The sequence below is a fragment of the Ursus americanus genome, chromosome 10 (genome assembly GCF_024610735.1).
Source record: "Ursus americanus isolate L20-20 chromosome 10, mUrsAme1.1.p, whole genome shotgun sequence".
Taxonomy (NCBI): domain Eukaryota; kingdom Metazoa; phylum Chordata; class Mammalia; order Carnivora; family Ursidae; genus Ursus; species Ursus americanus.
In genome coordinates, this window is record NC_142136.1 from 5,187,997 (window position 1) to 5,260,085 (window position 72,089).

General features: G+C 42.1%; 1 non-coding gene across 1 annotated transcript; it reads left to right on the top strand.

Moving 5' to 3' along the window:
• Positions 1-4,094: 4,094 nt before the first annotated feature.
• LOC123776727 (uncharacterized) lies at positions 4,095-38,563 on the top strand. Its single transcript, XR_015725887.1, has 2 exons — positions 4,095-4,253; positions 36,603-38,563. It is a non-coding gene; the product is annotated as an uncharacterized LOC123776727 (transcript).
• Positions 38,564-72,089: the final 33,526 nt, after the last annotated feature.

Here is a 72,089-nt window from a genome sequence, read left to right on the forward strand (position 1 = left end):
CAGAGTCCCAGTGAGAACAGTGCTGGTCCCGCGGTCGAGACCTGAACACCGTTCGTTTGTTACTATAATCTCTGTTCCCTCGTTTCTTCGTTTGTAAAAGGTTTCCCAGGCGCATCTCAAAGTTTTCCTGGGGAACGAATAACAAGTGAGAAAATGGTTTGGGAGAAAGAGAGAGTGTCGTTACCCTGATACAAGTAAGAACGGCGTTCTCCTTTAGGCCATGTTTATCGCTTAGTCTGTTGCTTTTGCAGACTGGGGCTTGAGCCTGTTCCCTGTTAGGTGCATGACGGGCAGCTGGAAGCCAAGTTTCTGTACAGTCAGGGGTCATTTGCAAGGGGCGCAGAGCGGAGGCGAGCGCGTGGGTGAAGGGATTATTTGAGATGTCCTTTGTGAGCATGATTACCTGGCAAACATTGTTCCCCAGACATAAAATTGTCCCTGCCCTCGAGGAGGGGTGTGGGCGGATGTATTTCAGCCAGGAGTTTGTCTCCTTACCCCGTCCCCTTGCCTGAGGCCAGAGTGAAACTCCAAACATACTAATTAAGAAACTGTTGCCCTACGTTGACTCGTTTACATACATTTTCCACTTTGAGGGGATGGTGGTGGGCTTGCAAATCCCTAAAATAACTTTTAATGGAGCGAAGCTTTCCATTGTTGGAATCTCCTGTTGTTTCATTCCCAAATTATTGCTCCCCATCTTATAATCATATATACCATTTAGGGCACCTAGAAAAGCAATTAGCTAATCCTTCTCTCTAGAGGAGAAGGTGAGGTCATCATAAGAAAAGACTCCTGAACTTCCTCCTACTACGGAGTCTTTATGAAAAGAGACAACTGTATTTACTTTTCATCAGGCACCTTTGTTTGAAAATCCTTTTGTACTTTAACAAAAATTAATCATCTGGCTTCTTCAGCTTTGTGCCACTGAAAACCATCCGACTTCCTCAAACTCGCTTCCTCAAAACATTCTAGAAGGTCGTTGGGAAGTATCTCAGAGCCATTCACTTCTCTCACTGTCCTGCCAAGAAGCCGCCTCACGGCCCATTGGCCAAAGCTAACTGAACTCAGCGCCTCCCAAGATGGCCCGGTTCATTCCTGTGCATTTCTTCCGGCAAGAAAGCTCTCCAGGCCAGGACACCCTGCACCTGTCTGCCTGCCCTTTTGTCTCTAGCCTCTGCTTTCACATCTAGAAAGCTCTTGGCCGCGGCACGTGGCAGCATTTCCCTCAAAGTCAACAAGGAAGACCTCGCCTTTCTTTTTCTGTCCACGAAGCTTTCTCTGATTGCTTTCTGACCTATGGCAGCCCCAGCACTAAAATTTTAGAAGATGTTGAAGGCTCAGATGAGGAATCTTCCATTGCATTTCGAAAGTCTCGGAGTCCGTGCAGGAGAACTGGTGATGCGTTGAAACCTGGCCAGGGAGGTGGTCATCGCCCCGTGGAAGGTTCAGAGTCATGAGCACTTCTGTCCATAGCTACTACCTGCTATTTATAAAAACCACTCTGTTACTTACTAGGCCTTTACATGAAAAATCTGCAAAGGAAATATAGTTGAAATAGCATCTAAGGAACCAGGATAAAAATGGATCCATTCCTGTTGGGTGATGCCAGGGAGGCTGATTGCAAAGAGAAAAGTGTGTATTTCTGGGCAGACTCCGGTATGCGACACCCCATTGTCCCTGAGAGGGGACAGAGTCCTGCCCGAGATGGGGTCTACCAGAGCCAGGAGGGGACTCGCTGTTCAGATACCACTTGAATTTGGAAAATTTTGCAAAAGCAAAGTAGGAGGCAGAACGGAGAGCACAGTCTGGCCCATGAAAATACCTGTAGCTTTCTGGAACTACGGAGCGGCGTTCCCTAAGAGCTCTGCTTTTTACATCCCGGAAATATGTGGAATGTGAGCGTTCCTTATAATGGAACTTTCCTGGTAGCACTGTCTACATACTCAACCTCCCCTAGGGCCGAGAAAAGGAAAGCAGAACCAGGAAACACAAGACAGAAACTGCCATGCCTAGACTACAGCGTGGCTTGTGTCATAAATGTCCCCATCAGATGACGTATTATGTCAGATCGCACAAGTACCAACGGCATTTTGAAAAACAATCCGCAACTGCCCCGAAGTATGGTTGGAAATTGGCTTTTCTTTCTTCTGAAACTCATACTTCTAGCTTCTTTCTGACAGCATGGTAGCACTGCCCCCACCTGCCACCTCTGTCCCCATGGCCCACATTCACACACCCGAACCCGTTGTTTCCACGTTGAAATTTAAGAAATTTTAGGGGTTCTCTCAGCTATTGTAGTATTTTTTTTCTAACGTATGCCTTTATGTGAAGACCTGTTCAAAGACCTATGGGAGTACAAATTATTTGTATATTTTCCTATCAAGTTTTAAGGAAGTATAGTCCCTTATAAATAAATTACTGATGGGTGTGCCCAGGTGGCTCAGCTGGTTAAGCCAGCTGAGACTTGATCGCAGCTCAGGTCTTGATCTCAGGGTCGTGAGTTCAGGCCCCCCATTGGGAGCGTGGAGCCCACTTAAAATAAATAAGTAAATAATACATACATAAATAAATGAATGATGACAGCAAATAAATTACGTATAGCTGTCTAGACTTATACCTGAATTTCGCATGCATCCCATTTACCCCCACGGAGGCACCTTTGATCAAAGAATAAAGTTTCATTTCGGTCAAACGAATGCAAAGTTATGAATAAAATTTCAACACCAAACAGATATCGGCCAGGTACACGCAGTTTGGTGCTGATGTCAGATTGATTTCACCAACTCCCTCGTGATTTTATAAGTTCTCTAAAGGCATTTTCAGATTAAATATAGCATACTGTTGAAGATGCAGGATTTGGAATCCGATAGAAAGTGGGTTTGAATTCTGGATTTTTTACTTACTTCCATTACTAAATATTGTTTGTATGCAAAGCATGACTCACAGTTACCTTCTGGGTGTATGCTGAGAATGACCTGGGGGAAAAAGTATGAACCATGCGTAGAACAGAGTGTGAGGTTGGTAAATACTAGGCACTGTTCTTGCTCTTACTGGCGAGTGTTCATGCCTCTGGGCGTACGTTTGACTGTAAACCATTCACGTTTCTAGGTGAGACGGAGCTGACAAGATCTTCCCTGGATATTATTAGTCCCAGACACAGACAAACAGCTGCCCTCCATGCCTAGGATCTGGGAACTACCCACATCACAGTGATCTATACTGTGAACGGGTACTTTTCTCTTTGTTTTATTTGGATTTAGGTGCAACTTGTTTCCTTGTAGTAGAAAAAGGTATTTTTTTCAATACTTATTTTCCTAATAGCAATCAAAAACAGAGGGATAAATGGAGTCATAATCGTTTCACATTTTATCAAATTAACTGAACACTGAACACATACTCATGCGGCTCGTGCATTATCTCGGAGGTCCAGGTTGTGGCTTTGATGAGTCTCCTTCCCGCGCTGTGAAACACACCAACGCATGTTAAGTCTGACCAAGGTTGAGTGTTTCTGGGCTTTGAGACCATGAGGTTTTTAGTGCACTTGATGTGAGTCATAAACGCAATGCCCACTGCTACTTGCTCTGTGCGCCTGGAGTCCAAGCTCCTGCTGGCCCTGGTGGCAGAGGACTCAGCGCCATCTAGTGTCCACTGGTGGCATAGCTAGCCGGATTTTCTGCTCGGAACTGACTCCCCTCGCACACTGCAGTCAGGAACTACCGTAGACCACACAGTTGACGATGGTTTTTCTTTACTTTTTTTTTTACTTTCTGTATCACTGGATTTTGAAACTTCAGGTTCTGATGAACTCCCTTGTTTTTCAAACAACGACATCAACTCGAATGCCGTGCTACCCTTTGCATTCTCTTAGAGGCTCGCTCCGATAGTGTTTTGCTCGGCTGCAGACTTTTGTTGCCACGTCGTATCACTTGCAGCTGGCATTGTGTAAAAGAACTTTCTGGAAATGAGAGTTTCCTTATGATCCACTTGGCACCACAGCATGCTTCTCCCAGTACAGCATGTCCTGTATTAGAGACAGAACTCTTGTCATCCCTCCCGATTTTTGATTCTTCTCTTTTTTCAGATTGTCTACAAAGCCTGGCTGTGTTCCCAGTACTTTGAAGTCGCTCAGTTTAACTGCAGAAAGACAATTCCTTGCAAGCAATACTGTTTGGAGGTTCAGACGAGGTGTCCGTTTATATTGCCCGACAATGATGAAGTCATCTACGGGGGACTCTCCAGCTTCATCTGTACAGGTATAGTGCCTGGCGGGGTCTGGCACACAGCCTTTCCTGCTGGTCTGCTTTTCTGGGGGGCGCTGGTTGGCTTTGTTGTTTCCGTCTACGGATGGATGTAACCTTGAAGATATGCCTGGTAGTTTTCCATGCTTTCCTCATAGATGCCCCGAAAGAACTTGGTCTGGAAAGATCACATTATCTACAGAGTGCCTGTGACCCACACGCATTAGCTTTGCAAAAGGATAATTCTGAGGGGAAGATGTTAGCAATCATGAGGTACGCGTGGACCTGACTTCGAGTGGTTGGGTGCTGTGTGCTTCTTTGCGTTACATAAGAACAGATGATGTCACAAGGCCAGTAAAATTATGCTGCTTCTTCACATGGGGCTATTTTTCTGAGAAGTTTTGTGTTACTTTATCCTAAATAAGCATCCAGACCATAAAGAACTGTCTATCTAAGTTATTCGTGTGTGTGTGTGTGTGTGCATGTGTGTGTGTGTGTTTGAGATGCACAAGGGCTAGATACAATTTTATATTATATTCCCCATTAACAATGTTTACTTCTTTCAGCAAATGACTCAGACTCGGCCAAACACCAATATCAGAATTCAATTTCTGGGTATTTATAAGCATTACATAATTTAGACACAGAATAAGATGTAAAGAATAAGTAAATTTTTTTTTTTTTAATAAATGGTGAGTAGACAAGTGAGAACAGGACGCTCTGCCATGGTGATGTGATCATCAGAGTCGTTGCTCTGCACTATCTCAGAACAAAAAGTGCTGTGTGTTCTTGTCACTAGATGGCTTCAGTTGAAGTAGGGTTAATTTTCAAGTTTTAAGGATAAAATGCTACCATATGTATGGAGAACCATGAAAGGCTCCCTCATGTCTTAGACTTTATAAAACCCCCTAGAAGGGTGCCATATTGAAATGTTCAACATGAGAGTTTATCAAAGTAGTTCTAGATCAGGTATTCGTATACCTATCCATTAGCCATGCTGTTCTAAGGCTGAGTGACAAGCTATCAAGAGACAGTTGACAAAAGTTCTCCCTTAGGAATCTGCCTTAAGAACCGGATGACTGCTTCCTGTGCTGCCCAGTCTTGTGGGAAGAACACCTAAGCGAAGGCTACGGGACGTGTGTTTGTCCTATTTCTGTTACATGCATTCTCTCGGGGCCATCGGGTAGCTCCTCACTAGTAAATTAGTAATAGCAAAAAACCCCAGGTGTGTTTGCTATGAGGATTATGGATAAGAGAGAAGCACAAGATATGGCACCAAAAGGCAATAGCCATTGTACATAAGAAAGTGACTTGTAGAATGTGAATGGATTCACCAATCACTTTGTTACTCACTGATTGAATGCTGAGATCATTTTTCCAGCTCCTCTCTGGTCGGAAGACATGGCAAGAGTGAGAGAGAGAAGAGGGAAAGACAGAAAATGAAAGGGGAAGGAGGAAGGAAGGGAAGGGAAGGGAAGGGAAGGGAAGGGAAGGGAAGGGAAGGGAACAGAAGGAGAGAAGGAAAGAAATAAATTAGTATCATCTCCCTTTGAATTTAAGCCAAAATTCATTAGACACAGGCTGTTCATTACTTGACATTCACATAAAACTTTCCATAAATGGTCCTCAAGATAAGGTCTTCAGTCTTGACTCTGTGGTCAAGCAGGTGTCCATGATTTTAGGAGTTCAGAGAAACTTGTGGCATTTTATGTAACGGCTGTATGTTCGTTCATTCACATGCATCTAGATTTTTTTCCTAGAGAAGGTCAGGAGCTTTTCAAAGTGGACAACAACCTCTAAACCTCAAATGAAGGACGAGATCCTTGTCTTATCTTCTCCTGTACCTGGTCTTTAATCTGCACGTGTGGATCTGATATAGGTTTGAATATTCGTCCTTCTTCCTTGTACACTTTCAAGGCCATCAGAAAGCTAAACATGGGATATAATCTCTTTCTGCCCAACATGGGCAGAAAGTCCACCATATATATGTAATTTCTTTAGTTGAGGTGTAGTTGACATACAATGTTACGTTAGTTTCAGGTGTACAGCATAGTGATGCCACGGGTTTATACGTTATGCTGTGCTCGCCACAAGAGTAGCTTCCCTCTGTCACCATGCAACGTTATTACAATATCTTGACTATATTCCTGTCCCGTACTCCTGTGACTCACTCATTTCATAACTGGAAGTCTGTACCTCCCACTCTCCTTCACCCATTTTGTTCATCCCCCCACACCCGTCCCCTCTGGCAGCCATCAGTTTATTCTCTGTGTTTATGGGTCTGTTTCTGCTTTTGGTTGGTTGGTTGGTTTTTTAGATTCCACGCGTAAGTGAAATCATACAGTATTTGTCTTCCTTCCACCTTATACTCTTAATTGTCTTTGAGTTTGGAAAATTCAAGTTTTTCATAGCCATGGCGACATCATTATAGGAAAGAGACAGGAAAAGGGAGGTGTGTCTCTGGGTCCAGAGAAAACGCCATGGAGCCCAGAAGATTTTCGGGAGAATCCCATCACTCAGTACCCAGAACCTAACTCTTCCATTGCCGCTCTCCGCGGGGCTCACGCTCCTTTCACTCCTCGGCTTTCCAAAAATGTGCAGGATACATTCTGAAGGCATTTGACCCTGAAGTTCTACAAAATGTTTTTAACAAAAAAGATACTAATGCTCAGATTGAGCTGCTTTCTAAGGTGTGACCCAGGCCTTCTTGAAGACTTCTCTCTCTTGCTAACTAGCAACCACCACTTCCCCCTCAGACGTTCCTTGAATTTTGCCGCTGCACCTGAACAAGAGAGATGTTTCTATCGATGCCGATCACTTGTTAGCTTGTCTCTACTGACGAAGGTTCCAAACACGACCCCCAGGGTAGCATCCTTCTGGGAAGAAGTTAGCCCAGAGAACAGCTTCCGGGGACCACTGGTCAAACCTAGGGAGCCAAGGGGTTACCACACTTCTAGAGAAACTTGAAGACTTTGATAGGTATAGCATTTATTCTCGAACATTGTCACATGATTTTTGGCAGCTTATGTCTTACAGATGGACATGAAGATCCAAATAAGTCACCTTTTAGAGGGAGTGCCTGTGAGTCATGTCAGGTGCCTTTATGCATTTTGAATGAAATGTCTTCAGTACTCAGGCAGGACTGGACTAAATATAGTAGAGACATAGGAATATTTTTTTCTGGTTTCCCAACTGGCTGCAGCTAACCTAAGACCCCTGGGATGGCAGCTCACGGCAACTCTGCCTGTTCTCAAGAGGTCGCAGACCCGTGGGGCTTCTTCTTTATTGAAATAGGTAGAATGACAATCACTAAACACAGTTCTATGAAAAGAAATTAACCGATAGGTTCGTCTTAATCTTGCCCTCAGTAATTCCTCTTTTTTGTTTTATTTTAATAACTTTTTTCCCATTCTACATAGTGAAAAATATATAATCATGTATCATCCAGAGTTGAATGAGTAGATGGAGTGCCCTTCAAATTCCACATATTTAAACATGGAGGTTTCCCTACTATTGGAAATACATGCAATTCCCAAATTCCAGAAGAATAGAGATCCCCTCTAGAATCAACCTCAAAAAAGAATTCAATAAGCACATTCCTACAGATGGCTCGCTGCCACGTGCTGTCCGAGGGAGGATCAATTTTGTTCAAGGTTCTTCTCCGTGGAAACAAACCAGTGGTGTGGTGATGACTTTTCCATTGAGTCCTCTGCATCCAGCCTTTTAAGGATGTGGGATTATAGAACATTCAGTTCTTCCCTCATAGATGCTTTTATTACGTATATACTGACACTCAGGGTTCCTGTCATCTGCCCAAAAAGGGCATCTCAGCCCTTGGGTTCAGCTTTGGTGACAGTTATTAGACTCGACGCTTAGTGCATCACTGTTCACGATGTTTACACTACTTACCCACTCCTAAATGTGAATGTTTTATTTTTTTTTATTTCGATCACCTGCTACTTCATGTGTCTATGATCCTTAGTAAGCCTGTCACTTACGAAAAACACGAAATATCTGAGAATACATATACACTGCTATTCAGTGTCTTTGAGAATTTTGCAGAAGGTCATGGCCAAATGTTCTAACCACAAACGTAGACCGCAGGAAGAGTGCCTCGGTGTATGTTTAATTTTGATTCTGTTTTATGAGATAAAGGAAAGACACTTTGCCTGAGATTGCTCTTGGGCTTTTTTTTTTTTCTTTTAAAGAATAGAACAGACACATTACTGAAGGAGTATTTGAAAAATTAATTGGCGAGAAATTCTGACATGCTGTCAGGTTGAAAGCTGTCTTTTAATGTTAGGCATTATTGAGCTAAAACTTTCCAAGGTGGGTTCTGTTCTTGGGCTCAGTTCACATAATGCGCTATTTTAGAAACTCTGTGTCTTCGTCTTCAAAGTGCAGGGGTGGAGTCGTTCTAGATGTCAACCCATCACTGTGGTAATTATGCGGGTTTCCCCCTGCACCCTCCCTCGCCTCGTTCTAGAATCCCCGGGAGAAATCCCTGATTGCTTACCTGTAACAGTGAACCAACATGAGGAAAACAGAAGTAGCAGAGGATCACAGGCTGTGGGTGCTATGGTAACAAACATTATGAAAATTACCATTTGATTGATAGATAAAACAGAGTCGACGGGATTTGCTGCTATAGTTTTCATAAATTATTGGAAGAAAGAAAGTAAAGTTGGTCTGCTGGGGGTTACTGACAATGGAGATAAAACATATTTTAAGAAATCTATGTAAATTCTGCATTGCATTTTGGGGGGCTGTGACAAGAATAAGGTTATGTTTCTGTCTCTGGGGGGAACGCAGTGGGCTGCTGTTGCTGGTGACGGTGACAGGGCTGATTAGAAGTGATGGAGGACGCGCGCCCCCTGGTGGCGTAGATGCGCTACAGCAGCCGGAGGGGATCGCCGGCAGGGGAGAGGAGAGCCCTCTGGGAGAAAAAAGAGGGGAGGAAATCCTTTGATGTGCATATTGTTCAAATTAGAGAGGAATTTTTTTAATGTTTTATGTCTCATAATTCATATGAGAGCATTCACAACTGGGAAAGACTATTTCCAAAATCCAGTTCTGACATGACTGGGAGCTGATAAAGATTTTTTTAATAACATAAAAGATTTTCTCATTAAAGGAGTCTGTTAGTGGAAAATCCAGCTGCCCAGAGGTTTTCATTTGTACACCTACGCTGTCTTGCATTTCTGCGTTTTCCTGAGTGCGTGAATATGTTTCACTGTTTTCTAGAACGTGGTGGAGGGGAGTTCTGAGAACAGAACGACCAACAGACCCTTTTGTTACAGTGCCACTTATTGTCACAGAACTTCTGATCGATATATAAAAAATAAGGCCAAAAGAGAAATTTGAGGGGAGGTGGCATGACTAGAGTAAAATAAGGAAGTATGAAAGTGGGTTATTAAAAAAAAAAAACCCAAAATAGAATGTAGTAACTTAGTGTGTTGGGGACATCGTCTTCCATTAAAACATGATACTTTCTGAGGTTTATTCAATTTCACGTATTCAGATCTGAGTTCAGGTCTTCATCCTCAAGACTGTCTTTCCCAGTTCCACTCCGACATATTCCCAACAGCTCAGGCTTGCCTCGAACAAAGGGATAAAGCGGGAACAGGAGCTGGATAGCAGTTAGGATGTCTGGATTCTGCCCATCACCATGAATTTTGGAAAGTCATGCCCTCTAGGTTTCCATGTCCTCGTCTCTGCAAGTGGCTAACAGAATCTGGAGTGTAATGGGGACCATCTCTGGTCCATCGTTGGGGCAGAAAGACACCTGGCTCCTGAATGACTCCAGGAGGAACTGTGGATAAACTCATCGAGTTCCAGCTTTGTGATAACAGGAATCATATCCTTCAGAAGCCTGCTCACTGAGACAAACTCTGGGGGAATTCTAACAGAGCTCAAAGTGTCCTTCTGTGTTCCATCTGTATGCCTCACCTGATGGAAGAGGAGAACTGGAAGTGGTTAGACCAGCGAACGCCGCGGAAACCAGGCATGGATCCAGCCCCAGGAAGCCTGCAGCCCAGCTCACAGTAAGCTGGGAGTTCTGCCACCAAGGGCCTCACCTGTGGCCATTTTCTGGCCTGGCATCGGGTAGGTGAGCCCTGCAGGTGGACTGAGCAGAAAGTTGCTGGCCTCTTTGATGCCACCTCCCAGGGAGGCTGTGAGTGACATCAGCCCACAGTTGCCCATTAACCTACAGCCCACGTGACCCTTCCTGTATCTGACAGCTACGTCTAGTCCTCTCTGAACCACCCGGATGGAGAGCCACCCCTTGCTCAAGCCGGAACTGTTGAATGCGACCCTAAGAGAGGGTCAGTGCCCTGGGACAGCGAGTCGGTTAGCGCGGTTGAATCAAAATGTCAGAGATTCTCTCTAGGGCAGGAAGGTGGATGAAATACACGTCCTCGGGCAGGTTCCCCAGACCCGCGTGTGACTCAGAAGTGCATACAACTGGCATGGTGGCGGGTAAGGAAGTAAGGCAAGCGAAGATTGCGAAGTCTGACAGTTCAGGTGGGAAGGTCGGGCAAAGAAGGATCTCCCAGAACAAGCGAAATCTTATTTAACGAAGGTGTGCACCTGCTTTGTCTGGATTCCACATCCCTGTGAATCACCTGTGTCCTCCTTAGAGCTGGTCTGAGTGCTGAGCTGCTTGAGACATCACAATGATCTACAGGACTACAGGGTTAGTCAATTTCAGATCCAGCCTGATGTTTGCGTTTACGGAGGACTGCACAGAGCACCCCCGCCCCCCAACACACACACACACACACACACACACACACACACGCACACGCACACACACAGAACGCTGTTATTCCGGAAACAAGAATAGACCCACATTCTCTGGCTGTTAGTTCAGTGTTTGTATTACTAGCGCAACAGGAAATGACCCGTCAGTCCAGCCTGAGATGAGCCTGTAAGCGGTCGTTTCCTTCCCGCACAACAGCTGAAGAGCGCGGGTCCGCAGCTGAGAGAGAGGACCGACCGCAGCCCACGGCCTGTGTAACACGTCTTCCGCCGTTCAACACACACGCCCTCCTTCCGCCGTTCAACACACACGTCACATTAAAAATGAGCTTTACACGTGTTCTCTGCCCAGCCCATTTTTTTCCTGGTTGAAGGAAAGAGACCTGCCAAGCCCGGTTCTCTGGAAAGTGCTGAGATGGCTAACTTTTTCCGATTAGTTAACAAGGTTTTTAGTTTGTGGACACATAGACACACACAAGTGTCAATGTGAAGGGTCATGACAAAGACCCAAAGTCTCTAAAATGTTCACGTAAATATTGTCAGTCTAAATGACCTTCTTCCTTTGTGTTGGGTCATAAATGTATGTTTGTGTCCCGTGAGAAATAAGACATTAGGTAAACTTTAGAAAGGAAAATGAACCAATTTTTCTCAATTTTGAACTCCTGTGGGTTTTTTTTTTTTTTTTGATGGTTTGACTTGAAATTACCAGGTGAGATGGTGATGGTTAATCACGATTTCTAATTTATCAGGTAATCATAATGTCTACTCTTTAGGAAAAGAATATTAGAACGTGTCTTCAATGCACAGTTTCTTCAAATTAGTACAATTTAGAAACTCAGTTTTTGTATTCATGATGCAGTCATTGTTCAAAATAATTTTTAAATTTTCTTTAAAAATAATTTTCACGGGGGCGCCTAGGGGGCTCCGACCATAAGTGTCATGATACCAGCGTCCTGTGATCGAGCCCCCAGTCGGGCTCCCTGCTCAGTGGGGAGTCTGTTTGTCCCTCTCCCTCTGCTCCACCCCCCCCACTCATGCTTTCTCTCTCTCTCAAATAGATAACATCTTTAAAAAGAAAAGAAAGAAGATTTTCATAGTCTACATTCTCTTTCTGCTTTAGGAGATTTATCTGAATGTGTAAGTGAGTACCCGGGTACACATACGCAAACATATAGCCATATATATAATTAACTTATATATACAAGTCGCATATACAATTTAAATATGCATATAATTAAAAGAGCTAAATTTCACAAGTAACGCAGGTTAATTATAAAAGGAAATAAAAGTTTAAAAGTTGACAATCGGTTTTTGAACATGGCTTTAAAATTCGCTTTAAAGCCAATTCGAAAAACAGGAGTGAGTCCAATTTAGGGAGGACAGCATGGATGGAATTCATGTTTAACCTCCCCAAAGGAAAGCTTGAAAATACAAAGCCCAGTTGAGAATAAAACTTCTAGGACGCTATTTAAGACAACGCATTTACTGCCTTTGTTACGCTATTGGGCTGCACTACCTTCCAGTCCCAAATGGGTCATATCGTCTCTTATTAACCAGTCGATGCTGCCCAAAGTCCAGCAGAGAGTCTGAAAACACTGGCTTCACCCCGACACTCATTCCCTCTAGTGGTGTAGGGTTCCGGGTACCCTTCCTTAGCACGCCCTCCTTACTGAACATTCCATTATCAGAGGGGAAAAAAAGCTTTGTTGGGTTGTCTTGGGACATTTGCCATGATTCAGTCTTTCTTTGTGTATGTGGGCTCGGAAAGCCCCAGAAAGTCCAGCTTCCTCCTCCACCTTTGGGGACAGACATTGCAAGGGAAATTAAAATAATTTCAACCACAAGAGAAGTAATTGTCCTGAGATAGAATCTATTTCTTCCTGCATCATGAATTCTTTCAGAGACCATTTAAAAATGTAAAGTCCCATTTTGAACGTGCAGAGCCAATGTGAAGTCTAACCTCTTCCAAGGTCTCTTGGAAGCATAAGTAGATAAAGTCAACATCTTTGCCAAACACACTGTGTTGTAAAGGCCAGTTTTCAGAAACTGGATACAAAGCCACCCTAGTTTTCCACTACCTCTCTTTTCTCTTGCAATGTCCTTCTCTGTCTGCAGGGATGGTGGGTAGACATGGGCTCTGCGTCCCGCCCCACTCACCCCGCTGCTCTTCAGTCTTGTAGTTTGACAATAGAGTTGCCCACCACCACCACCACCACCCCCCGGTGCATCCATGTGCATCCATGGATAGGAGCAAAATCTTATGACCGCACTGATGTCACTGAGACTAACGCAGCTAGGACATACACTTGAAATAAATACATTGTATTTGCTTATTTTTGAATTGGTAATACAAGCACATGCACAATGTTTGAAAGATACTAAGGAGTGGAAATGAAGCCAAGTCCTTCTCCACTCCCCCCAGCAACACAGTTGTCGGCTAGAAATGTGTCATATCCAACCAGTTCCAAATCGATGGCATTTAGGTGATTTCTAATCTGTTATTAAATCCAGTTTGGCAAGGGCTGTTTTTGGTGCTGTGTCATTTCCTACACTTGTGATGTTTTCTGTAGGGTAAGTGCCGCACCAGGGGGTTGGCGTGGGCTTGCTGGGTCAGAGGGTCTATGTACTTAGCATTTGGATGAAACTCACCATCTGGCCGATTCAGGGCCAGGATCATCCTTTTCTCAAAGTCCTCATGCCCTTAGACGGTCCCTAAGTTCCTGCACAGGTTAAGTTTGTCCCCTGTGACTCACCGTGCCGTCCCAGCTTCACCCTTCTCCTTTGGAGCCCAGCGCCCTCGATGCCATCCAGGGGGGAGCGCCGCCCCTGCCTGGCACACCCTTCTCCATGCCTTCACCTGGCTAACCCTTTGGTATCTGTCATTCTCTTAGGAAGCCCCTGACACTCCAAATTTGGGCTCTGTCCCCGTCTTGTAAGCCCGCAGTGCTGCAGGGTGCTTCCTCATACAGGACTGGCCCGTCCTTCCTGCGTCACGGTGAACTGGATGGGGACCAGAACTTATGCTGCTCCTGACCATGTCCCCAGGGCCCACAAAAGCGCCTGACACAGAGTGCTCAGTAAGCAACTACCTAAAGGATGAAATAATGGGTAACAGCCCAAAGGGGTCTGTGATGGTCCCCGTTGTAAGCAAGAAGAGGCCCTCTGAGGTGGGGGAAGCGCCTCAGGAAGGCAGGGTGGTGTGAGCAATGTGCTGAGAGCCTGCGGGTGCCTTTTGCCTGTGTCCCTCTGCCACGACATCACGAGGACGCACACAAAAGGGGACTGACAATTAGATGCACTTTAGCAAAACATTCCCCTGTGGAGACAAGGGAAAGTCAGCATTTCACTGTAAAGCGATCTGTTCCTTCACATGCCATCCCCGCCATATGCATTATGAAGGCTCGTGCTGAATGGCGTTCAGACCGTCATCCTGCACCTCGTTACTCAGCACAGCCTGGAGCACTGGCCTTTACAAAAGCCTAGTTAATGATGTGACATTTCACCTTATGGGATTTGCAATTTAAATGTCACCCCCCCCCAAACTGAGTATCATAGTTCTGTCCCCAGCCCCCTAAATTCATAGGCTGACATCCTAACCCCTCAGTGCCTCCGAACGTGACCTTATTTGAAAGTATGGTCTTTATGGAGGTAATCACGTTAAAATAAGGTCATTAGCCTGGGCCCTCATCCAGCATTGATTAATGGATGCATTAGTGTCCGGGGGCTGCCGTAACAAAATGCCACTGACTGGGTGCCTTAAACAACGGAGATTAACTTCCTCGCAGTCCTGGAGGCTGGAAGGCCAAAATCAGAGGGCTAGGGGGTTTGGTTTCTCGCAAGGCCTCGGTTTGTCCACTTTCTTGCGGTGTCTTCACATTGTCTTCCCTTTGTATGTGCTCCTGGTGTCTCCCTCTGTGTCCAAATGGCCTCTTTCTCTAAGGACATCGGTCACATCTGATTAGGACCCCCGCCCCAAACACCTCATTTTAAATTAATCACCTGTTTAAAGGGCCTATCTCCAAATACAACCACATTCTGCGGTACTGGAAATTAGGGCTTCAACATACAATTTTAGGGGACACAGCTTGTCCCACAAGAGCAGTCTCATAAAATAGAGAAAGTTGGACACACAGAGAGAAGATGCTGTGAAGAGGCACAGGGAGCAGATGGTCATCTGCAAACCAGCCGGCCAACATCCTGACCTCGAACCCCCACCACCCAGAACCGTGAGACCAGACATTCGTGTTGTTCAAGGCCCCCTCTGCGGCGCTGTCATGGCAGCTCTGAGCCATGACTAGCAATTTTCCAGTAAAACAGATACATTCAATATTGTTTGTTCAAGAATAGAATAATGTCTAAGTCTTATATGAAGACAAATTTTGCGTACTTCAAAGTTCTGGAGGATTAGAGGAGAGAAAGCAATAAAAAGGAATTATAAAGGCAATGAGGGAGCTCAGCAGAGAGGATTTAGAGGATAATACTTATGTAGGGCGAGTAATAATGAAGAAGAGAGAGTATTAACCATTACCGATCATTTTTAATTGTAAGATAAAATTATTTTCGTAAATTTCATGAATCCCCTTTTGAAGGAGTTTAGAACCACACCAGTTTGCAAGGTGGTTGTGTATTCTGTGTTCACATTTTTATGGTCCAACAATTAGAAGATTTTTAAGTCTCAGTCTGAAAACCCTTTGTCTCAGGAAACTGCTATTAGAGCACTTTTGTTCTGGAAAAATCTAGCCACCCTCTGTACTTGCTGTTCAATATTGCTGTGAACCTGAAACTGCTCTAAAAAAATAAAGTCTATTGTAAATGGGGGAGGTGGTAGGAAAAACTCTAGCCGAATAAGCTTTCCATCTCCAGATAAATTGTCTCCCATTTGGAAATGTGATTGTTCTAATCACTTCTAACCTACTCTTGTATTGGTAGGAAATATAACATTTAACAGTTGTACTAAATTTGTGGACAGCTTTTGAATTCTAATCTTAATCCTTTCAAAAAGAATGGTTTACATCTATGTTCATTGCTATTAATCTTTCCAAAAAGAGATCACTTTTGAAAGCTTGGAGAAACTTCCATCGGGGAAAAGCATCAAATGTATTGAAAAATGACGAGCTCCATCAAACAAACAGACACGAACGTGAGCATATAACCAGGGGACTCCTTGTGTGAAATCGTGAAGTCTCTTGGCTGAAAGGACCCTAGCTGTCACACAGCCCTGAAGTGGGTCTCAGGTGCCTCCGAGGACTGTTCCCTGGACTGAGGGAGAACTGAAGTGTCACTGGGAACCAGTCCAGTGATCCAGTGATCACTCAGAAATGTCTGCAGGGTGAAGAAGCAGACAGGGCCTTGCTTGACTCATATTTGTCCAACACAATAGCTCAATGGTTAAATCTGGCAGATAAGAACACTGAAGAGTAGGGAAATTAGGAAGCCTTCCCAAGTTTCCATGGAAGCCGGTGGGAGAAGCCACAGGAGAAGCCACAGCATCTGACTTCCTGCTCAGCACAGCACCTGCTATCACTCACTGGTCCTTTTCGCCAGGACTTTACTTTGTTATTGCCATAGCTGACATTCCCTTCACTGTGACTTTCTTACCACACGCTTGACTCCAGAAGGTCATGAGCTCTTCTGACTTTTCTTGTAAAATGCCTGCTATGCTAGAGAGAAATGTCCAAGGATAAATGCGGTGAATGTATGTGAAATTATATTCTTGGGGCACCTGGGTGGCTCAGTCGGTTAGGTGTCCAGCTCTTGGTTTTGGCTCAGGTCATGATCTCAGGTTCCTGAGATCACACTGGGCCTGGAGTCTGCTTAAGATTCTCTCTCCCTCTCCCTCTGCACCTCCCTCTCTCTCTCCATCTCTCAATAAATAAATACATATTTTTTAAAAATTATATTATTTCTCCTCCATATTTTACCTCCTGAAAAGCATGTTCTACGTCCTTTCCTCCTAAGTATTTTCTTTTGCATTTTCATGCATTCAACAAAAATTTCCTAAGGACCCATTGCATTAATTTTCTATCACTGCCCTAACAAACTGTCATAAACATGATTTTTAGAGGCTTAAAATAATACAATTACGGTTGTGGACACAGATCTCACCAGGCTAAAATCAAGATGTCCAAGGGCTGTATTCCTTCTAGAGGCTCGAGGAGAAGATCCGATTCCTGATCATTCTGATTGTGGGCAGAATTCATTTCCTTGCTGTTGTCAGACCAAGGTCCCTCTTTTCACGCTGGCTGTCTGCTAGGAGAGCTCCCAGCTTCTGGAAGCCACCCACCTCCCTTGGTGTGTGGTTCCCCATCTCCATGTTCAGAGTCAGCAACAGTAGAGAAGGTTCACCCGTCACATCTCTCTTACTCACGATTTGGACTCCTTCTTTCCATTTTAAGAGCTCATGTGATTAAATTAGTCTCGTTTGGATAATCTCCCTATTTGAAGGTCAGCTAATGAGTAACCTCAATTCCATCTGCATCCCTAATTCGTTTTTGCCATGTAACCAGATAGTCACAGGTTCTGGGACCCGGATGTGGACATCTCTGGGGGGGCCATCATTTTGCATACATCTATTATCAGGCATTGTGCCAGATGCTGGTCATAGAAAGATTAACAGATGTGGTTCAAACCTAAGAAACACATGTTCATTTGTAGAAGTGAACAAATTACAGGAAAGCTGGACTGGCGTTATTACATGTAAAGTATGAACAAAGTACGGAGGAGGAAGGGCACAATTCACTGTATCTCCATAACTTTTCTTGGAAGTAAGAATGGAGAGTGTTATTATCACAAATGCACAGACATGAGAAGGGGCTATAGAAAACTAGATTTCCCCAGGTGTGAACAGGTTATTTCCCAAGCAAAGATGAAATTCATGAAGAAGATTTAATCCATGGCTTCCAGACTACCTTCCTGTGTCACTACCGCTACTGTTACAACTACTGGGAGGCTTGTTACCAGCCACTGATTGTGAGTGCGCAGTATGGGCAAGCCATTCAGCCATCACCTCATTAAAGCCTCACGATGTCTCCATGAAGACACTGTTGGTGACTCTCGTAAGTGGCAGAAAGCTAACAAAAACCGACTGAAGCAAAATGAGAATTCATTGGTTTATATAATTGAAAAGTCCAGAGATAAACTGCAGAGTCTTACGTATCATTCATTAAGTAGACCAATGAGAGATGGATAGGTCCGCGGATGGATGATAGACAAACACGGATACAGCGAGCTATCTCGGTATATTGATCCATAGGTCCACATAGAGAGCTTAGGTGGATCAGTCAATGTTTCTAGCTCCAGTGCTCGCCTTACTCCTTCTCCCCAGCTCCGAGCTCTGCTTTTCGCTCTGTTAGTTGATTCTACCAACAGCTACAGATGTATAACCTCTCACTTTAGAAACCGCAGCAGGAAGAGGCCACCGCATTCCCGGTGTTTCTGCAGAAGACCTGCGTTGGACGAGTAGTCCTAACCCATGCCCACGCTTGAGCAATCACGGTGGCGGGCGCCAGTCAGGTGACGCGGGGGCCCCCCTGCATGGGGAGGGACCAGCCAGCCTCACCTGCACCGCATCCATCCAGTGGAGGAGGACCGTTCCCAAAATAAAATCCACATGCTCTGCTCAGGGGTGAGGCATGTTCCCTGAACTAAAATGCCACTGCCCGCCATGCGACATGGTCCTGCCACCAAGGAGATCAAGGAAGCGTGCGCGACTTCCCCAGGAGGGCTGCCCGGTAAGCGCCGAGGCAGAGCCCAAAGCAGCCTCATCCGGGACACCGTGCTCACTCTCCCTGTGCTGCCAACGACATTACAGAAACGAGGCATCTCTGAAAAATCTAACCATATTGGTCAAATAGCTTAAAAACCCACAGCATCTTTTCGGTAAAGTAATATTTAGTGCTATATGGATACTCAAAAAATGTATGCTTAATCATTTAAAAACGTTTAGTGAGTCCACATGAGCAAAAAGATAAGGAAAGCCATAATCTACCACCAAGAGGACAATAACATTCTGCACTATGAATAGCGCTTCAAATTATTAAATATGCTTCTATAGCAAAATTTAAGGTTTAGATAACAATACAGTCTATGAGCATAATGTAAATTACTTCCGTGTTTTACTAATTCCAGGACTACATAAGACATGCTACTTGGAACGTATGTGCACACTTACTAACACGTACCTTGAATTTAGTTCCCTAAACTCACCGAAGTGGGCTTGGTGGGTAAAAGAGCACACAAAAGTGAGACTTGGATATTTATTGCCAAAAACTCAGAAAGTTTATGACAACATAGATTCTTGCCAACAGTGTGTTATACTTCTCATTTCTTACTCCTTTGCAGACATAGGGTTTCGTAATGACTATTTCCCCACGTTCCAAGTGAAATATTATGCATCGTTACTTCACAATCCTTTAGATACCAATAATTTGGACTTTCTTACATTGGCTCTTTTGATTTCTTTTTTCTATTGCCTCCTAACGTCTACTTTCAATTTAATACATAATCTTTTCTTTTTTTCTTTCCTTTCTTTCTGTCATCAGCCATGTACATTCTCCTTTTCCTGCCTCTGTTTCTTTCTGGAAACACAGCATTTTTAAGATTGCAGTTTCACCCACATGGAGTAGGAGAGCTGATGAATCAAACAGCACAGATGTCACGCGGAGGGGACCTAGTGAGCGTACCTTCTCCACACATTAGTTTATATGGTATTGCCTCTGAGAGACACTTCACAACGCGTTCTTACTAGTCTTCAGATCTTCCCCGTTTAGTGGGTCTTCTACCAGCTAATATTCTTGGTCTCTCAAATAAGAGCTGTAACTAAGTGTTAAATCCCGTTATGTTTCAAAAAAAAGGGGGGGGAAAGAGAAGGAGAGAGTGGAGAAGGAGAAGCAGAAAGAGAAGAAGGAAGAGGAGGAAAACTATTATTATTATTATTATTATTATTATTATTTATTATTATTTCCTGGTGTTTTATCTCTATCACTTTGAACTCATTCTTTGGCTAATTAGCAGCCATTGTCAAGCTTCTTTGCATCTTGTTAAAACTTTAGTCTTGTTTCTTTAATGGCCAATGTAAGCCAATGACCCCAGAAGGCGACAATCAGAAAGCAAAACAGAAATAATTCAAGATGTCATTGGATGAAATAAGTCATGATTATGCTGCTCTACGTGGCATTGTAACTAAGGAAATAAACAATTACTGTGCAGCTGCCTAAGACATTCCCTTTGGCAACTGACGTGCCAGAATGTCACTCACTGGAAATACTTGTGACTCTAAGATGTAACTTTATTTTTAATGGAAGTGTGCCTTCTAACGATGGGTGATACCATCTTCAAAGGACCTACACTCTGTCTGCCACATCCCCACCTGCCTACCACCAATGTGACTGCTTCCGATGTTTCTGTAATTCCTTTTTGAAAATTGTTATCTCACATGACTGGATTTTCCTTTGAATACCCTACTTTAAATGTTGAAGCTACAGGAAGTCAGTTCAACTCAAATCAGACAAAGAAAGGTGCCCAATATTTCTAGTTAATATTCTTTTTGTTAAATTTAATATTGACTCTAAAATACTGAGACCAGTTTTCTCAGCGGGTCCACAAACTGTTCTCATATATTTGCTTTTCTTTAGAGCCGAAGTATTACCAAAATTTAAGTTTCCGCATTTGTTTTGAGGAAAGACATTTGACTAATGTCATAACTGTTTTTCTTCACATTTAATGTTTCGAAAACCGGTACATCGAATTAGGGAAATAATTTCCCCCTCGCTCATTGAAAGGAAAGTCTATTTTTGAAGTCAGGGTCTACTTACGAGGTGTTCCCCTGCCTTGAAGCCATTAATGTGTGTCTGGCGTGCCTGAGTGTGTGCAGACGCTGGGATAGTTCTGTATGTGCTCTGTGATTACAGGGAAAGTCTGGTTTTCTTTTTAGAAAGAAAAGCAGGAAATGTTGTTCGTACTCTAAAAACATGGACGGATCAAAGCATTAGCAAAGCTGTCTCTTCAATTACAGTTCATGGTTTGAGACACCGCAGCCACAGAATTAATTATATAGTTTCCTGTTTGCAAGGATATTTCCTTTGCAGACTCATAGTTACCAAGGATTTCCAAATAAAAAAAAAGACTGTGGGATATACACTAAACAATGACACTGATTTATAAGCAGGGAGCCCACCGTGCCATGTCACAGAGAAAAAAATAACAAAAATAAATAGAAGCAGAGCGTAATAGGTAATGTTCTTAACAAGGACCATACAGTTTTCTGCGTGGGGCTTCTTGGGCAATGCTGCTGAACCAGCTAGGCCTAAGCACGAAGTCACAGAAACATCTATGCGAGAGAGCCAACGTTCTCACATCCTCCTGGGATGGGAAGTCGTATGACACACAGATTTCTCTGAATTTCTGAAAGCACTTCGTGAAATTCCTCCAACACTCTTCCCATCTGTGACAGCAGTCGGACCACAGAAGCATCTCGCAGCAGTGTTGGTCCGTAGTGAAGAAAGAGAAGGAGATGAGATTTTTATTCCTTTCCCTGCTGACTCTTGTAAGCTCCGCTTGAGTTCCTGGTACTTGGTAACTTATCAGAATAAGGAAGAGGAGCAGAAGTCTTTCTGTCCCCACGGTACCCATGGCCCTGAACCCTGCCTGGTTTTGATGCTTTGTGGAGACCCCAATGGCTGCCCCGTAGCCCGCTGACCTCTCCAGGAATCCGTATGGCTCTCCTCCACCCCATCCACTAACATCTCTTTCAAGGCGGCCAGCAAAGGATTCGTTAGGGAAGGGGTGGAAAATTACAATGGTACATTTGGTGAGAATGTTATCTTCTTTGTCCATTTATTTTTTTCCTCGTCTATTTTCTTAGAATAAATTTTTAAAATGAGAAAATTACCATAACCATGTTCAGGAAAATAACAACGTGAAATGTGATATTTACGAGCGTCTGTGGTAGATTTCTGTTTAGATTATAGTCCCTCCGGCTGCAGACAATCTTTGTTTTTCGAGCACAGTCCTGGAAAACTTTAGGACCCATTATCAAGACATTTCAAAGGCCCAATTTATTTCTCGACTCAGCTTATGGCCTTAATGAATGAGTGAATTCTCTGTAGAACATCTCTGCCATTTTAATGTGGGCTTTTGATTTTCATTTCATTTCGCATCATTTTCAGTTTTTAGAGCAATTTCTATTCTAGCTAATGCACAGTTAGCTTTCAACTCGGAATGGCCTTTATATACCCAGGTATTTGTGCTTTGTCACCTAACATACTCGTCTTCCTCAAACATCCTCTCACAACTCGAGGTGCATTATTCCTTGCTTCCTTCCCCTCATCAAACAAATACTTACTGTGCTTTGGGAGATAAACAGGCTGCGAGGTGTTTCGAGCACCAGGAAGGAGTGAAGGAGTGATTCTTATTCTCAACAATGTCAAGTAGAAGAAAAGTAACATAATGCTGTTAACATTAGATGCGAGACCATGCTAGCATTTGCTGTCACACTGATCTCATACACCTGCCGATGCTCCCCTCGAGAAAACTATTCAGCTGTGTACCTTAGTGACCTAAAATTTGTTCTTGCTTTAAAAAGATACTATAAAAACTATAAATGCACAGATACTCGTAAATCTCATTCTAATTCTTTTCTGTCGATGGTCATTATGATTTCTAAATTTCTTAGCTTGACCTCTCATTTTGTATTGTTTTACCAGCCCAATTTTAAAAGAGCCCTAGAAAACTAGCAAATTCTCAAGAGATGACTTATTTTACTATCTTTACCTTAAAAAATATGGACGCAATGTGGATACCGGTGCTGATTTTTAGTTTTTGTAGGTTATTTCTGAATAAATCCTACATTGATTCCTGTGAAATCACTATTCTAGCCAGTATAAAATGAAGAGATACTAAAATTGAAACACTATGTTCTGCGACACTAAGGATTTACATGATGGCGAAAAATTATCTTGGTAATGAGTAAACCACTGCATTGCAAACCATGGGTGTGACTTCTGGTCTAAGCTGGCAGGCTGAAGCCAAAACTTTACTTCCCATCTGTCTCTAAATCTCATCGAAATTGAAATAAAAACTACAAAATGAATATATTCGTAGGAGCAATAAAACCATTTTGTTTTGCTTTGTTTTGTTTAGAAAGTGGGACACTATTAAAATGGAGACTTACAAATTTTTTCTGTAGAAGGCAGTAGTAAGACGTTTGAAGGGGAGCATTAAGAGTAGGCTCTAAGAGAGCCCACGGCAGGGAAGGGCACGGTTCTTCCAGCAGGACCCTCTGCTGATCATGGCTTGTTCCGAGGATGTGTCAAGATCAGGGGTACACAGAGACCAGAAGTGCTCTGATGGAGTGAAGGCTCTCAGCAGATACCTGAGCCGACTGGTGATCCCATTCCTCACCCACAAAACCCAAGGATCTACCTTCTGATGACACTGAATGAGCTCCTGTGAGGAAGCCTTCTTGGCGATGCCTTTGGGAGTGGTGGGAAGGGAGCCTCAGCTTGTCCTTTTTGTCCCCATTTGCTCAGCCAAGGAAAATGCTCCTCTGTAGAGAGACCTGCAGACCGAAGGCAATGAGAGGTGGAAACATTATATGGAAGGGCTGGGATCCACCCAATACAAGCTTTCTGGAGAAAACAAAACAAAACAAAACAGGATATAAAGTGAAAAGTGGGGGAGGGGCAGGTTATCAAAGCAATGCGCAAAGCAGTCTCCAGAAAAATGTGGTTTCAGATGGAAGGGGCCCAGCGGAAGCAGCCATAAAGAAACCACATGCAAACATATCCTCTTGAGATTTTAGAATACAGCAGGTACATGCAGTATCCAAAAGTGTCCTTGAGGAGAGCAAGCCCTCCATGAAATGAGAGGGATATTGACGCCAGCATGGAGGCAGGATTTGGGCCTCATTGGTCATCTCCCCCGACAATATCCCTGTGGGCATATGACATTACAAGGCAGAAAGCATGCTGCACGTGGAATTATGATCGATAACCGGCTCACCTTAAAATAGGAAGACCGTCCTGGATTATCCAGGTGGCCCAACGTCATCACAGAAGGGAGAAGTGCAGGCCAGAACAAAGAGTCAGGAGGATCAGAGAAAGGGGCCACCAGCCAGGGGTGCAGGTGGTCTCCACAAGCAGAATCTCCAGTCAACAGCCAGTAAGAAACAGGGATCTCGGTACCACAACCGTATGAGAGTGAATTTTGCTAACATCCTGAATCAGCCTGGAGAGTCAAGGCCAGCACCTTGATTTCAGCCTCACAAAACCCTGAGTGGGGAACCCGGTCAAACCCCCAGGCTTCTGACCTACAGAACTGGGAGGTGATGAATGGATGCCACTCTAAGCCCTTGTGTCTGTGACAGTTGTTTACAGCAGCAATGGGAAGCAAACACACATCTTGGTACTGGAAGTCAGGTGTTGCATAGCAAATACCAGGAAATGTGGAAGTGGTTCTGGAACCAGATGGGGGGGAAGTTGGGAGAAGTTTGAAGAGCATGATAAGGAAAATCCCAGATTGCCTTGAACAGGATGTTGGTAGAAGTGTGGCATTAAAGACCAGCGGCCAGGGCTCAGAGGGAAATGAGGAGGGTGTTAATGGAAACTAGAGGCATGTTAAGTGGTATCAGGAAGCCTAGCAGAACTGGGTCCCGCAGAAGCATGGACGGCAGAGATCGTAAGCGATGGAGTTGGCTCTACAGCTGAAGAGATTTCCCAGCAAAGTGTTTCAGATATAGCCTGTCTTTTCTTGCTACTTACAATAAAATGCAAAAGGAGAGAGATAAATGAAAGGAACTGGTAATACAAACCCAGGATTTGATGATTTGGGAAGATCTCCATGTTCCAAGATGGCGAAAGATAAAAAAATGTCCTGTCAGGAACGCATACTCGAGAGAAAGCAGAACAGAACAGAGGGTGTGGCAGCACAACCAAGGCCAATACTTCAGAAAGTCTGAACGGTCCAAGTGTGAAGTTACAAAACGGCTCTCTGAAGAGGTGAAAGGTGTGACTCATGGCTCCTCTCAGCCCCCTGAGCGGTGGCCCAAAACAGCGAAGGGATCATCGAGGAAGGATCAGAGGAGGCGCTCCCCGTCTGACGGAGTGAATCCTGGGACAGAGGCAAGAGTCTCACACAGTTATTGAGAATTCATAGCAGCAAAAACACTGCCAGCTTGGGGGGGCAGGGACAGGGGCAGGATGGAAGGAAGAAAGGGTGTCGGCCACCCCCAGGCACGCTAATGAAAGTGCTCAGCGGCAGACACGTGCTGTTCGTCACGAAAGAGGAAGGATGAGTCAGGGGGCAGCGCTCCGAGCCCGGAGGGGAAGCCGAGAACCACACAGGAGAATTCCCAGGCCCGGAAACCACATGGAGCTTGTGGACTTCAAAACTGATTGGGATGATGACATTTTCTTCCTTCCATTGTCTTCCTTTTTGAAGCAGAGTGTCTGTAAGTCCTCTCCTGTGCCTCACTCACCATTGGACGCTTGGAGCAGATAACTTGCTTTCTACGATCTCCACAGATGGAAAGGAATTTTGTCCCAGGACGGATTATGCCCAGAGTCCCATCCATACCTAATTTAGGTGATTTGGATCAGGAGATTTGGGGATTTGGAATTAAGATTTAGAGATTTCCGCACTTTGAGTTGATGCTGTATTGGGTGGAGACATTTGGAATCTTGGGATGTGGTTTGCATGTGGCATGGATGTGAATCTTCGGGAGCCAGAGGGCAGAGTGGTAGGCTGAGTAATGCCCCCCTCAAAAAAAGAAAAAAAAAAAAAAAGATGCCCGTGACCTACTCCTCAGGACTTGTGAACGCATTGCATGGCAAAAGAAATTTTGCAGGTAGCATTGAGGTTGTGGACCTTGGGGGGAAGATCATCCTGGATCATCAGGGTGAGCCCATTCTGGTCACATGAGCCCTGAGAACCACAGGAGAGGGCAGTCAGTCAGTGAGAGACACAGTATGAGAGGCAGGAGAAATGATGCAAAAGGAGAGGTCAGAGCGAATGAGAGGACTTCACGGGTCATCGCTGGCTTTGAAGGTGGAGAAGGGGCCATCAGCCAAGAAGTGGGGACAGACAGCTTCTGGATGCCGAGAGTTACTCTGCCACCAGTGTGAGGACAGCAGGACCTCAGTCCTACAAGAAGAACCAAAGTCTGCCAACACACCCTATGGCCTTGGAAGTGAATTCTCCCCGAGAATTTCCAGAAAGGAGCTCAGCCCTGCCAACATCTTGATTTTGGTTTGTGAGCCCAGGCCAGAGAAACCCATGAGCCCGGCTAGACTTCCGACCCACAGAAGCATGAGTGGGTCAGTGAGCGCTGGTTTCGCAGCTGAATGTGTGGTGAGCTCTTCCTCCATCAACAGGAAACACATGCAACTAGAACTCTCCCCACAGCACTGGACGCTGAGATACAGCCAACGGCTGCCTCCAAAGTTATTAGAACCAGAAAGATTGTGAACTAGGATCTGTACCTGACAAGCTGCCTTTTGAATGTGAGAATGAAGTTTATTTGTTTAAATGAAGTAGGTATACTCTTGAAAGTTTACCTTGCACACATCCCATCTGGAACATAACTTGAAGTTTTACTCTAGCAAAACAAGAGTTGTTCGAGAAAGAGGATACTGCAGGATCTCACGGTGGTGGTTTAGGGAAAAATCAAGCGTAAGATAATATCTGTGTAACAAAAACAGCCCGTTCATGTTAGAACATTGAAACTGGAATGATTATGAGACTGAAGTCATCAGTGATACAAGGAAGAAGGGAAAACATTTTTTCTGATTCTACGAAAAATGCAAGACAATTAGAACCTCAGGAAAAGCATGCAAGAGAATCATGGGTCACATAGAAAGCGATCTAAAATTTTCATGATTGTTATGAGTTGATGAAGCATAAAAAGTGAGAATCTGTTTGCCTAATATTTCAACGATCTTGAATGATATTGTAATGAAATGGGATTAAATGAACTCTTGGGATGTACTTCTTTTACTTTCAATGTTCAAAAGTAATATATATAACACAAACACAGAGGAAAATGTAACTTTAGAAAGAAAACAATGATTGGCCACATTTAGGGATCAGTGGGGGAGGAGAGAATGGTAGTGGGTTCCTTAGTTGGTCTAAAATCACTGGATTAAGAAATAGATGAAAAAATTTGTTGCGTAGAGCCATGAAGATAATCACTCCCAACATGAAAGCAAACAAAAAGCAGAAACAATCCATCAAAAGTGTTTCTCCTTGGAGAAGAGGATTAGGATCGAAGAAAAAGGTAATCGTTTGCATTCCATTCTATACTTTTGATGTTGTTCGAGCATTTTTATTTCCACCCTCATGTGATATTTTTCTCATTGCCATTATTGCCCATTTATCTCCAAAATATTAATTTTTTATTATGAAAATGCATTCCAGTTAAACTCTCCTACGTGGGTATAAGTAAAAGGTAATCATGCCGTCTTATCCTTAGTACATTTAACCATTGCTAGTAAGGAATAAAAAAAAGGAGCAGGCAGTAAGTGGCAAAGTAAACAGACGCATCTGACTGTCCCACTTCTGACTCCAGTGAAATAACCACGGGCCCCTGAAAACTCTAGGTCATCGGAAGGGGGCCGTCCATGTGCAAGAAACTGAGCCGTTTCCTCAAGAGGAAAAGAAATCAGATTCGAGCACACTGGGCACTTCCTGCAACTCCTCCCCCTCAGGAGAAAGAGTGAGCACTGTTGAAGGTAAAACGTGGAGGTCTGTGATCCCACCAGTCCTTCCCTGGAGGAAAATGGTTCACAGACAAGTGTGAATTGAGAGACAGCTGGCAAACATTCTGCTGGGTTTCCTGAAGCCAGTGAGGACCAGACCAGAAGCATTCTCCACAGCTGTGCAGGGCCCTCAGGGCAAGGCCTGGGCTTCTTCCGAAATGCAGCCAGGAGGAAGTGTGTGGGTTCGTCATCTAGTGTCAAAGCAGATTCAGAGAAGATTCGGGTGAACAGCACCAGCTTGGGAAGGTTACCCAGAGCACCAGGTCCCTTACTGCGTTTCTAACAGCATCCTCAGGGGAGTAAGATGTCAAGCCAAATAAATTGCAGAGTCACTCCAGCTGTTTTGGAGACAAATGGAAACACATCTCTGTTCAAGAATAAATAGAATATTGTTTCCTAGGGCTGTTGTAAGAAAAATGTCTCACAATTCTGGAGGCTGGAAGCCCGAGATTAAGGTGTTGGTAGAGTTGGTTCCTTCTGAGGGATGGAGGGGAGGCTCTGTTCCCCACTTGTCTCCTCACTTTGGGGAGTTTGCCAGCAACCCTGTGTATTCCTTGGCTTGTAGATGCTTCATCCACTTCACATGACCTTCTCCCTGGGTCCATTCACAGTCCTCCCTCTGTCCATGCCTGTCCCTGTGTCCAATTCCTTTTTTTTAATTTTTAATATATGCACACAGATCATATTGGATTAGTTAACCTATCATGACCTCATCTTGACTAAGTCTCTTAAGACCCTCTTTCCAAATCAGCTCACATCCTGTGGTACTAAGTTCGAGGTCCTTAACATATCTCTTTGGGGGACTCGATTCACCCTTAAACACACAGAAAATGAAATATGGAATCTAACTAAAATATACTTTACATGAAAGAAGGAAGACTGAGTTTGAGAAGCAGAATGATATAGCACGTATTTGAGAAAAAATACTGTGAGGGTAATTTTAGATAACATCTACTCAATAAAATTCAAGAATGTATAGAACCTTTAAAACAAGGGGAGAAGAGTGAAAGGGAATTTGGCTGGGAAGCAGGAAACCATAACACTGGGTTTAGGTTAAAAAAAGAAAATATTGCAGGGCAACAGAGAAAATTTGCAAACACATTACAGATGTATAGTATCAACCATGTAGAAATTGGAATAAGCAAAGGGGAGGGACAAGCATGAAGAATGTGGGGGCCAGGTCCAAGGTGGACACCAACAGTGTAGAAATGAGGACAGGGAATGTGAGCAGTTGAAAACACAAAACATAAAACCAAGGAAAGAAACAATCAAAGAAATGACAGGAGATATCATTCCTGAGCCTCAGGGCACTCTCATTGGCAGGTTAAAGTGATTCTCCCCATTCTGGCAAAATTAAAGAAATTCGATTCAATTCCCAACATTTCTGAATTTTGAGAATGAAGGAAGTATCCTATAAGCTCCCGGGGAAACTACTGTATTTGACCACTGACGTTACATGTCTCTTTCAAAAAGCTGGGTCTGTCCTGCAGGAATCTCTCTCTAGCCTGTGGCTGGTTGGATGGGGATGAGCGGAACGAGTCACACAGATTTGCCTCTCTGGGATTGTGTCACAACCTGACAGCGTTGAACTGAGAAAACAAAATGATGAAGTCCTGTGTGCCCATATGCATGAGAAGGCAGCCAAGCCTGCCTGCCCAGGGAGGTGTGCAGCAGGAAATTGAGATTACAGTGCTCATCTCCACCAGGTGGAGGGCACGTCCCTTTGTGATGGCCAATCCTGTGATTTGTTCTTCATGTCTCCTGGTGTGCCTTGTATTTCATGAAAAAGGCTTGAATTTTTCCAATATTACTCCCACCACCTGTTCTCGTTCTTTTCATTTTTCACCTAAAGTAACTCCTGTGAGTTTCTGTTAATTGCAAGCATGTAATTCCAGAATAAGATAGATGGAAAGCAATATGCAAATATTATTAATAATTAATAGGAGACAGGATATAAAATATGATTAATTTGACAATAACTGAGTTTAAAATATCTGATGGTAGCCAAAAAAATGATAAAGAATGAGGAGTTAAAGGAAACAAAATTTTGTTAATTTCCTGATCAGTGATCCTGGTAATTAGACAAATATAGGTTCACCTGTGTGTGGTTTTTTAAAAGCCAAAGTCTAGTAGAATTAACAACAGCAAGTATTTAACAAATTATGAAAAAATAGCATTTAAATATGGTCACATAGAAAAAGATAGAAAACAAAGGGAGTGGCAATGAAACATTTTTAAATCTTTGAAAATGCTATTATATGATGATAAAGGTAAGTTCAAGCACTACAGGCCTGACAATAAACGTAAATGGATTAAACTTTCCTTTTTGATCACTGTAAAATTCTTATATGTAGAACATAGTACAGAGAAAACATAAAGAGACCAAAAAAATTAAAATAATGGACAAAACTTTATCAGATGACTGTGCTAATTTGGATGGAGTTTACATTAATACCAGACAAAATGTGCTCAAAACCACAACAGAACAAAACCAATGGAACTTCACCAAAAAAATATATATATATGTACTTTGTAAGAAAAAAGAGTATCATGTTTTCTTGATTAATAGTAAATGTCTAGTGAAAAAATGTGAAGATTTATTAATTTTCTGTACCTACTGACTTAATCGCCAAATCTCTAAAGCAGAATCATCAGAAATGGTTGTGGAAGACACATTTCTCAGTTGATGACATTCTGAATAGGAAAAAATATATAAACATGAAGACTAAGCATTGTTACCAATGTTGATATTTGCAAAAAATAGTAAGATAATAATTTTACATAACGAAGAAAACCCACAAAGAAAACGATTAGAGAAAATCAACTTTTTAAAGGCTACTTTCATGAAATGAAGGTAAATAAAACTTGAAATTAGTGACAAAAATAGTTTTGAAAATATATCAGTGATATTTTTTAAAAGCCATAGAACACTCTTTTAAGTCATTTAGATATAAAAGGAAACAGATATTGCAATTACAGAATACGCAAAAATCACTGCATATTAAAACGTAAGAGAATTGGCTGAAGCATTCTCAGAGGGAGATTTAGAGCAATAACTAACTTATTAAGGAAAAACATGAATTTAAATGAGTAAAGTGGCATTCAATTCAATATAGTTAGAAGGGGAATAATAAAAAAGTTAAGCAAAAGATGAAGATAATTAAGAAATTGATGCATTAACACACAGAACGTATCAATATTCAAGAGCTGTATCCTTGATAGTTGAAGCAACGTGGGCAAAAAAATTTTGCATCTTATCTGGGATTGAAAAAAGATGCAATAAAGTATTGACAATGAAGGAGAGGATTAGAAAATTAGCCTTAAAATATGTATAATTCTACATGAATAAATGTAAAACTCTCAATAAAAAAGCTATTTTTAGAGAAATATGAATGATCAAACCTGACACAAAACAACCTTGACAGATTAATAGCCATGAAAGGAACTGTACAATTATGCAAATTACCTCAAAGAAAGAGCTTGTATCCAGAAAGTTTTATAGATTCCATGCCATATAAATTATTCTAGAGTTACTAAAACTCGATAATAATGTATATAGAATATATATTTATATGTATATTACACATATAATTTCACTTAGTAATATACATACATTTAAAATTAATACTACCAAATCAAATAAAGAATAACATTGTACAGTCATACATGCTGAATTGAATTTTCCATGTGAAATCTAGAATTTACGTGCACACTGTGTGTATATATGTGTGTCTATATTAATAAAAAAGTTGGGGAAACAAATTCCAGCAGTTTCTTCTTGTTTCTTTTTTCATCCTAATGAAGTCAGATATGGAGTGATTTTCCCCTTCTTTTTACTTTGCTGTTTTTTAACTTTTGCATTTAGAAAAATATTAAGTATATCACTTGTTCAGGTATCTGAAAAAATTAGTCTCATGTATGATGGTAAAAGGTAAATTACTGAGATAATGAAGGATTTATTTAAACATTATCATGTGGTTATTTTGAGGATTTCCTTAGAATATTTGGCTTTCCTGTACTTAGATAAAATTTATAATGACCATATTAGAGTGATTGTTTTGAGCTATGAAAAATAAGGTTTTTCCATGAGTGGCTCAGATGAATTGAAAACAGAAAAGGAATTTGAATTGGATATTCTTTAAAGTCTTTCCTCATAGTAAATTTTGATTCCACTATTTATCCCAAGTTACAATAGGAGTAATTATTATTATGTGAGATTTTACTATCTGCCAGGCACTGTTCTAAGCAATTTATATGTATTATTTAATTTTCAAAAAAATCTCCATGAGTTTGGACTGTAAGATAGAATAATTGCTATTATTATTATCATTATTCAATGTCAAATGGCAACTAATGATTTATTAGAGATTGCAAATAGAGCATTTTGTAAGCAAAATGTATCAGAACATTTCATTCACTGACGATTTCCTTTTTCCTTTTGAAACCCCAATCACTTACATATCTACGCAATGAAATGATTGCTTGAGAAATGTTTTATTTTCATTTGGAAACAAGTTCTTATCGTCCCTTGAATGGTGTGGAAGAGTTAGCTGCTCTGGATAGCCTTCCCAGGAAGCGCATGGGTATGCAGGTGGTTCATCGGGGAAATGCACCTGTGCCCGGGGTCAGGGAAGGAGGATTGGCAGAGGGACAGTATCTGGAGCTGGGATGGCCCTTCACAGGTGCTCTGATGATTGGAGGTGGCTGCCCAGGGGCCCAGAGACAGTTTCCACCTGCCAGCAGCATTCCTAGCTGGGAGAGTGAGTCGGAGCTGGAAAGAGCAGAACGGGATAGAGAAAAGTGCGGTAATGTTTTCTAGGCAGACCCAACAGAAAAGAAATCGTTTTTAGGCATAAATCCAAAAGAATGGAAGAACAAAACTTGGTGCACAGTAAAGGGTTTGTTGAAACCTTTGCTGACACAGCAGAGGGGAACCAGCGAAAGGGATTCACATCCCAGACCCTCCAGACACAGGGACGGAGGACAGTCAATACCGCGGAGGAGGAAGCAGCGTGCGCATAGGGTGGAAAGTGGAAATCTGTTCAGAAGCTATCCACAGCGCATGCGCGCCTCTCCAACCCAGCCGCTGCTCTTCCTCACCCCAGAGAAAGGCTGTTGCCTATTTCTTGAGGCAGGGAGGACTGTTTTTTGGAGATGGTTGGAGAAAGTTGTTGGGTTGGGTGCCACCAGGGGGAGGTAGGATGGGGGAACCAAAATGTGGGTTAAATGAATGTGTGCACACTGGAGGGAGATTCCCCCATCCCCAGCTGTCTTCTCCCATCTGGTTCTTGGAAAACAGGCAGCACAGCCTTTGCCCTCCGGGACAGATAACACTGGACGTGTTCTGGGAAATCTGACCAACGTAAAGGGAAGAAATGTGCAAGTTTCTCTCCATCTAAACAGTTCAGGCAGGTCCCCTTACCCGGCCGCTCACAACCCTGCCTAGGTGTCCAGATTGCAATGCTTTTAACTACAGGCATTCAATGAAGACTGCACAGCCTTCCCACATTAAAAATAAGAGAGAAACAAAGAAGAAAAAATGGCTTGGAGGAAACAGGGCGCATGCAGGGAGGAAATAAAACATGGTAAATAAAAGCACTGCAAATATCTCAGGGATAAAAGAATATATTGCAACTGTGAAATGAGAACAGTCCGTTCAAAAAAAAAAAAAAAGAAGAAGAAGAAAAGAAAAACCCAACATTCAGAGTACATAAAAGAGCTCTTGGAAATTAAAATACGATAGGATAAAACTCCATAAAATCATTACATGATAAAGCTCACCGAATCCTCCAGAAAGTAGAGCAAAGGGATGAAGTGGCATAAAGTAGGAGAGATGAGATAAGAGAATTAAAGGACAGGTCCCAGGACCCCGACAGCTGAAGGTAAGAGTCATGCTCGGAAATCTGAAGGATAAGAATTCCTGAACTGGGATTCCATGCTCAGCCAAACAATTAAATACAAGGTAGACTAGACATATTTTTAGGCATGCAGCATCTCGGAAATTTGCTCCCATGAGCTTTTTCTTAGGAAGATGGAGATGCCATGGTCCACCATACCGAGAAAGGACATGGAAGCTATACCTGAATAGAAAACCCCCAGGACAGAAGCCACAAGCGTCCCCCACCACGAGAGCGTTCACTGAGGCTGTCGGGCTGGTAGCTGGGTGCCAGGCAACAAAGCAACAGGTCCAGATGGCCAAAGACTCCAGGAGAGAAGCTGATAGGACACCCTATTCTGCTGAAACAACTGGGAAGGGTTGGGGGTTGAAGTAGTAAGTACATAGGAAACTGTAAGGTAATGGTTACCTCTAGGAAGACCAGAGCCATAAGGAACAGAAAACTCAAGTTTCCTGCATGTCTGAGTTAAGAATTGTTTGTGTAACATCCTAATAAAAGGGGCCTTGTTGAACATACTACCATGAAGGGATGGGGGTGCATATGAGTTGAAAAATGAATATTATCCCTGATAATGTTGCTGTCACGTGTCCTAGAGGGAAGTCCATAAAGAAAAAAAAGTGAAAAGTCAAGAAAAGCATAAAACAGGTTATTTACAGAAATGTAGCTAAATTCAAAAACAGCAAATAGAGGTTCAGGTATTTGCCTCTGAAAAGGAAAAATTGGGGATGGGGGAGGTGGAGGCATTTTTAAAAAATATCTCGTGGAATTATTTCATTATTAATATATATGCATGTGTAGCTCTGAAAAAATTATTAAAAGGATGGACAAGGGGAAAAGGAAACAGTATGAATTTTATCAGTTGGGAAGAAGATACATTTATTGGCCTGAATGAACTGCTTTATTCTTTCTGAAATGACTTTAGTTATAAATCAGCAAACTAGCTTCTGAGCGAGTTTGGGGGAGCTTCTTATTTGGATGAAATTGTTCAACAGATTTTCATTATTAACATTCCAAAGTGTTCAACTAAATGACCTTTAGATTTCTATTTCTATAATCCTAACTATACACTCTCTTCTTTGTAGAATATAATTTTGGAAAACATATACTTCAATAAATGATTAGTCTACTAGTGAGGTTATCGTATACAAAAAAGAAAAATATCATACATTAAAAATGTCAGAGCTGCAGACCTCATTAATTCAGTTTTTTTTTCCATATTCTATCTAGGAGAAGGTGAAGTTTACCTTTGAATGCCTAAGAAGAAATGAATATTGTAAGCATCATTATAAGGATATCTTGGTCATTTCTTTAAAAGGAACTGAAGTTTGCAGTGTATAATATCTTATTTAAAAGATTCTCTTTTTTTAAACAACTATATATTGAGTATATTCATGTAATAAATGATATTTGAGGATCCATTTTGTTCAGGCATTCCATTATATATTGGGAACACAAAGCCAAATATATAGTTCTTGCTTTTAAGGTGATAGGTAAATAGGGAAATTGACCTAAAATTAGCAATTGTGCTGAAAAGGACAGATAGCAATTGCTCTATTGAAGAGTTGCGTAGAATGCGCTAGCAGCCCAGGGGGGGAGTATAGACTTCACGCAGGGAATTTCAGGGAAGCCGAACTTGAAGCATAAATGAGAGTAAAGTCCATAAGTTGATGGGAAAAATTCCAGGAAGGAAAAGCAGCTTGGGGAATGGTGAACATATCACGTGTTCTGGGAAGAGCCGGTAGTTCAGGCTGTCAGGAGCACTGGTCAAGGAGTCTGAAGAGACAGGAAAAGATATTTTAGATTGTATTATGTAGGTGGAGGCAAAGAGACACTATTAATAGCTATTATTATTAAGAGTAACCAAAATTTTCAAATTGCTTCTCTATGTTAGGCCCTAAGCCAAGCTTTTTACATACAAAATCTTATTTAATCCTTACAGCTATGCTCTCCTCCTTTATAAAGTTTCAAGCTTAAGGATAGTTTAATAAAATGTGTAGAAACTTTATTCTACCACTCTTGAGAAAATGTTGCTGTCAAGTAAAAAAAAAAAAAGCTACAGAATGGTTTATGTAGCTACTTAACATTATATATAATAGACCAAGAAACAAGATTGGAAAGATAGATATAAAGTGTGTTATTCTTTTCACCACTTTGAATGTTTCTAAAATATCCATTAATCAATTTAAGAATGAGAACAATATCTTATTGTAGAGGAAGGGGGAAGGGAGGACGAGGGAAAGAGATGAGATCTTTTGAGGAGGGAAGAAAAGAGAGTGCGAGCAAGACGGACATTCCTGGGAAGGCAGGCTGGAAGGGAGGTTGCAAACAGAACACCAAGAACAGAGAGGCTCTTCCCGCAAGGGTCCAGGCACAAGATAGGTATTCTGCAGTGGAACAGCAAATGGGAGGTTAAGAGCAATATTTGTAAAACGGATCCAAAGGAAATGGTCCCCCCGTTGGATGTTTCGGGGGCTTTGCCGTCGCTCCAAGGAGAGCAGAGACAGGGTGAGGTTGAGGAGAGCAAGGGATGAGGAGAGGGGTTTCCTAGAGCTCTGATGCTACGATCCGGGGTTTCACTGAGCACAACTAGTCACTGTTCCTTTATGTGTTGCCTCAGTTAATCACATTCCTGGTAAAGAGAAAGGGTGGTTGTGCAACCTTGGTCCCCACATTGATCGAGAACCTCCGGTTCTGCTGTTGGGCCTCATGAAGCTTTATTGTGTGGTCCTGACGCGGAAACCCCCGGCTCTGCGGTCGAGGAGTAGAGGGGAGCGCAGTGGGGAGCCTAGAAGCACGGGTCTGAGAGCACCCTTGACTCTCTGCACCCAGACTGTCTCCCCGGCCTCCCCATCACAAAATGCCTAACTGCTGGCGAGAGGCTGTGGCTCGGGACAGGACCAGCTCCGGCCGCAGCTCCGCCTTCGTTTTAACCTCGCCCTGTCTTCATCCCCCAGGGCTCTACGAAACCTTTCTAACCACCGATGACCCCGAGTGCTGTGATGTCAGGAGAGAAGAGCGCCCGAGCAAGCCCTCCGGAGGGACGCTGGGGACCAGCAGCCCCTGTCCCAGGACGTCCCTCACGGTGTCCGCAGCAGCCAGACTGGGCAACGGCAGACTCAAACTGTGCGTGCTCGTGCTCATTCTCCTGCACACAGTGCTCACGGCCTCCGCGGCGCACAACGGCACGGCGCTGGGCTGGGGGGGCCTCCACGCCCTGGAAGAGAGCTCGCCGCGCGACGAGTAGCCCGGGAGGGGCCCCCGGCGCCATGGGACACACGGGGTGCTGTGACCCTCCTGCCGCTGCCCGCCCGCGAGGCCTTTGGAGTAGAACCGAAGAAGATGGGCCTGGATCCAAACGAGGACACAAACACAGCTTTTTATTGACTAAAAGGCTGTAAAGTGACTTAAATTTCTCACACCATTTTATACACTGTGTTTTAATGTTTGGAGGTTTTATTTGCTTTCCTTTGGTTTGGGTTTCTTTGTTTGTTTAATTTTTTGCACTTGTTAATACAGGATTTATTTTTGGGGATGGTTTCTCAGAGGTAAACTAAGTCTTCACTGTCTCTTTCTCTCTCTCTATATATATATTTCTAGTCATTGTGTGTGTTCATCAGGTAGTTCTGTCTCTCTGTCCTGTCAGTTTCTATTAGAGGAATGATCGCTATGACCTCACGGTATAGCAAAATACAACAACAACAAAAAAAATCATAAAAGACAAAAAAAGACAAAAAAAAGAAAACAACAGAAAATACAAATAAAAAAACCCCCCGAACTCTTCGCTCCTGCCTCCCGAACCGACTGCCCTCCCCGGCCTCTCCGGCCTCCCCACCGTCCTTGGCCTCCCCGCCTCCCCGCCTCCCCGCCCCCAGCAGACAACATGGCTTGCTTCTGTCTGTCTGTGCAGCCGCAGTGCGGGCGCACACGCTCCCGGGCTCCGGGCCGCCGCGGCCACCCCGCCGGGAGCAGAACAAGAGTGCTCTCCATGGTAGGCGGAATCAGACAGTTAACACATTTTTTTATGTTGACAACAAAATAAAAGCAAAGAAAACCACCATGAACTACGTTGCTCCAGCTCCCCTTCCCCGAGGCCCCGAGGCCCGTCCCTCCTCGCCGGTTGTCAGGTGGCTGGGGGCCACCCCGAGTCAGGATGGGGGCACATTTCGGCGCTTGTGGGCCCTCGAATGGCAACAAAGGGACTGAGGACACAAATCTGGGTTTCTTTCTCCTCCCGTGTGGTCGTGGAGGAGACCGTAGAGACACTCCAACACCTGCAGTATACAGAATATATACAGTTTTACCCCAGTCTCTCCCCAACCCATGATTTTAAATTATTCCGGGTATAAAGTGTATGCAATTCTGCATTATCACAAAAGAACTTGTTTAAAAAAAAAATAGGTTAGCCATTTTCATTCAAGTGCGAAAACTTTGTCACTTCGAACATGCTGTAGATAGTCGATGAGAAGAGGAGAAATCAGGTCGCTCTGTTTGTATTTTTTCTTTTTGTGGGAACATTTCACCTGCTGAGTGTATATGAATTTGCTTTCTAAAAAAAGGCTTTTATGAGTTTACAGTAGAATCAGTGGAAGGAAGAGTTCATAAGGGCTGTTTTTAAAAAAACCAACAAACAAAACAAATAATTAAAAAAAAAAAAACACTTTACATTCCTTCCTATACTCTAACTACATTGGGGAAGTGCACTTCAGATGTGTTTGCTGTGTAGCTGGGAGATGAAGGAAAACCATAGAAAAGGTCCTCGTAGCGAACAAAATTTAGTTATTAACTTTATAGCTATGAAATTCCCCCTGGCATTGGTTTTTGTTCAAACAAACTTTAATCTCTGCATCATACTTAACCCTGCGACATGCGTACAGTATGCATATTTTGTTTTGAATAAAAAAAATGTTTTGTTCCAGTCTGTTAAGAATATTCAAAAAATAATAAAGGTATTGCTTAATAAAATTGCTAGAATTGTTTAGCAGTACATGCACAAATATTTTACTAGATTCTTCATTTTAATAGTGTTTTGTTGAGACTGAAAATCCTAAAATGGTCTGCTCAAATACAAAACGAAAAAAAAAAAACACCAAAAATGCAAAATTCTCCAGTTTTTGTTCTTTTAAAAATTGTTTTTTCATGCAAATGTCAACACACATTCACAAGTGCACGCACACACACACACACACACACACACACATATAACAGGCACAGTATTTTTAATTTACAGAAATGCAGTGCTATTTCTGGGGCCACAAGTGGGTGGGAAGAGGCTCGGGGGCTTTGAGTTGCAGCAAGTGTTAAACACTGGGAGAAATGAGTGTGTTTAAAGCTCCCTCTCGGTGGGCCACAGATTTCGGTAGATTTCGGTGGATTTAGGGGGTGACAGAAGTAGGGGAGTGGTGGGTGGAGGTTGAAGGGTTTCTGACTCCTAACAAAGGATTTAAGGTGAGCTCTGTTTCAACTGACCTCTTAAAGGCTTTAAAATATATAGCCAGGAAAAAAGTCTGTTCTGACCTTCTGACCTTGCCCTACCTCTGTCTGCCGGGCAAAGGCCACGCCACGGGCCATTTCTTCAGTGTTCCTCATGCTTTTGTTTGTGCCGTGGGAATTTCCATTCTTTGGGGAAATGAGAAATCAACACAGATGCAAATTCCACCCACTCTCATGACAAAAAGTTACTATTTCTAGACACTGGGCAAAATGATTAAATAAAATAGTATCCCATAACAAACAGGGTTTCATTTTCTCTTAATATCTTTTGCAACTGGTTAAAATTCTTTTCAAATATAGAGGGACTGGAAGATTCCACTGGGCCATGTTTTAGCTTTAGTTTGGGGAGAATGTCAGCCGAAAGAGGGAGACAAAAAGCCACCACTACTTTTATCTGACAGGTAAGTCCTCCAGAAGACAATTTCAAGAATTAGGAGAAACAGCACAGTATGTAATTGTACTATGAAACTATAATTTGGGTGAGGAAGAGCTGGCAAGTAGAGAAGGGGAACAGATTATTTCCCATACGTCAACCAGCATTGGAATAGTCTCTTATTCTGGTAGGATTCTTTTCTTGCCATATACGTTTATTCTTATTACGTGAGAATGACCTCAGTGCCTAGTAATTATTACTGTAAATGTATAAGCACTTCCCTATGACATTTCCACCGACACAGAACTAAAGCAGGTTTTCCTGGGTTCAGCCAAAGAATCCAAACAGGCAATGACTCCTAGACAGAGTCAAGAAACAGCCACGGAAAATGCAAATCTCACTACACCCGAGGATCGATTAAAGTAGTTTTTCTACTTGATCAACATACACATGTTAATTCTGATACAAAAAAATATCAGACCCTTTGAGATCATCATCCCGTTCCATTCTTCTCATGGTGGCTATCCATTGCATAGTAGGTAAGGAATTGCGATATTGAAACAATTATTTCTGAAAGCAAACTGAAAAATCAAGAAAATGTATTTCATCCACAAATGTATAGAACAGGTTTCCCCATGTTTATGACTGTCTTTTTTTTTTTTTTTTTTTTTTTTTTTTGCAATGGAGAAATTCCAGCTTGTGGAAGATTTTGATTCAGCAAAACCAAATGTCAAGCAACATAGTGGGGTTGGATGCCATTCCTTACAGCATTTGGCATTCGGTGGAACTTTCTACTGACTGTTCTTTCATTAAAAAGATAGCGTTGTTCCCCCGGCCTACAATATAGCGAGTGACAGTTGCTCATTTAAGGGGCATCATTAGGGACAAGGGAATGTAGTTCTTCGCCAACGATTTGGTGCCAGTAAGTGCTAGCACCTGTAGTTATTAAAATAAAAGAAGGCAGGCAGCAAGGAAAGAAAGGAAGCAGGATAGAAAGAAAAGAAGACAGAGAGAGGGAGAGGAAGGAAGGAAGGAAGGAAGGAAGGAAGGAAGGAAGGAAGGAAAATAAAAATGGATTTTTCTATGAATTAATAAGAACATCATTTTTCCAGGACCAACAAATAGATAAAAGATGTGGTTGGCTGTCAGATCCCGGTGCCCGAGGGATGGCATTTGATACCTGACGACATTACAGCGCTGATCGGTCTGACACACCATTTGTGCTCTCTCTACGTACCAACTAAATTTGCTACCGGAAGCATTGAGTCAGAGACACGAAGGGTACATCTTGTTTTTACTAGAATCGCAGACAGGAATCTGATCATTTGCACGTGCAAATTTACAAACAGGGAGAAGGCTAGGCCGCTCCGGCCTGCCTCCCTGGTGATGTGCGGGTGTGTGAACACACGTGTGTCACTTACAAGCAAAACTTGAACCACAGAAGCATTCAGTCCCTGACAACACACACATAACATTATAATGAATGATTCCTATTTTTTTGCTGAAGTTTGAGCAGGGGGCTCGTGTAAAGACTGTACCTACCTTGATGTGGAAACAGACTCTCGGACTGTCTCCGTTAACAAAGGAACAAGTTTTCAGAATCTTCTCTATCTTCAAGCATTAATGATGTTTAGGAAAAACTGAATATGGCATGCAGATATTGAGCGTTGGTCAGTAAACGGGAGGAAGGGGAAAAAATCTGAGCGGAGCATAAAGCAGGGTCTCCACAACATTGATGAGAATTTTCAAACTGCTTCAGAGCCTGGAAGTTCTCCGAACGATGATAAAAGAGAAATAATCCTCTTGGCCTTGGAATAAAGCTTAAGGCATGAAACCAAATATGAAAGATGTTCTGACATACTTCAGGGCTGTGTTTACCTGACATGAAACATCCAGAGTAAAGTTAGAAATCATCAATCGCCTGCTGTCATCCGAGGCCACGCAGGGGGGTCGCAGAAAGCTGGAGCTCCCGCGGCCTCCGAGGGTTAGTTCCAAACACCGGCTCGGGGCCCAGGGAGAAGCTGAGGTCTCACGCACACTTTGAGCGTAGGATTCATTTTCTCCAAATTCTCAGATAATTATGAAATTCCAAAGTTTTAAACTTAAAAAGTTAAAAATTATATATATATATAGAGAGAGAGAGAGAGAGCTGTCCGCTATCGTAAGCCACATCTGTCCACTATCGTAAGCCACATCTGTCCACATTTCATTTTGCTGTACCCCGAGCTGCTTCTCCCATCAACGCGGTGAAGTAAAGAAGGGGGTCCACGGGGACATCTTGATGAAATCCCTAGCTAAGAATGATAGCATTGTGTGCTTTTAAGATTTTTTTTTTTACCCTAAAAAAGAGGCACAGGATCTCAGGGACAAAGCCGTGGTTACGGTACCTGCCAGCATATGGCACAAGAGGCCAAGGATGTATTTGAACAACGTGAGATCACACCAGGTGAAAATACCTCATGGACCCCTGGGGGCTTACATGAGATAAATGATATAAGTGTGCCCAGACCCCAAACGGGGTCCTCGGTGACAGCCGTGGTGATTACTCGTTCATGAAGGGAAACAGCTCCTACAAGGGTTTCAAGGTCACTGGACTATACTGGTTTTTCTCTTAATAGCATATTTTTGGAAACACTTCACATCTTTTTTTTAAAGATTTTATTTATTTATTTGACCGACACACAGAGAGAGCACAAGCAGGCAGAGGGAGAGGCAGACTCCCCGCTGAGCAGGGAGTCCCACCCAGGACTCGAACCCAGGACTCTGAGATCATGACCTGAGCAGAAGGCCGATGCTTAACCGACTGAGCCACCCAGGCGTCCCAATACTTTACATCTTTAATCTAGCAAACTAACCATGGATGACTTTCCAAGAGGTTTTTTTTTAATTATGTAAGTTAAAAATTAAAGTGAGTGCTAATGACTTTTAATGTAAACAACTTTTGTTTCTTTATGTCTCCCACTGCCCCCCAAAACCCCATAATCATGATGAATAGTAAAAGAAATCTGTAAGATTTGAAAGGTGACCCCATATGTAAGTGTGAATTGGCCTATGATGGTCCTGGAAAGAATGACGAGGCCTCAAAGTGTTTTTGAACTGCTCGTGCTTTTTTTTTTTTTAAGTACACATCTTTGACACCTCTGGATTCCATAAACAAAAACACTACCGTAAATTAAAATTTATTCTGCATGAATATGTATCTAAACTGAATTGACATCGCTCTGTCTCAAAATAATACTATAATCCCCATGGAAAGAAATCACAGTGAAAAAAAATTAGGAAGCCTGAGAAGTTTTTGATAGAGTCTAAGAAAACGGATTTGTCTAAGAGTCCATGCTCTAAGAAAATGGAGCAGTGCTCTTGAGTGACCTTTCTCATTTCACTAATTCTAGTCTCTCTGGCCCTCCTACCACCTCTCTCCCATCTAGTAGATATTTTAATGTATTTGCATATGTTCAACCTACTCGCTATGTCTGACAACAACTCACATCTTGAAGTGTTTTCCATTTACAACTGTCGTGGAAAGCCAGACTCTGGACATCCATCTATGGCTGCTAGCAGGTGTGGAAACGGTGACAGTTTCTCAGCAAACGCCCAGCTCCCGCTACGCCGGCTGCCTCGCGCTGCCAGCTGTCTGAGCGCTGGCTCGCTAGAAGGGCATTTGTTTTGAAAAGCAAATTTCAACATCTGTCCATTTCTCATTGACTGAGCTGCCTGACAGGAGGTGAACATCCAAGCAAAAGTTAAAGTTCTTTGTGGACGTTAGGAAAAGTCTGAAATGAAGACTACATCCCTGTTACTTTTTCTCTGTACTTTTCTTCCTTTTACTCTGTATAATTTTTTTTTAAAGATTTTATTTATTTATTTGACAGAGACAGCCAGCGAGAGAGGGAACACAGCAGGGGGAGTGGGAGAGGAAGAAGCAGGCTCCCAGCGGAGGAGCCCGATGTGGGACTCGATCCCTCAACGCCAGGATCACGCCCTGAGCCGAAGGCAGACGCTTTAACGACTGCGCTACCCAGGCGCCCCTACTCTGTATAATTTTTATTTCCCTATCATGATAAGCATCTGAATGTTTGCGCTGGAACTTAATGGGCTGTATTTCCATTTTTCATAGATTTATTGATGATCTATGATTTATTAAAAATAGGGACTGCTCTACAAACACACCCCTCTAGATGATTTTAATTTTTTTCTAAGTTCATTCAAATACACTTTTAAATGAATAGAGACATAGAAAGAAGTACTAATACCAGCCAATTCTGAAGGGCTAAGAATGATGTAAAAACAAGCAAATTTCACTAAGCTGTTACGTAATACGCTAGCAGGTGGAGGAATGCTTTATTTCTTAAATTGCAAATTCTAAAATCATTAAAATATTAAATATAAACATACTGAAAAGATATTTTTTGAAAAGTTACAGAAGTCACCGGTAAGGTTTGTTTATGCCTTGTTTCTTCGGTCGGCGAGATTGCTCATTTGCTTTTCCTCTCACCGCCGTTGGGTTGCTGACCCAAGTGCGTCCTCTCAAAATAGAACCGGCAAAATTTCTCTGTGTAAATATGTTATTAAGCTTGATTGTTGATTGAGACTTAAAAAATTATCTAGTTAAATATGAAAGTTTCAGTTTCAGTGCTTTATTTAGCTTCCTTCTTTTGTGTCTTTTTTTTTTTTTTTTTAATGCTTGGCTATCTCCTATATGTGGTTTGAGAAAATGGAGCAGCACAGCTAAGGTAATCATTTCTGCTGACGTCGATCCGGGGAGAAGACGCGGGAACCACACCTATGGATTGAAGGTGACCTAAACGCTTGGTCAGTCCAGCTACAGTTTTTCTCCCAAGCTCAACAGCCACCGACGGGATGTCTCCGGATGAGCCGGGTGCTCATGTGGCCACGTAACCAGGGCTCCCGCTGAGGCACCTGGCAACAATGTCAGTACATTGCAACACCAGAAATAATAGGTCTATCTAGTCTTTCCTTCCCCTTCATTTGAAGGGCACACAGACGTTATCAGTAAATGAAATCTAACAGCAACAAAATTTGCTTCTAAGCCTTGAAACAATGATTCCATTTTGATGAAAACCTTGGTAAAACGCTTGCTACATCCCCAAGCAAAAGTCGAGTTGAGCCAAAGCATTTTATTTAATGTGATTTTCTTTTTTTTCTGAAATGCAATACAGCGAAATAGAGTTTTGGATACACAAAACACACCCCAATGAGTAGGTAATCACATAGATTTCAAATGTGCTCAGGTATTTTTGTCATAATTAGAGTCCAAAATATGGTACTTTTCTTTTTATTGCAATTTTCCTTTCCCCTTAAAACAGTGTAACTTTCAATTTAATTTATGTGTTTTTTCAGAAGCTGTCTTTCTATAGCTTTCTGGATCTCTTCAAATTTCATACGGAACCTTGCAGAGTCAAATTTATGTTCAGTAAGAGGCTTGAAATTAAAATCTCTACTCATTTGCTAGGCCCGATATGTGTCACACAAAGTACTCATGTTGTTACAAGTTGATAGAAGTAGATTTAATTGCCTGCTTTGATTCTGACCTCTTTCCCCTTTTCCTTCTCCTGCCCAATCTCTACTTCTCTCTTCTGTCTCCCTCTCTGCCTCTCTGTCTCTCTCTCAACTGCAGGATCTTGAAATGAGGGGCTCCCACGTGGCTCAGTCGGCTAAGCATCTGCCTTCAGCTCAGGTCATGATCCCAGGGTCCTGGGATCGAGTCCTGCATCAGGTTCCCTGCTCAGCGAGGAGCTTGCTTCTTCCTCTCCCTCTTCCTCTGCCCCCTGCTTGTGCTTTCCCTCTCTCTCTCTCTGACAAATAAATAAATAAAGTCTTTTAAAAAAATAGGAGTAATCCATCTCAAATTTTATAACCCCATGCAATGACAAATAACAGCACAATCCTGCAGAATATTTATTTAATATATCAAATCAGCATGCGATTTCATTCAAAGAAACAGATAAACACCAGATTTCTTGCTTCTTTTCCCTATGAACTTGGCCAATCAATTAATCTGTTTCTGCCTCAAGCTTTTCTCAAAGGTATGTGTAAAGCGAAAATTTATGTTTCACTCCATTAGAGGAGAAACAATGAAGCTCGGGCACAATATTATTTGTACCCCTGTCAAAAAGCCACACTCAGCACTCAGCATCTGAGAAGGCAGCCCCGCATCCCCCAGACAGCACGCGCCCCTGGTGACTACGCTTTTTGACCGCAGAAGATTGGGGACCCGTCTTGAAGCAACAATCAATCTCACAGCAGAACAAGATATGGGGGAAGAGAGTACATGTCTTCTTTAAATCATATGATGAACACCAATAAAATTTCTGGGCAATAAAAATATGTCTTCAGGTATTCAAAGAGAGCATTATAGAAATTTCTTCTGTTTTATTAAAGTTTCCAGAAAGGGGGAAAAGCCCCTGGGGGTTCAAATCAATACCTAATGGCTTTCATTTTGAGAAGAGTAGATATATCTTACATTTCCATTTATTAGTTTATTTAAAACAGACATACAAACTGCCCACATTCATGACTTTCGATCATTTATTGGAAAAAAACTTTGTGGGAAGCCTCCAGTCACTGGGATCAAGCTAGGCTTTGGAGAAACTGATGCAAAAGAAGTGATTTGGGTTACGTCTGGGAGTTCTGGGCCAGTGAGGAAGAAGGACATATGATGGGGCAGAGAGTAACTCGAGAGAGTGGGCAAACTTAGAGTACTCTGGGACCTTTTAACTCTGACGGGCAGAAGTTAAAGTTTCACAGCTCAGGTGACATCTTCATAGTCAAAGAGGAGGTTAACAAGGGAAGGACAGAGTGTGTGGTCCCGTGCAGAAGACCGAAGCTGGAGGGACCGCGGTGTGGCGTGCACAGAGGAGGCCGCTCTTGTAGCCCAGCTTAGAAGTTTGGATTTGACCCTCAGAGTAAGAAAAAAAAAAACATTAGAGAATATTTTTAAAATTATACTGCATAAGGAACTTCATGCATTTAAAATTTTTCCCTCGGCAGGAGGACAGAGCCTAGATCGAGGGAAGTAAGGCGGTAAGAGACTGTGACATTGGTGGGAAATAATGTGAGCCTGGCAAATGCAGCAGCGAATGAGGCCAAGACGAGGGATGGATCTGAGAAATAGGATGATGTAGAGTTAGTGAGGCTTGATGAGTTTCTGAATATGGGTGAAAAAGATAAGTGAAATGCCAAAAAAAAAAAAAAAATGACATGCATGAAAAGGAATCTCAGTTTTGCAGTGTGGCCATTCATCAATAAAGCATGCAGGAAGAAGAGTAGGTTTGGGACCGTGGGCCACCCGTGCACATTGAGAAATGCAGGCGTCCGCGAGACTGCTTCCCAGCGGCATAATACGAGCTGTTAGTGGGATAACACTACCTGCTCGACAAAGGACACAACAAAATTTCAACAGCTTAGCACAACAGAGTTCACATTTTGCTTCCTTGGACACCCGGTGGAATGCCTCTCCCGTGGCCACTTCCAATGCCCAGGCTTCTTGACTTGACCTTCCACCAAACCCAAGGCTTCGTCTGGGCTTTTATCAATCCCAATGAAGGGGACAGTGTGGGAAAGAGGGATCCACTTCTAAACATGACAGTGATGAAAGCTTTGGAGGTAAGCTCTCTGGGGGAAATGAGTGATGGCAGACACTTTGGTTAGAAAGACAACACTGAAAGGAGACATAACTTTTTCTTTAAGCATCCGTCAAGGTCAGGCACTTTTCATAATTCATTTCTGGTTCTCAAAACAAACCTCACAAAAGGTGTTTTTCATCCTCAATTTTTGGAGGAGGTACAAGTCTCAGAGAGAGCATGGAAACAGGTCAAGGTCACACGAGTAGTGAACACCTGCGTTTGGACTTAGGTGTGATTTTTCTAATGCCAGGCCCTTCTGCTTCCCTCACAAAACGCTTAGTATAACCCTGATCTCCTTCATCTGGGAAGAGGCCAGAATAAATCAAACTAGTTAAAATTCAATTTTAACCTTAAGTAATAAAAACAAATTATATTTTTAAGTGTCAAAAATATGGGAGAAATGCAATGGAATTTTCTGGTGAAAGCATCCCCATTTTTCCATTCTTGCCTTTTGGTCTTCAAGCTTAGTGAATTTACAGAATGTTCTCTCCACAGATTTATACTTGTCAAATCTCTGGTCTTAGAATGAAGGCCCGGCTTCAGTATTGATTAAATATGATCATATCACATGGCTGTGGAATTCCAAAGAAAATTCTTTGACATGAGTTGAAATAGGCTACTGTAGTGTTCAGGTCAAAGGTCAAGATGAATAATAGACATTATCTTTAATTTTGACAACTTTACGACTTAGTGAAGGCTACAGGCATATGCCTTACGGAGAACAGGCAGACAGGCTTTTCACTTTATATCCTTAGTCTATTGTTGGCAAATGACCAAATTATCTTTGTACCCAATGATTTAGTGGTTGGGATTCATTCTTTCAAAACTGAGAGTGAAAATTACTGTTCTCCAGAAGGAAATATATTAAAAGAGAGAACATAAATGATATTACTAAGAACATATACGATTAAAGAGTGGCTCATTATAAACCCAGCGTTATACCCAGCTCAGTGACAACAATGATCATTTGTGGACAAGGCTGGAAACTCTTCATGAAGTCTACACATCTTGGTGTGCCCAGGAAAATTCCTATAATTCCATAAAAACCTATTTTTTAAGAAAACATTTAATTTTTCTAAGTGACTCTTTAATCTGTTTTCTACTTGATTTTCAGAATCCAAGATAGCACAAAATATAGATTTTCTTTAAAAAAAGATATATTCTGGATTTTATTGTTTTGTCCTTCTAACTTGTGAAATCTTTAAAGCCTGCCTCTCTGTTCCAAAATAACATATAATAAGCAGGTTTGGAAAGCACTAGGTTGTTGATTTTACTAATTGGTGAGAGGAGTATGCATGGTACTCACTTCCAGTTAGATATTAATGAGCACCATTGTCTATGTGAGCAAAATGGAGATTCTGGGTATAATAGACTATGCCGGTTTTAGCCTACTTTCTGATAAAAAGCCAAAATTAAGTATCTTCATAACATCTGCTAGGTTTTATGTGCAGAAAGTACAAGTTATTTACATTATTCAGTATGGTAATGGGACTATTATGAAAATCCCAAGCTTATTTGTGAGCCCACACACTGAATAAGAACTCACTAGAAATTAAAGAATCTATATATTGTTGTTCTTACAGGGAAGTTGTTCAACATAAATCTGGTTGAGGAACAATACATTTGAAAAAGTTAAACTAATAAACCTGTATTTAGATTAACTGGGATTATCTGTCAAAACTCAATTCCTAGATTAATATTAACATTTCTGCTCAGTGGAATATCTCTCTTTCAGTGTTCACTTAAGCCAGCAACTTTGTTAATGGTAATTTCATTATATATAGTGAGATTGAGAAAAAAATAATGGCAATGTATTTCAATATTACTTAGCATTGTCAAATTAATCATTTAAGGTAACCTCACCTACCTAGCACGTGAGTGACTAACAGAGAGCTAACATATCAGTTACTTCATATCATGAATATACAGGTACTTATCAGGTACATACCCAAAACAGATGCCAAAATCTCACTGGGCCACTGTCAAATATAACTATATAGTAAAAGTATCCTAAAACAATATAGACATATTACAATTATAATGAAAATGAAACATTGCCTGATATTTTAGATAGTAAAATCAAAATTGTAAATTTTTGTTACATGCTGAACATATGAACTAAAATTCTTATTTCTTCATCAAATAAAAAAGAGAAAGTCAGGTCACTTGTTCACTAATCCAAATATTCCAGTTTCCCCTAAATTTGTGGTATGATACTTCTAAACATAATAATTCAGTGGTGTTCTTAGCCAACTTTGCCATGTTAATTTAGCGTTTCTATTACTTTAATACAATTTATTTCTGATTACAGAAAACTTTATAGCCTTTTTTGTTACACTGAAACAATAACAACCTTGCAAAACAGTTGCAAGAACAGTTCAATCAAACTTTTCCCTCTTTTCCAAACCACTTGAGAATAAATTGCCAACCTCAAGAATCTTCTCTGATTATTTTAAGTGTGTTTCCTATGAATAAAAACATTCTTTGTCATAACTACAATACAATCTTCAAAATCAGAAGGCTAATATTGAAACTTTCTATGATCTGGGATCCTATTCAAAATTTCTAAGCCTTGAAACCTGTTCAAAATTTCACCTATTGTCCCAAAAGTGACCAATAGGGTAAAATAACCCAATTTAGAATCACATGTTACATTGAGCCATCATGCCCTTTTGTCTCCTGTGTGAAACAGTTCCTTAGTATGTCTCATACTTTTATGACCTTGATTTTTGAGAGTTATCGGTCAGTTACTTTTTAGAAAGTCCCTTAATTTGGTTTTTTTTCTGATCATTTCACAGTATTATATTGAGGGAATGTCAGAAAGCTTTATCCTACCATATAAAACATGATTTCAACCTGTCTCATCAATGATGATCTTCACTTTGACTACATGATAAAAGTGGTTGCCAGCCCCATGACTGGGGACATCAGAGTAAAAGACCAACATAAATAGAAAAAACAAAATTAATTCAAATAAAGAGGAAAGTCATGAAAGCAACCAGAACAAAACAACAACTTTATAAATAGAGAACAACCAAGCAAAGAACTATCAGCACCTCATCAGAAATTATGGGACCAGAACATTTTTAAAATTCTGAAGGAAAAAAAAAGTGAACTGCCCATCAAGACTTCTATAACCAGTGAAAACAATCTTCAAGAATTAAGATGAAATGAAAACATTTTCAGCTAAAGTTAAACTAAGCGAATTTATAAAAACCAGACCTATCCCATAAAAATTGTTAAGAGAACTTTCTGAGACTGAGGAAAATGGTCTCAGCGGGAAATCGGGATTGTCAGGAATAAAGGAGGAGCACTGGAAAAGGTAAATATATGGGTAAATATTAAAAAATTAAAAATATTAAAAAATATTAAATATTAAAAAATTAATTTCTTTTAAAAAGTTACCATTGAAAACAAAAAGTATAGTATTGCATCAGGGGATTCATAATGTTATTAAGTGTAATATGTAAAACAACAATAACAGGACAGCCACTATGATGGTGAAGGGGAAATGGACCCACGCAGTTGCAAGATTTCTCAGTTTTATATAAATTGGTACAATGTTAATTTTAAGTATTGTGAAAAGATAAAGATGCGTATTGTAATCCCAAGAGCAATTACAAAAAAATAAATAAATAAACAAGTACAGAGAGACATAGCTAAGAAGACAACATAAATTTAAGTGAAATTCTGGAAGTATTCAAAGAATCCAAAAGAATACAGAAAGGGGAGAACAAAGGAACAAAACACAGAGGGACAAACAGAAAATAAATAGTAAAATATTAGACCCAAATCCAACTATATCATTAATTACATTAAGTGCTAGTGGAATAAATATTCCAATAAAAAGGCAGAGATTATCTGACAGAGTAAGTACCAACAAGACCCAACTACATGCTGTCTACAAAAGAGACACTTCAATTATAAAAACACAACCAGATTGAAAGCAAATAGATGTAAAAAAATATATGCTATGCAAACAGTAAGCTTAAGAAAGCTGAAACGGCTATATCAGTTAAAACAGACTTTGAAAATTCAGTATTACCAAAGTTAAAATGGGGGGTTTTATAATGAAATGGATATAATATAATGATGGGCATAATGATAATTCATAGCAATAATAAATGTGAATGTATCTAATGAGACATTCAAAATCGATGAAGCAAAAATTGACAGAATTACAGTGAGAAATTCTACAATTATAGTAGGAAACTCTAATACTTCTCCTTCAGCAATTGACAGAACTGAACAAAAAACAGCAAAGATATAAAGATCGTAGCACTAACAGGGAGGAAGGAAGATGGTGGAAGAGTAGCGGACCTTGCTAATAAACCTGTATTTAGATGATCTCCTGTACAATTTTATAACTTTCTAGCTATAAACATTGATCTATGTTGTTTCTTTGGCAAATAGTGGTACTAATTATGGACACAGTAAACATCAAGGTGTTGGCAGAGCCATGCTGCCTCTGAAACCTCTAGGGAAGAACCCTTCCTGCCTCTTCTAGCTTCTGGTAGCCCTAGGTGTTCCTTGGTTTGTGACAGCTTCGTTTCAATCTCTGCTTCTCTCTTTATATGGGCATCCTCCTTGCTTCTTTCTTTGGCTTCACATCCTCTTCTCTGTGTTTCTCCTCACTTGGAAAGACACCAGTCATATTGGATTAGGGTTCATCCTAATGATCTCATCTTAACTTGATTATATCTGCTGAGATCCAGTTGCCAAATAAGGTCATATTCACAGGTCCTGGGAGTTAGGACTTCAATGCATCTTTTGGAAGGATGTGATTCAACCCATAACAAATAATATTATTTGCCAGCAGGATCAATGCTGATCATTCTTAATAAGTGGATCAAGCACTTTGTGTTAATTTTTTAATAAAGGACTTTGAATTGGTAGCATTTTCCCTCTTGTTCTCCAGCGCATATCTGTGCATTGTCCGATTGGTCTCTAAGTCCTAGTCAATAGACTTAACTACAACTTTGTTGAATTCAGAAGGAGCACTTGTTCATGTGTAAGAACAATACCTACAAACTCGTTCTCATTAGCAATGTCATTTAATACTGATTTGATTAGTTAATTATTCAAATATTCAATATCAATGAGATTTTTGTCCACGGACTAACCATAATTCCTTCACACGTATTTGCTTCATCAAACTGGAATGTCTGTAGTGCCTGCCTGACTGGGTGGTCATTCTGGAATCTCAGTCCCTTGTTCTGACCATCATCTACAAATGAACTGATTTTCTGAGAATCATTACATAGGTCCTAATTCTTTCCTCCATGCTCAAGTTGAGTCTTAAAGTAAGTTTTTCTTCCTGGATATGCAGATTCTTGATTTTTTTCTTTACAAATTTATATTGCGGATCCATCCTGAGGCATTTTGCAATCACTGGGCTTAACCACACTTTTCGTAACAGAAGAAAGCATCTCTATGGTCCCACTTTACGAATGATGTCTCAGGTATTTCCAACCTCTGCACGACTGACATTCTGGGGTCAATAATTTTTTGCCTGGGGGCTGTCCTGGGCATCACAGGCTGTCTGTCTGCATCCTTGGTCTCTACCACTAGATGCCAGAAACACCCCCACTCCTGTTGTATTGTGACAATCAAAGCACCTTCAGACATTGCCAAGTAACCTGTGAGGAGAAACGTCATCCCTTTTTGAGAACCCCTGCCCTAGATTGAATGATGACTCCATTGAAGGGAACTGGATGGGCTCTCACTTGTACAGAAATGCCAAAAAAAATGTTGGAAATAATCTTATAGCTTTTAATGTCTTTATTTTTCCAAGAAAGAATCTTTAAAAATACATGCAGTAAGTATTGGCATTATTTATTTATTGATACTGGCAGGATAATATTGATATTACTGTTATTAATGACATGGCATTATTTATTTATTTTTAAATATTTTATTTATTTATTTAGAGAGCGCATGAGATGGGGAGGAGCAGAGGAAGAGGGAGAGACAGAATCTAAAGCCAACTCCCCACCGAGCACGGAACTCAACGCAAAGCTCCATCCCACAACGCGGACATCATGACCTGAGCAAAATCGAGTCAGACTCTTAACCAACTGAGCCACCCAGGCACCCCAACACGGCATTATTTATTGATAAATATTTTATTTGGAGTCATTTTGAAGGAGTTTTGTTCGGTGGTGTTTTGTGATTAAAATCCGAATTCTTCATTCTTTCACACCAGTTTGGAATTCAATTTAAGAAGCCATAGTTGTGCCCTTAACTAAAATCATTTGCTCAACGAGTACGAGTAAAATAAACAAGCACGGGGGGAGGGGAATGAACTTCACAACCATAGATGCTTCCAAATGCTTTTAAAAATTGTTTTGCTCTCTTTTATTTTCTTCCAGGTAAGAAAACTAATTTGGAAGGAATAAAATAATTGACCTAGTTGTGACAGCTCATTATTTATTGTTTTGTTTTTATACAACAAGCGTACAATTTTACTCCTTCATATATTGATGAAAAATCCGTCACAAAACTCTGAAATACTCAGGATCGATATGTCAGGCAATGGAAGTGGTGTCCATTTTCATTAACCAAGTAAGTCAATACTATGTTGAGTCATGGGGTGACAGTTTTCTACATAAATAATCAATCTTAGCAACCCAAACCTAAGAGAATCTTACCTAATAGTACAGGTCATTTACAAGGACTACACCCTGAAATTCATATTTGTATTCATAAATATTTGTGATCATAAATATTTGACCACCCTTGAAGCTCATGTCTTCTGAGTTACATAAATAATTAAGTTAGGTAATAAAGCATTATTTTAAAAAAGGAAGTTGTAGTCCTAATAAACACAAGTAGGAATTGCTGCTAGCAGTCTCAAACAACAAACAGAAAACAATACCAAAGCCGAAGCATTACCAGAGCAATTTACAATTAAAAAAAAGAAGAAGAAGAAGAATTTCAGGGATGAATAAGTGAAGGGGATTAAGAGGTACAGTCTAGATAAGACACAAGGATAGGGTATAGCACAGGGAATGTAGTAAATAATAGCATAACTAGACTTATCATAGTGATCATTTCATTATTTATATAAATATTAAATCACCATGTTGTTCACCTGAAACTGATACAATGTTGTATGTCAATTATACTTCAATAAAAAATAATGTCAGGGAAGTGGAATACAAAAAGAAAAAACTGTAAAGCTATTATGAAATCATAAAGACTTGTGAATCTGGAGCTGGACTAAAACATCAACAAAATTGTAAAAGGTCGAAAGCAAACAACGTGCTCAAGCTATCGTGTGCATTGTCTCCGTGATATAAAAAATACTTCGCCTAATCTATAAGGTCATAAATGCTGGAAATTGAGGTTTTGGTTCTTAATGAAAATTAATGTTTTTCTAAAGATTAATTTTAGATAATAAGATTATGGTAATCTTTTGAACAAGTGCTTATAATTGACTGACTCTCCATAGAAAGGACATAAGACGACCTTACTATGCTCTGTGGTGTAAAGTGTGCCTGGAATCTTCTTAACAAGGGTAGCGCCTTAGCTCCTATGCCACCACTCCAATACTGGGGACAGTCTCACAACCAGGGTTGTGCAGCAGGCCTGGGGTCAGACTATTGCCTGATATAATCTAGAAATAAACATATTGGCGCTTTCAGAGTTCATCAAAATATAGTTTTGAATTTTTCATCTTAGTTTACTGAGAGGAGAAATTCACAGCATCGGGTACAGAATTTATTCCATCCAAGATAATATAAAGGACCATCGGTGACCTAGATTCCAACACTGAACTATTTAAGAGCAAGTGCCTTAATAAAGGAGTTTCCCCCACATTTCAGGAAAATATTCATACAAGGAAGGTATTTTCTCGTATGAGGAGCAGAGGGGAGACTGGGACCTGAACTGATTGTTGGCTGAGGAGGGGCAGAGGGCCATGCAGGACCCTGGACTTCAGTGATCCTTCCTCCCTCCAGGGAAAAGGGCCCACGGGCTGTCTGAGTGTGTCTGTCCCTTGGCCCCTGTGGAAATGAGGGGAACTCAACATCTGGGTGGAGAAAGAGCAAAGCTATATGGGAACAGAAATAGCATGTTTCTGGAGTCTTAACAGGAAACTTCTCGTTTCCATTCTGCCACACTACAGGCCCCAAGAGCAGAAAATGCTATCCTTTCCATCACACTGAAATGCCAGGCCATAAGATGCTGAGGCAGCTCGCTTCTGCCCATAACGTACCGGAGAATTGTGGGTCTGAGAGGCCTTGGCAGCTGGGACATAAGAAGACACAGAACAGCTCCCTGGTGAATTAGAGTGGATGGAAGAGTTCAATGACAACTTGCTAAAAATTAAATAAGAGCACTCAGGGATATTAAAGCACATCAGAAAACACATGTTTGGGAGGAGTTTTAAAAAAAATCTGATTATTGAAGTAAAGAGTCAGGTACTAAATTGAATGTTGTGGAGATCTAGCAGGTCAAGTAGGAAAATTATTTCAAATCATAGAAAAATATATGAAAAGATAGAAATCATGAAAGCAAAGTGAGGGGACTTTAAAGAGAGATTCATAAGACTTATGAAAAGATGTAACAAGTAGAAGATAGCCAACTAAACAAATAATAGAAGAAAATTTCCCCCAGAGGAGGAGTTATATCTGGAAATTGAGAGGGATCATAGAGTTCCAGATGGATTGGTGAGAAAAGATAAATATCGAAGCATAGACTTGGTCCAAAATCCCCAAGCTTCAAGGGTAAACAAAAATCCTTATTAATGTACACAGAGGTAGAAAAATAAGTGTTTATACTCTTACTTTTATGTTTTGCACAATGCTTTCTACTCTTTTAAATGAAATCAATGGATTTCATCACTGAATGAAAATGCATAATTTTTTAATACAAATTAACATAATATTTTAATACAGTTAGTAGCATGGTGGAAATAGCAAGAACTTCGGAGTTCGCCAGACATAATCTTATGGCCTCCAGAAAAGAATCGATCTTACTGAAGCCCCAGTTTATTTGTCTGTAAAGTGGGGAGATCTTTGTTGTGGAGTTGCATTAGGCATTAAGTGAATGGCTGATTTCACAACCATGCATCGACCCTACTCTGTGGTTGTCATTATGCTAAGCCCAGGGCATACAGCTGTGAAGAACACACACACACAGTCACCTTCTTGAGAAGCTTAGACACAGACTATCACGGTACAGACACTACATGGGCAACCTTACTGTTTGTAATTTATTATAGTTGTGGTAACTCTTTTTTTTTTTTTAAAGATTTTATTTATTCGACAGAGACAGAGACAGCGACAGCCAGCGAGAGAGGGAACACAAGCAGGGGAAGTGGGAGAGGAAGAAGCAGGCTCATAGCAGAGGAGCCTGATGTGGGGCTCGATCCCACAACGCCAGGATCACGCCCTGAGCCGAAGGCAGACGCTTAGCCGCTGTGCCACCCAGGCGCCCCAAGTTGTGGTAACTCTTGCAGGGAGAAGCAGGGATGCTCTGGGACAGCAGGCCAGGGGTAGGGATGAAGTCAGAACTGGTGTGGGGTCCATGCAGACTTCCTTCACAGCAATCAAGGTGGGCTCCAAAGGCCGTGGGGCTGAAGATACAGTACCCTGATACGATGAGGAGAAAACGAAGGGAAAAGTGGAAAACTATGGAGCCTACCAGGTAGGGAAAGGCATGGACATGGGGAGATGGTGTGGAGGCATTTGGTAGTTTTCAGGATTTGGAAGAAAACTCATGTAGATACGCAAGTGATGGCCCGTGAGCCAAATCCTGCGCCCCTTCTCTGTACAGCTGGTGAGCTAAGAACAATTTTTACATTGTTAAATGGTTAAAAATGTTTGGATCCCATGTTGTTTTCTTACCACGATAAAATAACTTAAAATAAAATAGTTTAAAAAGATAATAGTTTGTGGGGCGCCTGGGTGGCACAGCAGTTAAGCGTCTGCCTTCGGCTCAGGGCGTGATCCCGGCGTTCTGGGATCGAGCCCCACATCAGGCTCCTCCTCTAGGAGCCTCCTTCTTCCTCTCCCACTCCCCCTGCTTGTGTTCCCTCTCTCGCTGGCTGTCTCTATCTCTGTCAAATAAATAAATAAAATCTTAAAAAAAAAAAAGATAATAGTTTGTGACACATGAAAAAGATATGAAATTCAAATTTCAGTTTCCATAAAGTTTTATTAGAACGCGGCCATCCACTTCCTTCCTGTCTGTGACTGCTTCCGCATCATGGTGGTAGCCCTGAGGGGCTGCACCGGAGATCAAGGGCCAACGAAGCCTAAAGTGCGTACTACCTGCATCTTGGCAGAAAATGTTTGCCAACCTCTGAAATAGATAAAACACAAAAACTCAGGGAAGAGTGGAACAGTGAAAATCTGATGAGGTGGGCAGGACACAAATCATAGGCAGTATTTAACAAAGAGTAGGCTGTTGATAAATGATTGTTGCTATTATTTTGCTAGAAACCCAACCACAATTGGTATCACTGCACCTAGAGGAAAATGCATTTAAATATTCTGGCCAAACAACTTTAATATCAACTTTTGGATCATAACCAATTCTTTTTCTGAAAGTTCAAGAATTCCTTTATTTAAAAAATAGTTCTGATTTATATACAAGCTCTGGCTTATAAAAAATGATGAACATCTCTTTATATTCCTGGTTGTATCTGGAAGATAATTAGCTGCCCAGTGGTAAAGAGAGATAGTGTTATTAGCCACCGTTGGCAGAGCAATTTTTCTGCTTTGAGAGTAAAGTCAATTGTAGTGTTATGTTATGAGAGTATGAGCCAAAAAAAATATTTGATTGAGCCAAATGGGCCACTCTCTTCCAGGTTACTCGAATCAGAAGGGACACATCTTGGAGAGATTATAAAGCAAATTAGTGAAGAGGGTATTTTCAAAGCAGGGAACGCAGTGATCACTATTGAGTTCTCGGAGTTGGGCAGGTTTTTATACAAACGCTGCTTTGGAATTTCAATCAACTGTTAGTTATTCATGCTAATGGGGGAGAGAGGAAGGAGAGATGTTGCAAAAATGTGAATAACCCCAAATCATTTTTGTCTGGCTTTGGTATGCACTCTATGTGTTTTCGGGACCTGGCTCACCTTAACAATTACATTCGATTAATATTAAAAATTACATTCCCTAGGCACTAACAGATGATGGCAGGGGGAAGTCATTCAGAAACAGCTTGAGAGAAGCTGCCCTTGAATTTTAAAACATGCTATTATAGCAAAGTGGATAATTCCTGGGACTGTGTAAACGGTAGAATACTGACAGCTGTCAGTGTTTGCCACGTGGAGAGGGCACCAGCCTGGCTACGGAGGCAAGTCTCCCGATTCCTTTGGAGATTCCTTTTGCCCAGAGCTACAAAATTTCGTGTGACCTAAATCTCCCCATGACAGCTCCATGTCCTAATTCCAGACTCGCCCTGATTCCCATGAACCTTTATGTATCTGGAGCTCATGCAGGAACTTTCTCGACAGTAGAGAGTAAGTAATGGGACATGGCACACACACACAAAATAAATAAATACAAAACAAAAATTTTAAAAAAACAACAAAACCTAGTCTGTTGAGCTGGCTATGATGGAGTAACATCTAGCTGTATTCTTCCCTGAAGGGACCAGATAACAGAAAATGGAAATCCAACAATCTGGCCTATGTAATATAAATAAGCCTAACCATTTTCCCATAAGTGAGGTAATTAACAGACTGTGACCAGGGAGAAACAAAAGACTATTCAAAAAGGGAAGATGCTAAGAGTGCCAGAAGAAAAAAATTGTACAGTGATGCCGCTCTATGCCACCATTACAAACACAGACTGTCTACCAACGACAACAAACACTCGTGCTGCGCTAACTTTGCTTTCTCTCTCCTGTGCTCTTCCGTGGTTGTTTCAAACTTTCTTTTCCCTTCTCGGATCATTGACTTCTTATTACCCACTTAATTTAAGCAAATGACCTCACCTTCCCCTTCTCAAAGAAAAGACAAGCCATCACAGGAGACGTTTTCACTTTCTGTCCCTAGTGATGACAGTCCACTTGTACCCAAACACACACACACACACACACACACAAAGACACACACACACACACACACACACACACACACACACGTGCCACACACATGGATTCTTCCTCTGCTTGCAACGGGCAACATGTCTGTCCCTGTCTAGAGTGATCCCTTCTTCTGCCTCAAGACACTGTCCCTTCCTGGTATCTTCAGGGATTTTTTCTCTTGATGATTTTCCCCTTGTATCTTCAGCTTATTTTTCTCTATTGGATTCTTCTAAGAGCTACTTAAACATTCTTCATCCTCCATCTTAAAACAAACACTTGACCCTACTAGCTACAGCTGTATCTCTTTCCTCCACTTTAACTAACTTTCTCAAAGACTTGTTTATACTTGCTATCTCTAGCTCTTCCCCTTCCTGCCCTACTCTGGCCCCTGAAATCCACCATTTACCCTTTTGCTTCAATATCATGCCTCTCCTTGAGATCACCATGACTTCCTTGTCAATAAATCCAGTGGACACTTCAAGCTTTATCTTTCTTGACCTTTCTGCAGCTCTTGGTCACTCCCTGCTTCTTGAAATATTTCCTCTCATCACTTCCATGACTGCAAACTCTTCTGATTGCTCTCCTGCCTCTTTTAGCCAGTCTTCTTTTGCCTTCTTTCCTGCTTCCTCCATCCTCCCAGCCCATCTCCAGTTTCTGTCCTAATCCCTCCCCTTTGTCACAGTGCCCCTTGAGGAGCTCGTCCTCTCCATGACAGTTACAACCAACAAGGTGTCACCTTTTCAGCTTTCAATCCAGGCTGGATTTCTGTTGTGCTTCATTGTCCCGACAAAATGCCAATGACCCCCAACAAAAGCTCTCCATCGAGATATTCTTTTGGCATCTCTAACTCAAAATAGCCAAAATGGGACGGTCCTCAGAATTCTGCTTCTACCTTGATGGATGGTTCCAATAGCCAGTTAAATTACCCAGAAAGTTGAGACCCTTCACTGACCCCTCCTCCTTCAAACAAACCTAAAGTCCTGTTGATTCTACCCCTTAAATGTCTCTCTTATGTGTTCATTGTTTTTCATTCCAACAACCCAACCCCTAGGCTGATATTAACTTTTCTGGTGAATTGTTGAAAGAGCTTTCTAAAGGATCTCTGTGCTCCCGTCTTGATTGTCCTCAGTCCCTTATCCACAGTGGCAGGATGACTTTCTTAAAAGACACAAATCTGATTATCTTTTCCTTTTGTATAACATTATTATATTTTTTTGGTCACACATCGGCAAAAATCATCCTTAACATGGCTAATGAGGATCTTACCAAATCCTCTCATTTGTCAACCCTGTAATTTTCTTTCCATCCACCAATGTCCTCTTTTTCTTGTTTACGACTGCATTTCATTGAAATCGCAGGATTAAGCAAGCATTCCAATTAGAAAAACCAACACACAGGGTTTTCTAAACACAACCATGTTTTTGTCCTGGGCTTTCCCAGCTACTGGATGTGACCTTGGGCAAGTTATTTAACCTATTCATGTCTTAGTTTCCTCACCTGTAAAATGAGGATGCTAGTAATAATCGTTCCTAGCTCACGGAACTATTTTAAGGGCTGAATGGGTAATTCATGCAAAGTGGTTAAAAAAGAGCTCGGTGCATACCGAATGCTCTGAAGGTATGGTCCACCAGTTTATTACAACTCTTGCCTTGCAATTGCTCAGACTCCCTTGATGTCTCTCCTAAGATCTTTACTGGGAAAATGCTAACAGAGGAAAAATACAAACTTACACAGTCTGTGGCTTGTCCCCTATAGAAAATAGTCCCGGGTCTTTCCAGCACAAAAGTAGACTAATTATATAAGCCCTAGGCTCCAGTGGGCTTGCAACACTGTCCAACAAAATGCCAAGTTTCCTAATCATAATACAAAGATTTTTTTGATAACTTTTCTCTATTCTGAAATCTCCTGTAACCTCCTTCCCACAAATCCCCATTTTCAGCTGATGGCTTTGCCTCGTGTTCAATTGAGAGACCAGAAGACTTCACACACTTCACAAACCCTGTGACCGTCTCATCTCAAATCTAAATCCCTAGCTGAGTCACCTCCTACTTCTCTCTGCCCTTCCAAAGTGAGGGGCAAGATTTCTCTCATTGAAGAGCAATCCACACCGTCCAGAGTCCCACCCCCTTGTACCTGCCTAGGGATGAAGCTTCCTTAGCTCTCTGCCCCTCCTGCCTCTGTCTGCTTTGCCCTCTGCTGATTACGCTCACCAGCATTCAGGAATTCCACCCCTTACATGTATTCTTGTCTACCTGTCCTACAACCGGGGCCCGATGTCTCGGCTCTGCTGACAGCCAGGTTTCTGGACACTTTCTACACCAGGTCTTCCTGCTTCTTCTCATTCCACCTACTCCCATCTGAACTCTGAACAGGTGCAAGTTTTAGAATTACTTCAATTTATTTTGCTCACATTTCTTTTTTATGTTCACTCAAAGGTGACATATGATTTGAAACATCTATGTCTAAATATGTCTAGAACAATATCTGCTGATAAGTATAAAGAGAGATTCTAATTAAAGGACAGCTTTGGGTTATAGTTTAATTAGCCACATTTTTTCCAAGGGGAACATATAATATCAATGTGTCCTATAATCAGGGCATCTGAGTCATGCTGGGAAACTTACACAGACGCACAGACACCTTCACTGATCAACAGGTATACCGGGCTCCTCTCCCCTGCCGGAGCACTCTTCTTTTCTCCTCCAGGCGCTTATTCCAATCCTAAATTTGTCTCTTTACTTGCCGTGTAACCATCTCTGCAGCTAGGGTCTTTGAAGGCAAAGCCACACCTGCTTGGTTCACGTATACATTCTGCCAACAGAGTGACTGGTTCAAGATGGGCTTTCACTACCTATTTGCGGGTTGACCGCGTCAGTGGTTGAAAACCTCCTTTGGGAAGCTCCCTGCATGTCAGTAACAGAATGTTCGTTGCTATAGGCTACAACGAAGTGAAAGACCGCCGACTTTGATTTTCGCCCTAGACTTCAGTCCTTAAGTACTAAAACAAACTTGCTGTAAAACACTTGAACACGAGAACACTCTAGGGCTTTATAAAATAAGACATATAAAAGGCCATTGGTTTTTATTTAGCGGTACAATCAGGATAAAGCTTTAAGATTTGGTCGCCGCATTACCCAGGTGAACCTTATTAACAAAACGACCCAAATGTACAGTCAGGAATATCCAGCAAGCATGGCTGCAGACCCTAAAAATGGAACTTTTCCAGAAGACGGAAGAGAAGACAAACGTAAACAAAACCCTGGAAATTTCTTGCACAAATCCAAAGCAAATATTCCCCATCTGGGTTTCCCTTTGTGCAACCGTGGATATAAACCAGAGCACAGCAATCATTCCATAATCTCTCAAGTCCTTAAGCAAAAGATAAACGCAATTTTCTCTTCTGGATACAAAAATAAAACAGTAAATGCTGATTTGGAGCAGGTGTCAATGCTTAAGGGGATCATAAATCATAATTAAATATAAATGGTGCCTTATCTCATCTTTTGATCTAAGATTTTCTTTTGAAAGACAAAGCGAAATGGTAGAAATCCCTAGACGAGTTCTGTTTCTTTGGAAACGTGTGGGTTTGTCCCGTTGGTTCCGGATGGAGATCAGTGTTATTGCAGGAGACGTCATCATTTGTGTGCATGTGTTTGGGCAGCTTTTGCTGCTATTGTAGGATAGAAAAACATAACTGAATCACAAAAGCAATTAGAGGTCTACAACTCGCATTTGAAAAATCACTTATGAGCTGCCACAACAGACCTAAGAAGTTGAACAAATAAAATATAATAATTTGCTTCTTCCTGGGGATAATGTGAGGCTAAATGAGAAAACACGTATTAAGTGCTCTTTGAAAATGTCTCAATGCATGATATGAACAATCGTCATTATTTTTCCTACGTTTTCTGGCTCATTAATTTATATCCAGATTTCAAAATATTTATGCACCATTTTTAATTTTAGTAAGCTACATTAAATAATAATTTTAAAATAGCTTATATGTAAATTCATAAAGGAGAATGTTTCTAGTGTGCAAAATGATCTTTAAAATTTGGTTTCTCATTGAAATCCTTTCTAGACATGTTAGGCCAGATATTACCAGGAGAGGGCAGTCATGCTTCATACGTTCACATTCTTCTCCTAGCTTGAGCAGGAATAGTCATTTCAATTTTTCATTGCAAATCAAAGCATAATTATAAGCTAATGTCCTATTCTGCCACCGGCCTCAAAGGTCATCAGAGTACGTTCTATAAATGAAAGGAAATTGTTAGTTCTAATTACACGTAAAATTAGTATTGTATGCTCTGGAACGGCTTGTTTCTTCTTGGTTTTATTCTTCATCTTTAAATGGAATATCATTGGAGAGCCAAAGAGTAGCTACCGCTATCCTTCCTGGATTAAATTCCATGCGTTGTAGTTTAATTCAAATATTTGATTTATTATCTCTAAAACTCCAATCACTTCAAATGAAATCACTATGTTTTTGTACCTTCTGAATTTCTCAGCAAGGACACTTTAATTTACTTGAGTGAAATGAAACGAAACAAAGCAGTAAATGTAGTTCTTTGTAAACCAGATACTTTTCCTACCGTTTCATCGATTCAGGAAAACTAAAAATAGCGGATTTGGCATGGGTTCTGACCTGGCTGAATGGGTGAATGTGGCTGCGTGTGCGTTTGAATCACGACTCTCCCTGAGTCTTGGAAATGATGTGCGGTTCATTAGGGCATGGAGGGCTCAGCAAGAGGGGTACGTGGGTGCAGAACGAGTAACGTTCTCAGTGACCCTGAAGAGCAGGGAGCCCAAGGCAAAATTCTCAAATAAGCAACTATCTGGGCACTCTCCTCCATTTGGGCACCCATACACCGGAATTCAAATCAAATTTAGCAGAACCGAGAACAAGGGATGGAAACTACAAGGACGCACATTTCGGGGCAGCTCAGACAGAGCTTCGTAACAATCAGGGCCGGGGAAGGAAAGAACGGTTTCTGTGAGAAATGAATTAGTGATTAAAGACTGAAGTAGCTGATGAAGTCCAAGCAGGACCTCATTCAGGCAGTTGACAAATCTAGAATGCTGTAAAGGCAAGACATAGTTGCCGCACATCTACTCTGTGCAAGTCCCTGCCTCCGTGAGCCCCAGCACCTTTATCACGCCCCAAATCCTACTTCAGTGCCATTCTAGAGCCAGTCCCTGAGCAAATACTCAGCGGGTTCCCCTTCCTTTTCTGCTGTAATTGGCCCATCGATCTGCACACTCTGCTGGCTTCTGATTCTCGCAAGTACGCACAATCTCTAACGAAGGGAAGTGTAGACTGGGTTCATCTTTGTTCCACTTTCTCAGTGACTACGGGTGAGTAGTCACACTGTCGAAATGGTGCCATCAGAATGCCCCACCCCTGCCCGATTGTCCTTTCCCCAAGATGTGCACACTGACGTTCTGAGGATATACAAGCTCTTCACGGGGAGCAAGAAAGGCCAGAGTTTGTCCATTGCACCTGCCTCTTGTTTGGGCTCAAGGGCTGCGCTGCTCTTCACATCTCTTCTGCCCCCACTTAATCCCCTGCACAGTGGTTTTTATCCAGGTGACTTCTTTCTGTCCATCAGTGCTCAGAAACATGCTTGTCAACATGACATTTTAGAAGACCCTTTATCTTAACTATTACTGTGGGTTTTTTCCTTCAGTCTCGCAGATCATCCCTGGGCTGGGATGAGGGAAGGTGGTAGAGCAAGGTGTTACCTGAGCTTAACCTCCCCACATCTCCCTGAATCACATAGCTGATTCTTTCTTCTTGTACGGCTGGGGTCACGCATGCATAAGGTTGAGAGAATTGTCTGTGTCGGGACGAAAGTGCGTAGTACCGTTCACCCAGCATATGGTTATGAGAAATGCCTGGTGAATGGGGAATTTTGTAGAGAGTGAAAAGAAAGATGGTTTTCTTATGAACCAGGCTTAAGTAAATTCAAATACACTTTGAAGTATTAACAAATGACTCATACTAAGGTGCATTAATTTGTTGACCAACCATGCTGCTTCTTTTTTCTAATCTCTTAAATGCAATATTAACCAGTGTTTAGACTGTAGCTTCAGATGATGAATCAGGACTACAGTTTCCCAGAGAAATGATTGGAAGTTTTTTTGTCTACGGCTGACTCATGCATATTTTGGATGCCTCCCGACCACGCCCACCCTCACTTCAACATGTAAGGGTCCAGATTTGTTCGTTCCTAACTGGGAGTTAAATTTTGCAATATAAGAAAATGAATGTAACATCCCTCTATTTAAAAAAAAAATTAAATCGGGAGTGTAGACGGTCTTACTGGGAGCATTTCCAGTCTTGCCAATAAAATTCAAATGTCATTTGCGTGCACCTCTCCCCACACGTCTAGATTTTCCAGGAGGGTGTTTCACATACTACGACCATCTACCAGTTACTTCACGGGGCTTTATCGGAACAGAACTGTGCTGGTTTCACCAGCCTTTTCTGTCTCACACACTCCCTCCCAAACTTCCAGCCGCACACCGGAGAGTCAAGATTCATGTTAACTAAAATTTGTTGTCGATTATTTGCCATTCGCTCCGGTAAGCATTTGTGTTTGTCGCTTCTCGTTCTGTGATGTAAGTGGTACTGTTCTCTCCAGTATAAAAGTTTGAAGATTTGAGACTAAGACATAGTGAAGAGCTGCTAGGGGACAGGTGTCAGATTTTAACCCAGAGCCTTCACATCTGAATTCTTGCTAAACATTTTGCTCGGGCACTAGAAATGTAAAAACTCCAAGAAATCTCCTGCTATGTAGAAAAAGTTAGAAGATGACATATAAACGAAGAAAAGAATTATAATATGATTAGGTTCAAAATGCTGTCATTTATTAAGTGTTACGGGAGGGGGAGTTGCTGACGTTGAGTTCCCCCTGCGTGCCGTCTACTATTCTGGGCACCTTGCGGATGTTACGTCATGTAATGATCAAATTAAGTTTCTAAGGAAGCCATTACTGGCGCACCTAGAAATGCAGAGGATCAATGAGCCTCGGGAGCAGTGGCTGGGGACGGCCAGGGAACAGACTGGAGAGGCCTCTCACTTAATGGAATGGACACTGAGTGTGTCCTCCACATGCCAAGGTTGGCTATGGGTTCATCAAGCACCAGGACTTTCTCCAGGTAGGCACAGAGCCAGACCCATTTCCCAGCCTTCCTGGAGGGAAGTGGGCTCCTGTGACTGATTTCTGGCCCGTGGAATGTGAGTTTAAGTGATACTCACCATTGCTGGTCTTGGCCGCCACGAGCTCCACCTGCCCCTTCTCCCTTCCCTCATCTGCCAGCTGGAAGCAGAGCATCCCACGCAGACTCTAAGCCATGGGGCACAGCAGACCCACCATCTGGAAGAAGCCTGGGTCTCTGAACGATGGTGGAGGGACAAATCATCCTGTGTGGGACTGAGCCGCCGGGGGTTGGAGCTCGCTACAGCCACGAGCTTACCCTCCGCATCTTGGTTGTTGGTTTGGTTTTAGAGAGGGAGTGAGTCTGTGTTTTGAAGATGAATCAAAGTGTCTGCTATTTGGCAAGAACTGATGCTTGTGACAAATTAAGGGGGGGAAAACATGAAAGTTCTGATGTTCTTCCAATTTAAGTCACAAACATTAGTTTATGCCATTTGGGGACCACTTGCCAATTCTTGTTGAAACGATTTCTAACCGGCCCAATAAAAACCTATAAATTGACCAAATAGGACTTTAGTATTCTCGTAGAACAGTGGCTCTCGAATTACTGAGCGCAATGAGCACCTGAGGACGAATTCCCACTCTAGCTCGCAAGGTTTGAGACCGGATCGTTCTAACAGCCACCCAAACGACTCTGACACAGATGGTTAAGGACTAACCCTATTTTGGAAAAAACTGCCGGAGGTCTAATCTATGGCTCGGGTCCAGACTTTCGGAGACTACAGATGAGACTAAGAATAGCACCTTCCAGCCTGCTCTGAGAAGGACTGCAGGGCAGAGTCCCTGGGCACGACAGGAGTGCGGCCCTCAGGGGCTGTGGTCCCAGCGCGAGCCTTGCCAGCAAATGCCCGACTCACCTTTGTCACCTGGTGCAGCTTCTTCTGAAGCCACACGGCGTTACAAGGGTCCTGGTAAGTGGAGAGGCTGGCAAAGAGGACCCATCGGCTTCTCCAGGCCCTATATTCCCATCATCTAGTGTACGGGTCGGGGTGGCGTAAATAGTTTAAATAGTGCTGCGTAGAAAATACATATTAGAATCTATTTCTGAAATCAAGTTGCCGTTGGGAGAGTGGGAAGGTACTTTGAATAAACGCGAGTTATCTCTGGATGCTTGTCACTAGCAACTGACCCCCAGAACACATAAAATACAAACAGACGTGTGTGCTCTTGCTCGTGCACGAACTTATTCGGATAGAGGCGGTGGCATTGCTTCCTGACAAGCTCACCATTGTGTATTCCTCTCCTCCTCCTGCTCTAAGGTGACAGGATGGAGCAGGTTCCATTACGTTCCATCTCGGCTTAATCCCTTGCTGCCACGAGAAGTGGAAAATGCAATTAACTGCACTTCTGAAACCCGCCCCCAGAGTGCTGTTTACAATATTGTCTGCATTAAGCAGGCAGAGCACGGCCCGCGGCCACTCTCTTTGCATCTGGTAGCTTTGCCGAGCTTCGGGAAACCCGTTTGTAAATTAAAGCATTCAATCAGCTGGTCTAGGAATAAATCCCAGTTTGTTATAAAAGAATATAGTTTAAATAAACGCTCTTATGAGCTTTCTGTGGATCGGGTGTCAGGGTGGGAGGGCTGGCGGGAGACTCCATGGGCTGAATTTGGGCTCCATTTTGCTCAGAAAATGTCAGTGGAATTTAAATATTAACAGACCTTATAAGGGCCTTAAAAATAGGATTTTAAACCAAGCAGGACTTCTCCTCCCTCACCTTAAATGCCAGTCCATTATTTGGTTAAGCAGAAGCATCGTGAAACCCATTTCTTTAGGTGAACGATATTGCTTTCCTGTCTGACCATATGTTCCACTCGCTTCTCTCGCAGGGAAGAGCACTCATAACAGGTGAGTAAGAGCCAACCTGAGACGAACCATGGTCTGCTCCACCTAGTGCCTGCTGGGTGGCCATAGTCAGGACATGTAGCCTCTCGGTGATGCCATTTGCCTGTTTAAATAGCAGTCATCAGGTGGCCGAGGGTGCCACACTTTCTGCCTACAACACCCTTGCTCTGTCTTTAAGGGGTTGGGAATGAGATGGGGTGCGCACACTGAGCAAACCGTTCTCCCGCGTATTTCCCCACATGGAGGTCAGTTTCCACCCCAGCACGTCCTCCTGAATATCCTTCTTCCCGCTCAGAGATGCTCTTGCTCTTTCCATTGGTTAATGATCATATTCTAGTCCCAGGCGTCCTCCACGCATGCGCCAGGTCTGTGCTGGAGATGACTAAGCGGGAGCTCTGGCCTCAAGGGTCCCTCACTGTCCTCTGCGTCCTTTCTTCTCTGTCTTTCTTTCATTTTCACTGGTAAACCGTTTGCATTTTAGTGCAGAATAGGGAAGAGCTGGTCTTTGCCGTCCACTGCTTACCCCATTGCGGGCAGTTTCAGAGCACGGACTCCTCCTATCTCTATTTGTCCTTTGTCGCTCCATCTCTGTCCCCTGCTCTCCCCTCTCTTGCTCCGTCTCTGTCCCCCTGTCCTCCCTGCATGGCTCTCCTCCTGTAAGGTGGTCAGTAAACCCAAGATGACTTGCAGTTCTTTCAGGCGCAGCAGCAAATGTGCTGAGAGGCCAGTGTGAGTCAAGCATACAGCTAAGCGCTGGGGATCAGAAGAGGCATCATAGAAGGACACCAGTCCCTGTGTTCCCCGGAACATTTCATCAGGGAACACTCTCAGCTTCAGCAAAAAGGTTGAGCCCCACTGATCCATGAGCCCAAAGTGACCAAGGAGCTTCTGCATTGGTCTTCTCAGACCACGCGCCCACGGGTGTCACTGTCCCAGGAGGATGAGAAACCTCCGTGCTCATACAGTCACAGCACCCTCCTCCCCCCAGCCCACAGGACCAGCCTTTCTACCTACTTTCAGTTCAGCTCTCTTGTTGGGATTAAGGTCTTAACATGACTCTAAGCCCCAGGAGCTAGTGTCCTGCCATCACACCTGTGTCTATCAGCTCCATTTTCTATGCTTGACCTCAAAATACATCCTCAGGCCAGGTGCCAGGGGGCCTTCTGTGTCCCACCTGACCCAATGTTCTGCACATACATGTCCGTCAATGTGCCTCTCAACCAAGATGGTGACTGCGTGCACAGAAACACTCACTGGAAGCAAACTGGAGTGGACTTCTGGTCATCCTCCTCAAGGTGGTCAGCTTTGCTCTTCCTCACACACAGCCCTTCCAGGCCAGGCCTCTTTCCCCCCAAACCCTGCTTTGGGTTCCAGGTTATACTGTGTCCCTCAACTCCTTCCACTCCACTCAGAACTCTGTGAAGAAGTAGGCTTATAATATGGTTAGGAAGACTTCTATCTGGCAGAACATAAATGACAACGACGAGTCAGTTGTGTTTATAGCATGGCTACAAACAAGACGTTTCACAACAGGGGAAGCAGGGCCCGTGAGAACGTAGGAGACTCACAGTAGACTCATAGAGGCGAGTATTCTGAGGGGGCCTAACAATGAAGACAAAGTAGAGAGAGGGGCATAGTATGTAGGAACAAGGACTAAGATTAACATGCAAGGGTAGGAAGTAATAACAAATCTTCAGAGACCTCACTGAAGTCAGACAGGAGTGTATACCCGGCTCAGCAGTAAAACGAGGTTTCCGTTGACAGCCCAGAGAATGGGGTTATGATCCCAGCTCTGTGTTGGTGAGGGGGCATAGCGTAGACAAGTTATTTATCCCTCACTGACCTCAATTAATTCATGTTTGAGGTATTAAGGCATGTGCAGACGCGATCAGTAATGATTTTTGTAATGAACATTATGTAATAAGGTGACTCTGTGACATATTCTGAGGGACTCTCTAAGAATTCTGAAGGAGAGATGATTTTATGGCATTAGAAAAATCACTAAGGAGAACATCACATGATGCGCAAGTGGGCAAAACGTAACAGTAGGGAAATTAGCCAAAGGACCTCTGTAATTAGGATGTGGACTAGTGTGGTGAGTTTAAGCAAACAGAATAGAATCTGAGAGAATTTAAAAAGAAGGAAATGTACAGAATGTTTTTGTACTTAGAAATGGAAGAGCTGAAAAGGAAAAGCAGTAATGACATAGAGTTTTTAACTGAGTTATAGCAAGAACAGCAGTGCCATCACTCAGAATTAAGAAATTTGGAATAGGAGCAAGATCCAGGGATGACAAACATTTTCTGTAAAAGGCCAGAAAATAAAAATTTTCTGTGGCCAGAGTGTCTCTGCCAGCACTGCTTAATTCTGCTGTTATAGCACAATGGTAGCCGTAGACAGCATGCAAACAAATGGCCATGGCTGAGTTCCAATAAAACTTTATTTATAAAAGCAGACAGTAGGCCAGATTTGGCCCATGGGGGATAATTTGCTGACCCCGATGCTAGATGAGTTGACATTTGAAAAGTTGAGTTTTGAGAAATCACAAACTTAAATGCTTACAATGTCTAGCAGGTACCGCAAACGTGTCAATCAGTTCAATGTAAGTAATAAAGAATGGCGGGTGTGCAGCAAACTGAAAGGTTTACATTACATGTGATGAAATTCAAACTCGAAACATTAAAAAATAAATGTTGTATTAGTTAGTCCAAACAAGTGGCAGACATGGGAAGAGGGCTTCCAGGCAGGGAGAACCTAAAGTGGACAAATCTCAGGTTGATGTTATGGAATTACCTATAGAAATTGGATGACCAATTCTACAAGTGTGACCTGTCTTGGGAGAAACTTCGAAAGAAATAAGGAATTTCAGTGTTAAGTTCCAGAACACGCCCACTTTAGAGAACAGAAGAATGTGGAAGTCACAAAAAGTGTGACTCAAGAAACCAGAGGATAATAGAGGAGAAACTATCTCCCGAGGAGCTGAAGACTGAGGAGTTTGAAGAAGCAGCAGCCAGGTCAACAAGAAGCTGTGCTGTTCAGCAGTCCCAGAGAACACAGACTGATGGGACACCATTGGCTTGGAGTGGGATGGGACACCATTGGCTTGGAGTGTTGATGTCCTCGGAGAGGTTGTCTCAGTGGGGAAGTGTGGGCAGAAACTTTAGGAGTTTAGGTTACATTGTGAGGATAAGACATGGGTAGGAGGACAGCACTGTAGACAGAGCGTTCGATGGAGGAACAGACAGGTCTGGGTTCAACCCTCCCCTCAGTTCTTCTCAGCTACTTACTTATAACTTAATCTTGTTGTAGTTAATTTAACCTCTTCAAGATTCAGTTCTGTTATTTTTAAAATGAGGAAATTAACATCCCCCTTCAGGATTGTGATACAAGCGGAAATAAGATCGATTCACACACACCATACCATGGTGCCCGGCACATACCAGACTCTCCACATTTGTCTCCCTCTCCCCTCACCTCCCAATCCTCTTGAAATAAGATCTCAGTTAAAAGGTGTGGAGGTCAACACTCCATTATATCCTAGCCTAAATCAACCATAAGTTCTGGTCCACATGACAAATTAAGGGGTCAGGTTGAAGCCATGAGATAGTCCATTTCTTCACGTGAGAGAACATACCAGCAATATCCACAGCTTGCTTGCATGTCTGCTCGACTAGTTGTGAGTCAGTGCAATGTTGGGTTGTTTTTTTTTTCACTCTATGTACTTTTATGCTAAAGGAGAAGACAGCAAGAATTTTTTTTAAATGTTAAATAACTTTCTTTACTATCGTTTGAAGAAAAAGGACTTTTATTTCAAAATTAATAA